We start from the raw sequence: 72,089 nt of genomic DNA, 5'->3' as shown, positions 1-72,089 counted from the left end.
GAGAGTTTGGGACAGCCTAAAAAATACAACTTTGAGAGTAAAAATCAGCAGCTAAAGCATCCTTTAGCAAGCTGAAATTGTGAGCTTTGTGAGTGAATTTTTAGAATACAACTTTTAGAAAAGAATAAGTGTTCTTTAGAGTTGGTTTTGGATTTCTTCTCTAAATTATTCAGGCTGTTTAAACGTTCATTTTACTGTTATTGTTGATGTCTTTGTTTCTGATTTTCTACTCATTCACGGTTGAATTTAATTTTGTTGCAAATCAGGTAACTCTTAAACCTTTGTATTACAGATTCATGAAGATAATGAGAAGGTTTTGAACTTGTTTCACTGTGGAGCATGCTTTGATCAGATTCTGTTAGGCAAGAATGAAACTTTTAGATATTACAATTACATATCAAGCTCGATAATGTGTGCATATTTCATTGTAGTCTCTGAATACTAATTTATGAGTTTTATTATCACTTGTTTATATTTGACTGTAGTTTGGATAAATATTCAAAAAATAATTGGGTTTGAAGTACATTTAGGTCCTTAATAAATATGTTGTTTGCTCATTAATGTCTAGATTCCTTAAGCAGGATAATATGCGTTTTATTTTCTCTCTTCTTAGTTACGTATTCATATTATTGTTCATAGAATTTTGTTTAAGTCATTACATGATGTTAGCAGATTTCACTAATTATTGTTTATTTTAAGCTTAGTTTTGATCATTTTTTACATTTGTTAATTACATGAGCAAATAAAGAAATCAGTAGATTTAAAGTAGGAAATTAATAAATGGACTGTCAAAACTGAACAATAAAATGTGGGCCAAAATAAAACAAATTCAGTAGCCCAATAGAATTAATCAACTGGCCCAATGGCCATTTCCTAATATCAAATGGGTGACAATCTTGGCTCAAAATAACCAAGATGGGTCAGCAGCTCAATTGTAAATAGCTGGCCCATTTTCTTTTAATTTGGCCAATATCAATGAGAGTAGGCCCATTTGCTTTTGATAACAAGGCTGTCCAGTCTTTAAAATAACAAGTTAGTCCAAATTTATTTTTTTATTTAATCAAATAACCTTAACAAAAATCAATTTTTTGAAAAAATAAATTAAAATAACTATTTTTCAATTTAATCACCTCTTAATTATTAATTAAAATGCGAGGCAGTGTTAGGCACGTTTCAGACGTAAACCATGTGTTCATACACGATTCTTGGTTGATTTTTAATAAAATATTCATATGTGCATCCACGCTCCTTGACTCTTAAATAATCAATTGTATTTAAAGCATGTGTACCGACACATTCCTTGGTTTAGTACACATAACCAAATAAAAACTTTGTGTGCTTACACGCTCAGGCCAAAGAAAAAAAAAATAGTTAATTATTAAGTAACAGTAGACATAAAAAACCAAATAAATCACAGTTTAATCCAAAATTAATTCAAGCCAAGTTTAAGTCAATAAAAGCGAACGTGCTAGAACCACGAGACTCGGAGAATGCCTTACACCTTCTCCCCGGTCAACAGAATTCCTTACCCGGACTTTATTTTTGCAGACCAATAATAATAAAGTTGAACCTTCCTTTGACTAGGGATCCAAATAAAAGGTGACTTGGAACATCAAAAATTCAATTCCAAGTGGGACTCTGAACAACAAAATAATCCTTATTTCAAATTGTCACCTTAATTGAAAAAACTGATTAATCCACAAATATCCATAATACACACTATCTTTGGGGAGTTAAAAAAAGGGGTGTGACATATATCGTCAACCAAACATGGTAAAAGTTTAGTCCTACACTTAATCTTGGATATCTCATCTTATCCTACTTTATTCCATCAAATTTGATATTATTTTTATCTCATTTGGAAGGTGGGATAAATAGTCTAGAAATTATAATTCCGGAATAATTTAGTCCGCGTACCAAACGACCCCTAAATAATGTCAAATCTTTGAAATAAAATGTCCTTTATGATATACTTTGACCATTCGAAAGTCCACCCCCTATTGCGATAATAAGAGCGAAATAAATATACTAATCTATGAAAGTTAGAAAAAATAATGCAACATAATCATTTGATTTTCAGTTGGTCTAAGTTGATTATTTCTGTAGAAAGATCCTTCGTAAACTTTTAAAATAATGAAGAAAAACCAATAATATACATTTGTATTGACTTCGAACCTTTTGCCATGGAGTTTAATAATAATTCGTTTTGAATTATTAGTTTAAAAACGTTGATCCTTAAAGCGAAACATGCACCACTACACTTACCACCATAGACTATGGTGGAATGGACACAGGCTGATCCAAATTTAAATTTAATTTTTTAAAATTTTTAGTATTAAATTTATTGTACTGTTAAAATTATGGGTTCAAACCTAACATTTGTTGAGATTTAAGTTTTTTACATATGAATCCATACTGCTAATGGTAGAGCCAGGATTTTCATTAAGGAAAGTCAAAATATAAATAAATAAACTCACCAAAAAGTCAAGGGGTGTCATTATATAGTATATATACATATTTTTTAAAAATTACCGAGTTATACAGTGTAATTTTCCGGAAAAAGGGGTGTCGGTTGATACCCTTTGATGCATGTGGCTCCGCCACTACATAGTGCTTGTGGAAAGTTATGCATTCAGTTGAACCCGTAGCCGAAATGCTACATGGGAATAGATAGGATCTTTCCAGTACTAACCAGCAAGGCGAATCTACAATGTCACATATATGTTTACGTGAATCTAGTAGTTTTTGTTCAAGCTTTGTATATATTTTTAGGAAATTCTCTAAATATTACTCCTACTAAATATTTGAGAGTGAACTCAGTTATTATTGTATGTTAACTTGAAGTCGCTGTAAGCAGTGGCGAAGTTAGAAATTTACTCAAGGATATTCAAATTTGAAAGAAGTAGAAAAATTCGCGACAAAATATATTAAATATGTGTTATTGTGATGACCCAAAAGGTCATCACTTGTTTTTAAAATAAATTTTGTGTTTCGAGGCTTTAAAAAACCTCTTTCAGGATCACCTCGATTTGCGTGCACAGTCCAGGCGTGTAGCTGGAAATCTATTATGTGAAAATCTATGAAAATACTGAAATTTTGACTTAAATTGCAGTTAAGTTGACTTCGGTCAACATTTTAGGTAAACGAACCCGGACCAGTGGAAAAATATGGGACTTGGGCATATGCTCGGAATCGTATTCCGAGGTCCCAAGCCCGAGAAATGATATTTTAAAGAAAATTATTTTCTGAAAATTTCTATGAGTTTTGGAAATGAATTGCATTTAGAATTTGATAGTATCGGGCCCATATTCTGGTTCCGGTACCCGGTACAGGTCTTATATGTGAAATAAGATGAGTCTGTGATATTCGGTAAGAAACAGAAGTCATTTGGGGTGATTCGGACTCGTAGTTGTGAAAATTCATACTTTGAAGGTTTTGAGATTTTTCTTAGATTTCTATGCTAAATTCGTTGTTTAAGAGGTTATTTGGCGATTTGATCGGACGGATGAGTTCATATGATGTTTTTGAATTTGTACGTATGTTTGGTTTGGAGCCCCGAGGGCTCGGGTGAGTTTCGGATGGGTTTCGGAAAGTTTTGAACTCATAAAAAGTTGTAGGTTTTTGGCTGTTCAGTGCCCAGGGATTTTGTTCTTCGTGTTCGCGTGGTCCCACTAGTGAACGCGTAAGGCAAATCTCCCAGGTGCCAGATTTCTTCTTCGCGAACGTGAAGCCTAAGACGCGTACGCGAGGCTAAGGGGGGAGTACCCTTCGCGAACGAGTCCAGGTACTCGCGAACACGTAAGGCAATTGGCCTGGGGGAGGGGATTCTCACTTGTTCTACGCGAACGCGACCACTGGCCCGCGAACGCGAAGGCTCGAGGGGTCAAAGGTCCGCAAACGCGAAGTTCACTGAGGCCTAACTCATCGCGAACGCGATGAAGGCCCGTCAAGTGATTTTAAAACAGAAGCCAAATCGGGATTTAATCAAAATTTCATAACTTCTTCTTCCAAACTCCAAATTGGGCGATTTTTTGAAAGGGAATTTCACCATCAATCCATAGGTATGTAATCTTAGACTCGTTTTCTTCAATTTCCATTAACACCCATTAGATTTCTAGGCTTAAATCATGTTCTTAAGGGTAGAAAATTAGGGATTTGGGTAGAGTTAAAGCTTTTTTGTATAATTGTGATTTAGACCTCATTTTGGGGTCGAATTTTGGAACTAATTATATATTCGGGTTTGTAGGTAAATGGGTGATCGGATTTTGGTCCGAACCTCGTGTTTTGACCAAGCGGGACCGGGGTCGACTTTTTGACTTTTTGGGAAGAATGATGAGAATTCTATAAGTGAGCATTGAAATTGGATTGTTTAGCGTTTATTGATGTTGTTAAATCAATTTGGACTAGATACGGGTCATTTGGAGGCAAATTCTAAAGGAAAAGCGGTGTTTGAGGCTTGAGTTGGTCGTGGAAGTTCGAGGTAAGTGTTTGGTCTAACCTTAGCTTGAGGGAATAGGAGTCGTGTCTTATTTGCTACGTGTTAATTGTGGAGTACGGCGTATAGGCATGGTGACGAGTATCTATACGTCGGTGTCAAGCATGCCCATGAGTCTTGTATTGTAATTGTTATGACTCTGTTGTGGTTTATTGCGCTTCACATGTTATTATCATTATTGTTCCCTTGCCGCGATGTTATTATCATTATTGTTCCCTTGCCGGGATATTATTATCATTATTGTTCCTTTGCCGGGATGTTATTATCATTATTGTTTCCTTGCTGGGATCTTATCTTGATATTATTGTTCCCTTGCCGAGATTCTTTTGTGATTGTTGTTGATTTGTAAATGGAGCGGGTTGCACGCCTGCAACAAGATATGTGAAATAGGAGCGGGTTGCACGCCTGCAACGAGATATGTGAAATGAGATCGGGTTGCATGCCTGCAACGAGATATGTGAAATGGGATCGGGTTGCACGCCTGCAATGAGATATGTTAAATGGGATTAGGTTGCACGCCTGCAACGAGATATGTAAAATGGGATCAGGTTGCACGCCTGCAACGAGATATATGAAATAAGATCGGGTTGCACGCCTGTAACGAGATATATGGAATGAGATCGGGTTGCACTCCTGCAACAAGATGTGAAATGAAAGTGAATTCTGCATTTGTTTTCCTTATCCTTGTTAGTAGTTGGATTTTGGTTTCTTTATATTCTCTTGATATTCTGTTGTTATCTGTTATTCCCCGAAGCATGTTTCCCCTGCTCAATTTTCATTGTAATTATCTGCTTTTATATTTTTGCTATATATGATTTTACTGCATAGGTTTATTTGGTAGTCTGGTCCTATCCTCGTCACTACTTCGTCGAGGTTAGGCTAGACACTTACCAACACATGTGGTTGGTTGTGCTGATACTACGCTCTGCACTCTTTTGTGCAGATCCTAGTGTTGTAGACTTCGGACCGCAGTGAGGCTGCTGCCTTCAGTCCAACAGGCGATCCGGGGTAGTCTTGCAGGCATCCGCAGGACCTGGCGTCCCCTCTATCCTTTATTTCCTGTTTCATTTCTTTGATTCGGAAACAGTGTATCTTTATTTTCAGACTTTGTATCTAGCACTCTTAGATCGTCTGTGGTACTGTGACACCAGTTCTGGGTGATTAAGGCTTAAACGGTTGTATTAGATTCATATTTCAGATATTTCACTATATTTCTTCCGCATTATTGAAATTTTCGTTGTTTTCACGTTATTACTATACAAATGCTAAAGGGGCTAAAAATGAAAGAGTTTATGATTCTTTATATCGCAGCTTGCCTATCTTCTACGAGTAGGCACCATCACGACTCCCGAGGATGGAAAATCCGGGTCGTGACAAGTTGGTATCAGAGCTCTAGGTTACATGGGTCTCATAGTTCACAGACAAGCTTAGTAGAGTCTGAGGGATCGGTACAGAGACGTCTGTATTTATTCCCAGAGGCTATAGAGTTAGGAAAAACTTCACATTTATTCCTTCTTGTCGTGCGGTTTGGTTTCTCAATGCTAATCAAATTTCTACTCTATTATTTCGTAGATGGCGAGAACACGCGCTTCCTCATCCACTGACCAGCAGCCCTAGCCCCCAACAGCAACTCCCACAAAGGGTAGAGGGCAAAGCCGAGGCCGTGCTAGAGGCCGAGGTAGGGGCAGAGCTCAGCCCAGAGAAGCAGCACCAGCGGCTGAGCCTTAAGTTGACTTTGATGAAGTTCCGACCCCGGTGGCCCCAGCTCAGGTCCCAAAGGGGTTTATTGCTACTCTCGTACTCTAGGATGCTCTGGTCCGCCTAGTGGGCCTTATGGAGAGTGTCACCCAGGCAGGCTTGCTCTCTGTAGTACCAGCCGTCTCTCAGGCTGGAGGAGGAGCCTAGACTCCTACTACTCGCACTCCGGAGTAGGGAGCTCCCCAATTCCAAACTCCAGCAGTTCAGCCGGTTATGGTAGCTCAGACTGGTAATGGAGCAGCTATGTCTGCCGATGCTTTGTGGAGGTTGGACAGGTTCACCAAGCTCTTCACTACTACTTTCAGCGGTGTATCTTCTGAGGATCCCCAGGATTATCTAGACAGCTGTCATGAGGTTCTCAGGAACATGGGGATAGTGGAGACCAATAGGGTTGATTTTGCTACTTTTCGCTTGTCTGGATCCGCCAAGACTTGGTGGAGAGATTATTACTTGGCTAGACCATCTGGATCACCAGTTTTGACTTGGGTGCAGTTTATTAAGCTATTTCTGGAGAAGTTTCTCCCTATTACTTAGAGAGAGGCCTATTGGAGGCAGTTTGAGCGTCTCCAGCAGGGTTCTATGACTGTTACTCAGTATGAGACCAGATTCATCGACTTGGCCCGTCATGCTCTTATCGTACTTCCCACCGAGAGAGAGAGAGAGGGTGAGGAGGTTCATTGAGGGACTTATTCAGTCGATCCGACTTCAGATGGACAAGGAGACTGGGAGTGAGATTTCTTTCCTGGAGGCGGCCAATGTGGCCAGGAGAGTTGAGATGGTTCTATCGTAGGGAGGTGGTCAGGGGTCTGACAAAAGGCCTCGTCATTCAGGCCGATTCAGCGGGTACCTCATTTGGAGGCAGAGATTCGTATGGTAGAGGCCATCCTCCTAGGCCTTTTCAGTCAACACTTCAGGTTTCTCACGGTGCTTCAGGTGGCCGTAGTTCTCATATGCAGTATTCTGATCAACAGACCTACAGTGCACCACCAGCTCCTATCAGTGCACTGCCGCTTCAGAGTTTTCAGGGTCGTCAGCCCCAGCAGCCGAGGGCTTGTTTTACTTGTGGCGACACAAGGCATATTGCTAGGTATTGCCCTCGAGCATCGAGTAGCTCTCAGCATCAGGGTTCCCGTGCCATGATTCAGGCACCAGGTGTTCCACAGACCGCCCAGCCAGCTAGAATTGGGGGTAGAGGTTCTAAAGGTGGAGGTATAGGTATTAGAGGTGGAGCTCAAGTCGCTAGAGGTGGAGGCCAGCCAGCAACAGGCCGTCCTAGAGATATAGCTCAGGGTGGTGGGGCCCAGCCCCGATGTTATGCTCTTTCAGCCAGGCCCGAGGCTAAAGCTTCTAATGCGGTTATCACACGTATTGTTCTGGTTTGTAGCAGAGATGCTTCGGTTTTATTTGATCCAGGGTCTACGTACTCATATGTGTCATCTTATTTTGCACTGTATCTGGTCATGCCTAGTGATTCTTTGAGTGCTCCTGTTTATGTGTCTACACCAATGGGTGATGCTATTATGGTAGATCGAGTCCATCGTTCTTGTATAATTGTGATTGGGGGTCTTGAGGTTCGTGTATATTTGCTTCTTCTGGACATGTCAATTTCGATGTCATATTAGGGATGGACTGATTATCACCTTATCACACTATCTTGGACTGCCATGCCAAGACTGTGACCTTAGCCTTACCGGGTTTACCTCGTTTAAAGTGGAGAGGAACTCCTGGTCATTCTACCCGCAGTGTTATCTCTTATATGAAGGCTCGATGTATGGTCGAGAGGGGGTGTTTGGCCTATTTGGCCTATGTTCGTGATTCTAGTGCTGAATTCCCTTCTATTGATTCTGTGCCCGTTGTTTGTGAGTTTCCTGAGGTATTTCCTTCGGACTTGCCGAGTATGTCACCCGACAGGGATATTGACTTTTGCATTGATTTAGCTCCGGGCACTCAGCCCATTTCTATCTCGTCGTATCATATGGCCCCACTTGAGTTGAAAGAGTTGAAGGAGCAGTTGCAAGACTTACTTGAAAAAGGTTTCATTAGACCTAGTGTTTCTCCTTGGGGTGTGCCGGTGTTGTTTGTTAAGAAGAAGGAAGGATCGATGAGAATGTGTATTGATTACCAGCAGTTGAACAAGGTTACAATCAAGAATAAGTATCCATTACTGAGGATTGATGATTTGTTTGATCAGCTTCAGGGAGCTAAGATATTTTCAAAGATTGACTTGAGATCGGGATACCATCAGTTGAGGATTAGGGCATCTGATGTCCCTAAAATAGCTTTCCGCACTCGGTACGAGCATTATGAGTTCTTGGTGATGTCATTCGGGTTGACAAATGCCCCAACATCTTTTATGGAGTTGATGAACGGAGTGTTTAAGCCTTACTTGGATTTGTTCGTGATAGTCTTCATTGATGATATTTTGATTTATTCCCGTAGCCGGGAGGAGCACGAGCAACATCTTAGAGTGGTTCTTCAAACTTTGAGGGATAGTCAGTTGTATGCCAAGTTTTCGAAATGTGAGTTCTGGTTTAGTTTTGCATTCCTGGGTCATGTTGTATCCGTAGAGGGTATTCAGGTTGATTCGAAAAAGATTGAGGCAGTCAAGAACTGGCCTAGACCAGCATCAGCTACAGAGATTAGGAGTTTCTTGGGACTGGCAGGCTACTATCGTCGATTTGTGGAGGGGTTTTCATCTATCGTAGCCCCGATGACCAGGTTGACCCAGAAGGGTGCCCAGTTCAGGTGGTCGGACGAGTGTGAGGCGAGCTTTCAGAAGCTTAAGACAGTTTTGACTAAGGCACTGGTGTTGGTTTTGCCCACAGGTTCAGGGCATTATATAGTTTATTGTGATGCATCTCGTATTGGACTTGGTGTAGTGTTGATGCAAGATGGCAAGGTCATTGATTATGCTTCGCGACAGTTGAAGATTCACGAGAAGAACTATCCAGTTCATGATTTGGAGTTGGCCGCCATTGTTCACGGGTTGAAAATTTGGAGGCATTATTTGTATGGCGTGGCATGTGAGGTGTTCACAGATCATAAGAGTCTACAGTACTTGTTCAAGCAGAAGGAGTTGAATTTGAGGCAGAGAAGGTGTTTGGAGCTGTTAAAAGGCTATGATATCACCATCTTATATCATCCGAGAAAGGCCAACGTGGTGGCCAATGCCTTGAGTAGGAAGTCAGCCAGTATTGGCAGTTTTGCTTATATTCCGGTCGATGAGAGGCCGCTTGCTTTGGATGTTTAGCCTTTGGCCAATTAGTTCGTGAGGTTGGATGTTTCTGAGCCCAGTCGTGTGTTAGCTTGCACGGTCGCTCGTTCTTCTTTATTAGAGCGTATTCGTGATTGGCAGTATGATGATCCTAATTTGTGTGTCCTCAGAGACACGGTGCAGCACGGAGGTGCCAAGCATGTTACCTTAGGTGTTGATGGAGTTTTGAGATTGCAGGGTCGAGTTTGTGTGCCTAATGTGGATGGAATCCAAGAGTTGATTTTAGAGGAGACCCATAGTTCCCGGTACTCTATTCATCCGGGCGTCGCAAAGGTGTATCAGGATTTGCAACAACATTATTGATGGCGGAGAATGAAGAAGGATATCATTGCATATGTGGCTCGGTATTTGAATTGTCAGCAGGTTAAGTATGAGCATCAGAGGCCTGGTGGTTTGTTCCAGAAGATTGAGATTCCTGAGTGGAAGTGGGAGCGGATCACTATGGACTTCATTGTTGGACTCCCATAGACTCAGAGGAAGTTCGACGCAGTGTGGGTTATTGTTGATAGGCTGACCAAGTCAGCACATTTCATTCATGTGGCCGTCTCCTATTCTTCTAAGATATTAGCTGAGATCTATATCCGGGAGATTATTCGTCTTCATGGTGTGCCCGTGTCTATAATTTCGGATCGAGGTACACAGTTTATCTCACATTTCTGGAGAGCGGTTCAGCGAGAGTTGGGCACATGGGTTGAGTTGAGCACAACATTTCATCCTCAGACGGATGGGCAGTTCGAGTGGACTATTCAGATTTTGGAGGATATGCTCCAAGCTTGTGTCATTGACTTTGGAGGCTCGTGGGATCAGTTTTTGCCTTTAGCAGAGTTTGCCTACAACAATAGCTACCAGTCGAGTATCTAGATGGCTCCTTATGAGGCTTTATATGGTAGGCGGTGTCTGTCTCTGTTTAGATGGTTTAAGCCGGGAGAGGCTCGGTTGTTGGGTACGGATCTGGTTCAGGATGCCTTGGACAAGGTCATGGTTATTCAGGATAGGCTTCGTATAGCTTAGTCCAGGCAAAAGAGCTATGCTGACCGCAAGGTTCAAGATTTGGTTTTCATGGTCGGTGAACGGGTATTGCTTCGAGTGTCACCTATGAAGGGCGTGATGAGATTTGGGAAGAAGGGCAAGCTTAGCCCTAGCTTCATTGGCCCGTTCGAGATTCTTGATCGAGTGGGAGAGGTGGCTTATAGACTTGCATTGGTGCCGAGCTTATCAGTCGTGCATCCAGTGTTTCATATGTCCATGTTTCGAAAATATCACGGCGATCCATCCCACGTGTTATATTTCAGCACTATCCAGTTGGACAAGGAATTGTCTTATAAGGAGGAGTCGGTAGCTATTCTAGACCGACAGGTTCGTCAGTTGAGATCGAAGAGTTTTCCTTCTGTTCGTATTCAGTGGAGAGGTCAGCCTACTGAGGCATCGACCTGGGAGTCCGAGTCCGATATGCGGAGCCATTATCCACATCTTTTCCCTGACTGAGGTACTTCCTTCTTATGTCCGTTCGAGGACGAACGGTTATTTTAGAGGTGGAGAATATGATGACCCAAAAGTTCATCACTTGTTATTAAAATGAATTCTGCATTTCGAGGCTTTAAAAACCTCTTTCAGCATCACCTCGATTTGCGTGCACAGTCCGGGCGCGTAGCCGGAAAGCTACTATGTGAAAATCTATGAAAATGCTAAAATTTTGACTTAAATTGCATTTAAGTTGACTTCGTCAATATTTTGGGCAAACAAACCCGGACTTGTGATTTGACAGTCCCGGAGGGTCCGTGGAAAAATATGGGACTTGGGCGTATGCTCGGAATCAAATTCTGAAGTCCCAAGCCCGAGAAATGAATTTTTAAAGAAAATTATTTTCTGAAAATTTCTATGAGTTTTGGAAATGAAATGCATTTAGAATTTGATGGTATCGGGCCCGTATACTGGTTTCGGTACCCGGTACAAGTCTTATATTTGAAATAAGATGAGTCTGTGAAATTTGGTAAGAAACAAAATTCATTTGGGGTGATTCGGACTCGTAGTTGTGAAAATTCATACTTTGAAGGTTTTGAGATTTTTCTTAGATTTCTATGCTAAACTCGTTGTTTAAGAGGTTATTTTGGCGATGTGATCACACGGATGAGTTCATATGATGTCTTGAGTTAGTACGTAAGTTTGGTTTGGAACCCCGAGGGCTCGGATGAGTTTCAGATAGATTTCGGAAATTTTTGAACTCATGAAAAGTTGCAGGTTTTTGGCTGTTCAGTGCCCAGGGATTTTGTTCTTCGCGTTCGTGTGGTCCCACTCGTGAACGCGTAAGGCAAATCTCCCAGGTGCCAGATTTATTCTTCGCGAATGCGAAGCCTAAGATGCGAACGTGAGGCAGAGCGGGGAGTACCCTTCCTGAACGCATCCAGGTACTCGCGAACGCGTAAGGCAATTGGTCTGGGAGAGGGGATTCTCACTTGTTCTACGCGAACGCGGCCATTGGCCCGCAAACACGAAGGCTCGAGGGGTCAAAGCTCCACGAACGCGAGCCCAATGTCACGAACGCGAAGGCCACTGAGGCCTAACTCATCGCGAACGCGACAAGCCTATCGCGAATTTTGGAACTAATTATATATTCGGGCTCGTGGATGAATGAGTGATCGGATTTTGGTCCGAACCTCGTGTTTTGACCAAGCGGGACCGGGGTTGACTTTTTGGGAAGAATGATGAGAATTCTATAATTGAGCATTGGAATTGGATTGTTTAGCGTTTATTGATGTTGTTAAATCAATTTGGACTAGATACGGGTCATTTGGAGACGAATTCTAAAGTAAAAGCGGTGTTTGAGGCTTGACTTGGTCGTGGAAGTTCGAGGTAAGTGTTTGGTCTAACCTTAACTTGAGGGAATATGAGTCGTGTCTTATTTGCTATGTGTTAATTGTGGAGTACGGCGTATAGGCATAGTGACGAGTATCTATACGTCGGTGTCAAGCATGCCCATGAGTCTTGTATTGTAATTGTTATGACTCCGTTGTGGTTTATTGCGCTTTACATGTTATTATCATTATTGTTCCCTTGTCGCGATGTTATTATCATTATTGTTCCCTTGCCGGGATAATATTATCATTATTGCTCCTTTGCCGGGATGTTATTATCATTATTGTTCCCTTGCTGGGATCTTATCTTGATATTATTGTTCCCTTGGCGGGATTCTTTTGTGATTGTTGTTGATTTGTAAATGGAGCGGTTGCACGCCTGCAACAAGATATGTGAAATGGGAGCGGGTTGCACGCCTGCAACGAGATATGTAAAATGGGATCGGGTTGCATGCCTGCAACGAGATATGTGAAATGGGATTGGGTTGCACGCCTGCAACGAGATATGTAAAATGGGATCGGGTTGCACGCCTACAACGAGATATGTAAAATGGGATCGGGTTGCACGCCTGTAACGAGATATATGAAATGGGATCGGGTTGCACGCCTGCAACGAGATATATGGAATGATATCGGGTTGCACGCCTACAACAAGATGTGAAATAAAAGTGAATTCTGCATTTGTTTTCCTTATCCTTGTTAGTAGTTGGATTTTGGTTTCTTTATATTCTCTTGATATTCTGTTGTTATCTGTTATTCCCCGAAGTATGTTTCTTCTGCCCAATTTTAATTGTAATTATCTGCTTTTATATTTCCGCCGTATATGATTTAACTGCACAGGTTTATTTGGTAGTCTGGTCCTAGCCTCGCCACTACTTCGCCGAGGTTAGGCTAGACACTTACCAGCACACGGGGTCGGTTGTGCTGATACTACACTCTGCACTCTTTTGTGCAGATCCTAGTGTTGTAGACTTCGGACCGCAGTGAGGCTGCTGCCTTCAGTCCAACAGGCGACCCGGGGTAGTCTTGCAGGCGTCCGCAGGCCCTGGCGCCCCCTCTATCCTTTATTTCCTGTTTCATTTCTTTGATTCAGAAACCGTGTATCTTTATTTTCAGACTTTGTATCTAGCACTCTTAGATCGTCTGTGATACTGTGATACCAATTCTGGGTGATTAAGGCTTAAACGGTTGTATTAGATTCATATTTCAGATATTTCACTGTATTTCTTCCGCATTATTGAAATTTCCGCTATTTTCACGTTATTACCTTACAAATGCTAAAAGAGCTAAAAATGAAAGAGTTTGTGATTCTTTATATTGCGGCTTGCCTAGCTTCTACGAGTAGGCACCATCACGACTCCCGAGGGTGGAAAATCTAGGTCGTGACAAGTGCAACCCGATCCCATTCCATATATCTCGTTGCAGGCGTGCAACCCGATCCCATTTCATATATCTCGTTGCAGGCGTGCAACCCGATTCTATTTCACATATCTCGTTGCAGGCGTGCAACCCGATTCTATTTCACATATCTCGTTGCAGGCGTGCAACCCGATTCTATTTCACATATCTCGTTGCAGGCGTGCAATCCGCTCCTATTTCACATATTCCCGTGGCGGCATGCCACCCGATCCCATTTACAAATCAACAACAATAAACAAAAGAATCCCGGCAAGGGAACAATAATATCAAGATAAGATCCCGACTAGGGAACAATAATGATAATAACATCCCGGCAAGGGAACAATAATGATAATAACATCCCGGCAAGGGAACAATAATGATAATAACATGTGAAGCACAATAAACTACAACGGAGTCATAACATTTACAATATAAGACTCACGGGCATGCTTGACACTGACGTATAGATACTTGTCACTATGCCTATATGCCTTACTCCACTATTAACACGTAGCAAATAAGACACGACTCCTATTCCATCAAGCTAAGGTTAGACCAAACATTTACCAACACATGGGGTTGGTTGTGCTGATAATACGCTCTGCACTCTTTTGTGCAGATCCCAGTGTTGTAGACTTCGGACCGCAGTGAGGTTGCTGCCTTCAGTCCAACAACGACCCGAGGTAGTCCTGCAGGCGTCCGCAGGCCCTGGCGTCCCCTCTATCCTTTATTTCCTGTTTCATTTCTTTGATTCGGAAAAAATGTATCTTTATTTTCAGACTTTGTATCTAGCACTCTTAGATCGTCTGTGGTACTGTGACACCAGTTCTGGGTGATTAAGGCTTAAATGGTTGTATTAGATTCATATTTCAGATATTTCACTATATTTCTTCCGCATTATTGAAATTTCCGTTGTTTTCACGCTATTACTATACAAATGCTAAAAGGGCTAAAAATGAAAGAGTTTGTGATTCTTTATATCGCGGCTTGCCTAACTTCTACGAGTAGGCGCCATCATTACTCCCGAGGGTGGGAAATTCAGGTCGTGACAGTTATATATCTAGCTATAAAGCATAATATTTTATCTATATAAACAGTGTAATTTTTCGATGAAGGATGATCAACTGACCACCCTTATAATCATGTGGCTTCGCTACTAGCTGTAAGAACTTATAAACTTCAAATCCTGAAGCTGCGTATGTTAAGTAATGATCTTGAGTTCGAGTCCTAGATCTTAGTATGAAAAAAAAACTTTGAAGAAAGCGATTGCCCCTTTAATGAACTTATACGATGTGAATTAAAATTTATTCAAAATTTCAATATGAGTACCGAAAAGACGTACATGAACTTGAAGAAAAGATTACTATTAAGACAAAGATGACTATCACATACAGAAAAAACTCGTACTTTGCTAGCTGGCAATTGAATACTTTTCATAAAGTAATATTTTAATGCCATTGGCAGTTGACCTTTGATTTTCATAATTTTATCCTTTGACTTTTTATTACATCCTAAAACTCGATTAATAATTATAACTAGATATCAAATCATTGTAATGAAAGGTACTCCTAAAATAAAAATGACTTAATTGTACGTAAGCCGCAGTGGTCAATTTTCTTTTTTGATCTGAATATCAATTCGTTTATTCCTTAAAATTTTAATTTATAAACCTAAAAGTAAATAAACTCCGTTTAATTTGAATTTTTGTAAGAGTTAATTTGTTAATACAAATATCAAAAAAAGTTCTTTTATCAAAGTATGTAGATATCACAACGATCATACTAAAAAACGGAATCTTTTGCATATGACAAAAAAGTATTACTTCTTTCGTCCCATTTTATGAGATGTCAATGGTGTTTGACTAAGCACAAAATTTAAGAAAAAATATTTTTGATGTAAAACAAGGCATATAAATTTATGTGACTATACATCATCTTATTAATGAGGTGTATATATGTGGAGTCTACATTATATATAGAATGTCCAAGCGCTTTTTAAACCAACTTAGGTATCTTTTTTTGAGGACAGACTAAAGAGAAAAACTTAAATGCAACTGAACAAGATTTGGCCAACATCAAGTGACTATTTTAAGATGTTGGAATAATTACTGCGCGCTTGCAAGATATATCAACATTACATGTTCTATTTCTTCAATTACGGGTCAGGCAAACTTGTATATACTTTGATTATTTTATTGGGTATCTGCTATCTTTTGTTGGTGTAATTATCGCACAATTCTGCCCACCTAAACTTAAGTATAGATCAATATTACATGTTACCTCCTCCTTAATAGAATTTTCCAAAAACTTTTAGTCGAAAGTCTGCGTTATATATACGTTGCCCATAAGTAGTTGTAGTCCATTTTCTTTTGCAGAAGTATTTACACATAACTTACAATACTACAATTAGACTTCTAGATTTCAAAATTGGGGCAGATTTACCATATACATTAGAGGTTCACGTGAATTCAATATTTTTTTGTCAAATCTTGTATATGTATATTGAGAAATCCATTAAATCTATAGAAATATTTAATTGTGAACTTAGTTATTATTACCTATATATTATAAACTTTAAATTCTAAATCTGTCTATATTTCTAAAGCTTTTCAAACACACAGCCAGCCAGAGCCAATATTAAAGAACAAGTCAAGAATATCTATCGATATTTACTATTTCAAATATATTAGTAAGAAAAACTAGCAGTAACGCGGCATAGCAGCTATTAATGACCAAAAATAGCTTTTCCACTCATACTATCTACGTGTTTAAGTCCCTTAGCCATTTCCTATAAATTAAGTCCCTTAGCCATTTCCTTTTCCATCATCTTTATTTCTACTTTAGCCAATTCAGCTAAGCCAAAATCATTCTGAATTTCTTGATAGTTTACATCCACTAAATGAATACTCCAACTCAATCTTTCGCAGCTAAGGCTGCTATATTTTCTCTTCTTCTGCTTTCATGCATGCAATGCCATGCACAACTTTCCGCGACGTTCTATGATAATACTTGCCCTAATGCACTCAACACGATTCGTACCAGCGTCAGGCAAGCTATTTCAAGTGAACGTCGCATGGCTGCTTCGCTCATTCGCCTTCACTTTCATGACTGCTTTGTTCAGGTTAGTTGAAAGATTATTGGTAATGTATTTTTAACTTTCATGTATTTTAAAGTCAATTAATTAATGGTTGAAATGGTGTTATATATATTGGTCGTAAATTTAGGGCTGTGATGCTTCGATCTTACTTGATGAGACTCCTTCAATCGAAAGTGAGAAGACTGCGTTGCCAAATCTTGGGTCAGCAAGAGGTTTTGGAATCATAGAAGATGCAAAGAGAGAGGTGGAAAAGATTTGTCCCGGGGTGGTTTCATGTGCTGACATCCTAACTGTTGCAGCTCGCGATGCATCAGCTGCTGTAAGTTCATATAATTTTTTTCTTAGAAGGAGTGTGTGTTCGTGTGTGTATATATATACATATAGTCAAATCTCTCAATTACAGCATTGATCCCTATATAACATCAATTCACTATAAAATCCAAGTTTTTCTTGGAACTGATTATTATGCATGTTATGTTTAATATATGTCCTCTATAACAACACTTCACTAGAACACTAAAAAAACATCGAAATAAACGAGACTGTTATAGAAAAGTTTGATTTTATATATATATATATATATTCTAGACCACAATGAATGAAGCAAGATAGTTTTAATCAACTTTCTGTAAGTTAAATTAATACTATATATATAGATTTATACTATAACCAATTAATTGGTAATCCTAATGCAAGATTATTCTTGAAACAATAACCGGCTGGATTTACTGTTACTTTCCTATTTTCTAACCGGTATACATAGATTATATATACACATGGATTATATATGGTTATACAGATTATTATACATGAATTATACATATCTTATACTTCCCTCAAAAATTTTAATTTAGTTTAAGCGGTTGGATGGACGATTATTTAACTTAATTCTTTAAACTAATATCAGGTAGGGGGTCCATCATGGACAGTGAAACTCGGAAGAAGAGATTCAACAACTGCAAGTAAGACACTTGCTGAAACTGATCTCCCCGGTCCTTTTGATCCTCTTAATAGGCTTATTTCTAGCTTTGCAAGCAAAGGACTTAGCACAAGAGATATGGTCGCTTTGTCAGGTAATTATTCAGGATATTAACATTTATCATTATCATTTAGAATCCTCAGGGAAATCTTGGAGGAACTGGTAAAGTTGTCATGCATCATGTGACCAGGAAGTCACGGGTTCTAGCCGTGAAAAACAGCCTCTTGCAGAAATGCAGTGTAAAACTGTGTCCGATAGACTCTTGTGGTCCAACTCTTCCCCGGACCCACGCATAGCAGAAGCTTAGTGCATCGGGCTGCCCTTTATTTTCATTTAGAATCCGAACAAAAATAGAACCTTATATATTTGCTTTGATTTCCAGGGGCTCACACAATAGGCCAAGCACAATGTTTCCTTTTTCGTGATCGGATTTATAGCAATGGAACAGACATTGATGCTGGATTTGCAAGCACTAGAAGACGTCAATGTCCTCAAGAAGGAGAGAATGGAAATCTAGCACCACTTGATTTGGTTACACCAAATCAATTCGATAACAATTACTTCAAAAATCTCATCCAAAAGAAAGGTCTTCTTCAATCAGATCAAGTTCTTTTCAATGGAGGATCAACAGACAATATTGTTTCTGAATATAGTAACAGTGCTCGAGCTTTCTCGTCAGACTTTGCTGCTGCTATGATCAAAATGGGAGATATTAGTCCCCTAAGTGGTCAAAATGGGATCATAAGAAAAGTTTGTGGCAGTGTCAACTAGTTCTTAAATTCCACACTGTTTCTATGATTGGTTTTGTATTAATAAAGTATATTTGTATGTTTGATGAACTGAAGTGTAATCTCATTCATTCTATTTGTTTCTTTGATATGTAAAATTGACGTTGTTCTTGTGCAAATAAAAAAGTTTCATGTTACGTTTGGTGTAATGCTTCATTGTCTTTTTTTATTGTATTTTAAGCTTTACCTTTCTTAAGCATCTATACTTATCGATTTGTATACTTATTTCTCTTAAATAATGGAGTAGTCTAAGATTTGAAAATTCAATCTCAAAATTCGAGACTGATTGCCCATTTAGTACTATGTAATAGAACAATACTACTATGTAAAATGCAATATTTGACGAGTAAATGAATGAAGGATGAAATAGGTTCAGGGCTGCTAGCCAATAACACGAGCAAAATGTTCTGGTGATTCTACTCGAGCAGGTGCCTAAGTTCATTACAAAGGAGTATAATTAAGAAAAATATTATCTGGTGTTAACTGAAATTATATCATGAGACTGCTCATAAGTTATCCAGACATTCCAAACGAAAAAAAGGTACTGTAGTAATCTATTCACCTGTGCGCTAACTAGTATGATGTCTTTGGGGACTACTATTGTTTACCCGTAAAACGGTACAGTTTATACGTGGTTTTTTGACAAATGAATGAATTTGATCCTAAAATAATAAAATAATCGAAGAATTATGCAATACTTAGCCTTAAGATGTAGACGAAACAGTAGAAGCAACAGTTCTGGGAACAAGGTTTCCGGGCACAAAAACAATGAAATCAAAAAGCAAGAAAATAGGATTGTATTAAGCTTTGTAATAGAATGTAGTGTAAGTTTGTATAGAATTCGTGTGCTTTACAATGATAACTGAACTCACTATTATAGTTATGTCTAGGGAAGGAAGTCCTAGGATCGTGCCCTTTTTTAATGTCAATTATGAGGGTCATTGATGAAGATGTAACAGTGAGCATAAATGCCAAAGTGAGCGGAGAGCTTGACTCCATGATTGCGGAGTTTTGCCTCTGCTGCCAAGTGTGTTTCGCACAAATAAATCCTTCTGTGTGGAGGACAGTTGCTTGCCTTCGGTGTTTGTGCCAGTAGACTAGAGAAGAGCTAATCTTAGCTCATATGATGAATCTCTATTCTCCCAAAATCTTCCACGGGGGAATGATAAACCTCTGCAAGCATGGCCACCATGCTCTATTGTCTAGCATGGATGATGACAACGATCATGGGTGGATAGAACGATTCTGTCATGATCCATACCGATGGGCCACGACGGGCACCCGGTACCTCCATAACGTATCTTTTCATGTCATACTATCATAGATAACTGAGTCGGAAGGCTGCTGTGAGATAAGTAGAACACAACATGTGATACCAACTAATACACAAGACATGCGGGCCCAGAAGAGCAAAATAGCCACTCGTACACTAAACATAGGCCGACAAGGCCATACAATCTTTTACGTATATGACATCTGTCTACAAGCCTCTAAGAATACATAATTTTTATAAAGGTCGGGACAGAGTCCCGCCATACACAACAGTACACATCTAAATCATACTAACCAAACAAGCAACTTCGAAGCAAATAGAGCGCACCAACATCTTCCGCTGAGCTGATAGCCGACTTGGAGGGCTCTCGACTTATCTATCGGGACCTGCGGGCATGAAACGCAGTGTCCCCAGGCAAAAGAGACGTCAGTACGAATAATGTACCGAGTATGTAAGGCACATAAATAAGTACATAACAGAAATGGATGAAATATAGAGTAAATGACTCAACCTGTAAGTCTGGAAAAATTTGTAAATCATGAAATACTTATAGTGTCATGTATATGCATATAAATGTCATGTCGTGCATAGGTACATGTTTTATAACATCATCAGCCTCTAAGGGTATCCCATCATATCATCTCCACCACTGTGGGCAAAATCATCAATGTATACCAGCTGATCAGGTGGTGTGTATATAACGCTGTAACCTTTTCCCATACCCCATATACATATAATATATATATATATATATATATATATACATATATACGCGTATATAACGCTATCTAGTTATGGGTCAATGTACATGTATAAATGAATGCAATGCATGAAAAGTATGGCAATACAATCTTTCGGAATGTCATAAGACCATTATGCCTTTGAGTAATATCATGAAGTAAACTTTTTTCAACTTACATATTTTTTTGAGACCCATGAACAGATGATAAAATAATAAGACACATGGAAATTCAAGAACATAGGCACCTCTAATTCTTCTATGAATAGAGTCATTTATGGAAGTTATGCATTTTCTCATTTCGTTTGTGTCGTATAGATCATGCCAAAAGAAAGATGGCGCCTCTCGTGAAGACAAGTCCAGCCGACACACACACCTAATTCATTTTAAGCAATTAAAATAATACAAATTAAGTCTTTAACATAATAAAAATCCCAAAATAAAGGTGAATAATACAATTTGCGGAATAGACATAGCCCAACATCGGGTGTCACCAGTCATGATCATCTATCATAAAACTCCAAGTCTGAAAGAGCCTACACAAACTATTGCATAACTAGGACAAGGGAAATATAAGAAGGAGAGACACTAGGCTGCGAACGCCAAGCAACTACTTAGTGAACTCCGAAGTCTACTGGAAGCTCTCAACCCTCTCAAGCAGGACCTGAAGTGCTTAAATCTGCACACGGGGTGCAGGAAGTAAAGTGAGTAATCCAAATCAGTGAGTAATAATAATAAGTGAAGACTGAGCGATAAGAAATCACGTAAAGGCAATTCAACATGCTATAAAGAAGCAGTATAAAGCCAGTAAAAGCAATGATACTGTGAAAACATATAAAGTCACCTTAGTTCAGTTTAAGCTTTTTAAGAATACCTTTTTAACAGTTAAACAAGTAAATGACATGTAGCTAGAAAAGATAAACACATAAAGAACCGCCCCTCGGGCACAATACCAAAAGAATTAGCCCCTCGGGCAACACATGGAACAACACCAGCCCATCGGGCTATATCTCATATCACAATGGGTACCCGTGCTCACTAGGGGTGTGCAGATTCCGGGAGGGGCCCCTTACGACTCAAGCACAATATCAAGCCATCTCGTGGCATAATCAATAGGTTCTCGGCCTCATATCAAGCCACCTTGTGGTGTAAAACTCAGGCCCTCGGCCTCATAATCATAAAGTAGTGTATCCTCACAACACAGACCCTCAGCCTTACTCAGTCAGAATCTCATAAGCCACTCGAGCAACAGTAAAACATGATGCTCAACCCAAATTATCATTTAAAATATCATTTAATGTATTAAAAATAGAGTAAACATGGCTGAGTTATGAAAACAGTAGAGTATAGCATGACTGAGTACAAGTATAAAGTCCAAACAGTGAGAAAATATTAGTAAAAATCCTCTAAGGGTCCAAATAGTTGGCACGAGGCCCAAATATGGCATTCCACCCAAAAAAATAATGATAGAAAACAGTTTTCAATCAAATACGCGGTAAAACAGTCATTCGAGATGGACTAAGTCACAATCCCCAATGGTGCATGACCCCACGCTCGTTATCTAGCGTGTGCGTCACCTTAATATAGCACAACGATATGTAATCCGGGGTTTCATACCCTCAGGACAACATTTAAAATCATTACTCACCTCAATCCGGTCCAAACTCTACCCGCGACGCCTTTGCCCCTCGAATCGGCCTCAACTCACGTCGAATCTATCCAAATTCAGAATTAAGACGTCAAAATATGCTAAAGGAATGAAGCCCATGCAAAAATAATCAATTTACAACATAAATCCCGAAATTAACCAAAACCCGACCCCCGGGCCCACATCTCGACCACAAATAACCCCTCAAATCCTCAAGTCAAGGTCTCCAATACCAAGCCCTAGATTCCAAATTTGTAACTCTTAATTTCCATTAATCTTAGGCCAAATCAGTGAAATAATGCCATAAGATTGATTATTAGATTCAAAGATCTTACCTCCAGACGATATCCCTTGATTCCCTTTCAAAATCTCCCAAAAAACTCCAAAACTAACTTAAAATGGTGAAGAACAACTCAAAAATCGCGAAGGAATGATTTTATACCTTCTGGTCCAGGCTTTTCGCACCTGCAGTCCAGATACCGCTTTTGCGGTCCAAAACGCCGCGTCTGCGGTCCTCACTTAAATCCTCGATTCTGCATATGCGATGCACACTCCGCACATGCGCCATCGCAGGTGTGGTTCCTCAACCGCTTCTGCGGTTCCTGCCTCCCTAGGCTCCTTCCGCTTCTGCGACTCCAAACTCGCTTCTGCGAGACCACACCTGCGGTCCCCTAGATGCAGGTGCGGTTATGACAGCAATGGCACATCTTCAGCTTCCAAAACCAAACCAAATTCTTCCGCCAACCATCCGAAATCACCCCGAGGCCCTCGGAACCTCAACCACAAGCACAAACACATCATATACCATTATTCTAACTTGTACCAATCTTCAAAACATCTCAAACAACATCGAATCAACCAAAACACATCGAATTCAAGCCTAAGGTTCCAAAAATCTTTTAAATTACGCTTTTGATCAAAAAGTCTACCAAACCACGTTCGAATGACCTGAAATTTTGCACACACATCCCAAATGACACAATGGACATATTGCAACTCCCGAAATTCCATTCCGACTCCTATATCAAAATCTCACCTATCAACCGGAAAACGCCAAAATACCATTTTCGCCAATTCAAGCCTAAATCCACTCCGAACCTCCAAAACGCATTCCGATCACGCTCCTAAGTCTCAAATCACCTCCCGAAGCTATCCGAACCATTGGAACTCACATACGAACCCTCTAACACATAAGTCATCATCCAGTTGACCTTTCTAACTTAAGCTTTATCAAAAGAGACTAAGTGTCTCAAACCTTACCAAAACCTTTCCGAACCCGAGCCAACCAAACTGATCGCACATAGAACCGATAAACAAATCAATAAGAAGCAGAAATGGGGGAAACGAAGCGGCAACTCATGAAATGACCGATCGGGTCGTTACATCCTCTCCCTCTTAAACAAACGTTCGTCCTCAAACGAGTCAATAAACATACTTGAAGCCTTAAACAGGTGAGGATATCTGCTCTGCATCTCCCGCTCGATCTCCCAGGTAGCCTCCTCCATGGGCCGACCTCTCCACTGCACCTTCACTGAAGCAATATCCTTAGACCTCAACTTTCGAACCTAACGCTCCAAAATAGTTACTGGCTCCACATCATAAGTCAAATCATCATCTAACTGAACCGTGTTGAAATCCAGAACATGAGACGGATCCCCAATATACTTCCGGAGCATAAAAACATGAAATACCGGATGCACACTCGATAAGTTGGGTGGCAAAGCAAGCTCATAAGCCACCTCCCCAATCCTCCGAAGCACCTCAAAAGGCCCAATGAACCGAGGACTCAATTTACCCTTCTTTCTAAATCTCATAACACCCTTCATGGGTGAAACCTTCAACAGAACCTTCTCACCAACCATGTAGAACACATCCCGAACCTTCCTGTCAGCATAACTCTTTTGTCTCGACTGCGCTGTACAAAGCCTCTCCTGAATCACCTTCACCTTTTCTAAAGCATCCTGCACCAAGTCTGTCCCCAATAGCCTAGCCTCACCCAGCTCAAAACAACCAACTGAAGATCTACACCACCTCCCATACAAAGCCTCATATAGAGCCATCTGAATACTCGACTGGTAGCTGTTGTTATAAGCAAACTCTGCGAGCGGTAGAAATTGATCCCATAACCCTTTGAAATCATTGACACAAGTGCACAACATGTTTTCCAATATCTGAATAGTGCGTTCGGACTGCCCGTCCATCTGAGGGTGAAAAGCTGTGCTCAACTCAAAGTCCGTGGGAGTTCAACTACAAAGTCCATAGTGATCCTCTCTTATTTCCACTCTGGAATATCCATCTGCTGAAGCAAGCCACCCGATCTCTGATGCTCATATTTCACCTGCTGACAATTGAGACACCAAGCTACAAATCTCATAATGTCTTTCTTCATTCTTCTCCACTAATTATGCTATCTCAGATCCTGATGCATCTTTGCGGTATGCGGATGAATGGAATACCGCGAGCTATGGGCCTCCTCCAGAATCAACTCCTGAAGCCCATCTATATTGGGCACACATATCCGGCCCTGCATCTTCAACACCCCATCATCACCAATAGTCACATCTCTGGCATCATCGTGTTGAACTCTATCCTTAAGGACAAGCAAATGAGGATCATCATACTGGCGCTCTCTGATGCGATTATATAAGGAAGACCGAGAAATCATACAAGCCAATACCCGACTAGGCTCCGAAATATCCAACCTCTTGAACCGATTGGCTAAGGTCTGAACATCAACTGCAAGAGGTCTCTCCCCAACTGGAATATATGTCAAGCTCTACATACTTACCGCCTTTCAGCTCAAAGCATCGGCCACCACATTGGCCTTCCCCGGATGGTACAATATAGTGATATCATAATCCTTTAGCAACTATAACCATCTCTGTCGCCTCAAATTGAGATCCTTCTGCTTGAACAAGTGCTGGAGGCTACGATGATCAGTAAACACCTCACAAGACACACCATACAAATAATGCCTCCAAATCTTTAGTATGTGAACAATGGCAGCCAACTCCAAATCATGAACAGGGTAGTTCTTCTCATGGGGATTCAACTAACGAGAAGCATAAGCAATAACTCTACCCTCCTGCATCAACACACACCCAATACCAACTCTCGAAGCATCACAATACATAGTATATGAACCTGAAGTTGATGGCAAAACTAATACTGGAGCTGTGGTCAAGGCTGTCTTGAGCTTCTGAAAGCTCTCGTCACACTTATCCGACCATACAAATGAAGCACCCTTCTGAGTCAACTTGGTCAAGGGTGATGCGATAGATGAAAATTCCTGAACAAACCGGTTGTAATAACCCGTTAAACCAAGAAAGCTATGAATCTCTATGGTTGAGGACGGTCTGGGCCAACTCTGAACCACCTCTATCTTCTTCGGTTCAACCTGAATACCCTCACTGGACACCACGTGCCCCAAGAAAACCACTGAACTAAGCCAAAACTCACACTTGGAGAACTTTACATAAAGCTTATCCTCCCTCAATCTCTGCAACACAACTCTCAAATACTCCGCGTATTCCTCCTAACTATGCGAGTATACTAGAATATCATCAATGAAAACTATGACAAACGAGTCGAGATAAGGCCAGAACACATTGTTTATCAAATGCATGAACGCTGCGGGGGCATTGGTCAGCTCAAAAAACATCACTAAGAACTCATAATGACCATATCGGGTCCTGAAAGCTGTCTTAAGAATATCCGAGTTCCTGATCTTCAGCTAGTGATAACCTGAACGGAGATCAATTTTGGAGAACACTCTCGCTCCCTGAAGCTGGTCGAATATATCATCAATGCGAGGCAAAGAATACTTATTCTTAATTGTTACTCTGTTCAACTGCCTATAATTAATGAACATCCTCATCGTGTCATCCTTATTCTTCACAAATAGAACCGGCGCACCCTAAGGCGACACACTAGGCCAAATGAACCCCTTATCAAGGAGTTCCTGAAGCTACTCCTTTAACTCCTTCAACTCCGTTGGTGCCATACAATACGGCAAAATAGAAATAGGCTGAGTGCCTAGCACCAGGTCAATACCAAAATCAATATCCATGTCCGGTAGCATGCCCGACAGGTCTGCAGAAAACACATTGGGAAAATCCCTCACAACTGGAACAGAATCAATACTGGGAGTCTCTGCACCGACATCCCTCATAATGGCTAGATACGAAATACAACCCTTCCCAACCATACACTGGGCCTTCAAGAATGAGATTACCCTACTGGGAACATAATCAGTCAAACCTCGCCACTCAATCTTTGGCACACCCGGTATAGCCAATGTCACTGTCTTAACATGACATTCCAGAATAGCACGACATGGAGATAGCCAATCCATGCCCAAAATAACATCAAAATCCATCATACACAATAATAAAAGATCTACCTCCAGACCCCCAATAGTCACCACACACGACCGGTACACACCGTCTACAACAACAGTATCGCCCACCGGAGTAGATATATGAACAGGTGAAACAAGAGACTTACGGGGCGTATCCAAATAACGAGCAAAGTATAATGACACATAAGAATAAATGGAACCGGGATCAAATAATACAGATGCATCTCTATGGCAGACTGAGACAATACCTGTAATAACAACATCGAAAGCAATAACATCGGGTCTAGTTAGAAGTGCAAAAAAACGGGCCTGACCACTACCTGATCGACCTCCCCCTCTAGGGCGACCCCTAGCTGACTGACCTCCACCCCTAGCTACCTGGGTGGGTGGTGGTGAAGTAATTGGCATTGAAGCCGATGGCTGACTCCTCTGCTGAGATGAACCCGCAAGGCGACGAGGATATGCCTTTACATATGACCCATCTCTCCACTCTCACAACAACTCTCGGGTGCTGGAGATGGGGATTGAAGGAACCCCTAGCACCGGAATGACCAGCAGATGCACCTGGCATAGAAGAGCCCTGAACTGATGGAGCACAAGACGAACTCTGAGCTGGAAGGGCACTAAGTGATGACTGGCCCTAATGAGAACTGTGAGAACCATGACCCGATGACGCCCCATGATAACCTGGGCGAGCTGGTTGAGCATGCCTGAATGGACGGCCTCTGCCGTGCTGAAACTGATCTTTCGAAGGAGCACCACTATAACTACCAGATCCTCGAGGCCTCTTGGCCTCCCTCTCATCTCTCTCCTGGCGACGAGCTGACTCAATCTCATGAGAAATGTCAACAACCTCCTCAAAAGTAGCACCAGACACCATCTCCTTATTCATAAGAATACGAAGTCGATAAGTGAGGCCATCCACAAACCTCATAATCCTCTCTCTATCTGTCAGAACCAACCAAATAGCATGACGAGCTAACTCAGAGAACCTCATCTCATACTGTGTCACAGTCATCTCTCCCTGACGCAACCATGCAAACTGCCTACGCAGCTCCTCTCTGCAAGACTGCGGCATATACTTCTCCAGAAGGAGAACGGGGAACTGCTGCCAGGTAACGGGTGCTACACCAACAGGCCTACGCCTCTCATAAGCCTCCCACCAAGTGAAGGCAGCTCCAGAAAACTGAAAAGTAGTGAAAGCGACCCCGTTGGTCTTCAGAATACCCGTTGTGCGAAGAATTTGCTGACACGTGTCCAAGAAACCCTGGGCATCCTCGCCATTTGTACCACTGAAAGTCAAAGGCTGAAGTCTACCAAACCTCTCCAACCTACATTGCTCATCCTCTGGCATGGCAGGAGCTACATAGTCCTGAGCAGCTGCAACCGGTTGGGCTGGAAGTGCCCCCGGTGTCTGAAGTTCCTGCACGACCTACTCAGGTGTGCGAGCGGTGGGAGTTTGAGTGCCTCCCCTGGCCTGAGAAGTAGATACAGTTGTAGTAACTGAGACCACCTGAGCTAGGCCAATGCATACTAATAAAATCTGAGCCAAGGCCTCCTGAAGACCCGAAATCACAATGGGCACAGCTGGTGCTGCTGGAGCATCCACAACTGGGACCTGATCCTGAACTGGGGCGACTGGTGGATCTGTAGGTGCTGCCCTAGCTGCTGTGCGGGCCACACCCCTGCCCCTACCGCAACCACGACCGCATCATCGGCCTCTAGTGGCCACAACTGGTGGTACTTATGGTCGTCCATCCTGACCAGTAGCGCGTGTCCTCACCATCTGTGAAAGAATAAAATAACAGAAGTTTAGTACTCGGATCAATAGATTCGAACAACAAGAATTTCAAGAATATGAAGTTTTTCCTAAAGGTTTTGCAGCCTCTCGAGGATAAATACAGACGTCTCCGTAACGATCCGTGAGACTCTACTAAACCTACTCGTGACTCGTGAGACCTATGTAACCTAAATTCTGATACCAACTTGTCACGACCCTAAACCCGGACCCGGTCGTGATGGCGCCTCTTATGAAGACAAAGCTAGCCGACACACACACCCAATTTATTTTAAGCAATTAAAAGAATACAAATTAAGTCTTTAACATAATAAAAATCCCAAAATAAAGATGAATAATACAATATGCAAAATAGACATAGCCCGACATCGGGGTGTCACCAGTCATGAGCATCTATCATAAAACTATAAGTTTGAAAGAGTCTACACAAACTATTGCATAACTAGGACAAGGGAAAGAAATAATGATAAGAGGAGAGACACTCGACTGCGAACGGCGAGCAGCTACCTAGTGAACTCCAAAGTCTGTTGGAAGCTCTCAACCCTCGCAAGCAGGACCTGAAATGCCTGAATCTGCACACGGGGTGCAGGGAGTAAAGTAAGTACTCCAACTTAGTGAATAATAATAATAAATAAAGACTGAGCGATAAGAAATCACGTAAAGGCACATCAACATGCTATAAAGAAGCAATATAAAGCCAGTAAAAGCAATGATACAGTAAAAAACATATAAAGTCACCTTAGTTCAGTTTAAGCTTCTTAAAAAACCTTTTTAACAATTAAACAAGTAAATGACAGGCAGCTAGAAAAGATAAACATATAAACAACTGCCCCACAATACCAACAGAATCAGCTCCTCGGGCAACACATGGAACAACACCAGCCCCTCGGGCTATATCTCATATCACAATGGGTACCCGCGCTCACTGGGGATGTGTAGACTCCGAGAGGGCCCCCTTACGACCCAAGCGCATTATCAAGCCATCTCGTGGCATAATCAATATGCTCTCAGGCTTATATCAAGCCACCCCGTGGCGTACAACTCAGGCCCTCGGCCTCATAATCATAAATCAGTGTATCCTCACAACACAGTCTCTCAGCCTTACATAGTCAGAATCTCATAAGCCACTAAGGCAATAGTAAAACATGATGCTCAGCCAAAATTATCATTTAAAATATTATTTAATATATTAAAAACAGAGTAAACATGGCTGAGTTATGAAAACAGTAGAGTATAGCATGACTGAGTAGAAGTATAAAGTCCAAACAGTGAGGAAATATCAGTAAAAATCCCCTAAGGGTCCAAATTGTTGGCATGAGGCCCAAATATGGCATTCCGCCCAAAACATGATGATAACAAATAGTTTTCAATTAAATACGCGGTAAAACAGTCATTCAGGACGGACTAAGTCACAATCCCCAACGGTGCACGACCCCACGCTCGTCATCTAGCGTGTGCGTCACCTTAATATAGCACAACTGTAGACATGTGATTTTTGACCCTCCCCAAGATCTTTTATATATTAGCGTAAAATATTTAATTTAGGCATAATATAGATATTTTAAGTAATTTTGACTCTTTTACTTTATTTTAGTACAAGAAAACAAAAAATTACAACAAAATAATAATAATAATAATATAATAATAAGTTCATTAATATTTGTAGTCATTTTTAATCTAAAAAAATATATATAAAAATAGTATCGTTAATATAATGTTTGAAAATACAAAAAATAGATTTGTTTTAATGGTTAGTTTTGTTTTAATAAACTATTTTAATAGTAGGACTAATTAATAAATGGGCGCGTATTTTTAATCTCATTCGCGGCAAAAGAATAGAGCTTGGGCTCGAGCAACCCATCTTTAGGCCTAATTTTGGACCTAGCCCACAAGTGTCAAGCCCATAATTCCTAGGCCCATACCTCTTAACCTAAAACCCTACAACCTAGACTCTATACTATAAAAAGAAGACTAAAGAATAAGAAAAGGGAAGGAAGAACGAGCTGGGAAAAAAACGCAGCAAGAAGCCGAAGGAGAAGAGCTGAAGAAGAAGCTGACATAGCTGCAATAGACGGACCTCCTTCCCCTTCACGCCTTCATCTTCCATCTTCAAAACCAACCCTAACTATTTTTCCTTCTTCAACCTTGAACCTAAGACAATAATGGCGTAAAGACCCTAGCACCCAAAAGAACTCCATGTGAGTCGTCCTTCCTCACCCAAACGACTCCTCGATTCTTCTTCTCCTCACCAGCGGCGAGCTCGCTGTTACACCCCAAACAACGACCCAACCATCCTTTTCATCTTCCTTGCAGCAACTCTCCTTCAAAAACCTCCATTAACGCCAGCTGCAAATCAACGACAGGACAACCATGAACACCATGGCCATCGTTGCTCCTTCTTTTTCCTGTTAGACAAAGCTCGCCAAAACCCTTGAACACCAGTTGCTGATCTCTTCATCTTCCTCCTCCATCAGCTCGCTGGAAAACGAACTGAAACCACCACCAAAACCTCGCCTAGACATTACTGCTTCGTCTTTCTTTCGCCCATTAAACATTAGAACTTGGCTCGATTCAAAAATCAGTCCAGCGACCTATCCTAATGGGAAATTATCTGCACTTGGGGCTGTGTCGAGATCTGTCAAGTTGAAGCTTGTTGCTTGGAGCTTCGATCAGAAGTTCCCGTTCGAGGTTTTCCGACAAGGTCGATGTTGAGGGTTGGTCCTTGGTCCTATCCGTTTCTGTTTGTTCCGGTTATTAAAAATCAAGTTTAGATGAGGGAAAGTTACGTTGAAGTTCAAAGATGCAATACAGAATTGTATGGTAATTTTCTGTTCATGCCTTTTGATTCATTTTTATTTTATATTATTTTTGTTCATTTGGTACCCTTTGATTAAGTTCTATTAGTGTTCTATAATTTAGTTTGGCGTTAATTTATTCATTTGGTGCTAGCTAATGGAGGAGACTATGAGCATTCATTTGCTTAGTTTCATTTGGACAAGATTAGTGTTAGTATTTGTCGTTATTATTCCAGAATATTCATTTGCTTAGTTTCTTTTATTAAATTTTTGGTAAATTATGAGGATTTAGTTGTAAAAGGCTGTAAGGTTTGGTATTATTAAAGGTATTGAAAAATGGCTCCTTTAATTATATTGGGGTTTGCCATGCCGACAAGAGCTATAATCTATGGCCTTCGCTTAATTAATTTTAATCCTTGAGAAATCGAGGTGTCATTTAGTTGAAATTTCATGGCCCTCGCAAAGTGCAAACGCGTAGTTGTTTTAAACGCGCTCTTAATAGAATTACCTTCTTAAACTCGGGTGCGCATTGATGTGACCCAAATCCAAATCTCGATGAAGTCGAAATGTGTTGACAATCACGGGCGCAGTGATTGCCACGGGGTTCGAAATGCGTTTTCACGACATCGTAATTCATATAAAATAAATAATGATAGAAAAGAGGTTCACAAATTGAGACGAGCCTCACCGCACAAAAATAAATAAATGTGGGGCCCTCAATAAATAATTATTGAAATAATTAAAATTTGGGATGGCCGTTTAGCGACCTTCATGGCTTTTCCCCAAAATAATACTACGTTAGCATCTCTAGGCACGATTTAATTAAATTACTTTCTTAAACTCGGGTGCGCATTGATGCGACCCAAATCCAAATCTCGATGAAGGCGAAATGTGTCAACAACCACGGGTGTATCGATTGCGACGTAGTTCGAAACGCATTTTCACGACGTCGTAATTTTTTTAAAATAAATAATTATAAAAAGCGGTTTACGAATAAACAGCACATAAGCTAGCATGTATTAAAATCAGATAAAATCAAATACAACAGTTAAGCGACCGTGCTAGAACCACGGAGCCCGGGAATGCCTAACACCTTCTCCCTGGTTAACAGAATTCCTTACTCGGATTTCTGGTTCGCAGACTGTAACAGAGTCATAAATTTCCTCGGTTCGGGATTCAATCGGTGACTTGGGACACCATTAATCTCTCAAGTGGCGACTCTGAATAATTAATAATTAAATTCCGTTCTAATTGTCCTTTAATTGGAAAAACTCCTTTGTGCTCTCGCGAGGGTACATGTAGAAAAAGAAGGTGTGACAACAACAATGAGTAATCCGGGGTTTCATACCCTCAGGACAACATTTAAAATCATTACTCACCTCAATCCGGTCCAAACTCTAGCCCGTGACGCCTTTGCCCCTCGAATCAGCCTCAACTCACGTCGATTCTATCCAAAATTAGAATCACGACGTTAGAATATGCTAAGGGAATGAAGCCCATGCAAAAATAATCAATTTACAACATAAATCTAGAAATTAACAAAAACCCGACCCCCGGGCCCACATCTCAGAATTCGATAAAATTTACATCAATAGATTCCTTATCTCTCCACGAGTTTGTACATATCAAAAGTCCCAAAATCCGACCACAAATAACCCCTCAAATCCTCAAGTCAAGGTCTCTAATACCAAGCCCTAGTTTCCCAATTTTTATCCCTTAATTTCCATTAATATTAGGCCAAATCAGTGAAATAATGCCATAGGATCGATTATTAGACTCAAAGAGCTTACCTCCAGACGATATCCCTTGATTCCCTCTTCAAATTCTCCCAAAAATCTCCAAAACCGACTTGAAATGGTGAAGAACAACTCAAAAATCGTGAAGGAATGCTTTTATACCTTCTGGTCCAGGCTTTTCGCACCTGCGGACAAGATATCGCTTCTGCGGTCCAAGACGCCGCATTTGCGGTCCTCACTTAAATCCTCGATTCCGCATCTGCGATGCACACTCTGCACCTGCGCCATCGCAGGTGCGGTTCCTCAACCGCTTCTGCAGTTCCTGCCTCCCTAGGCTCCTTCCGCTTCTACGACTCCAATCTCGCTTTTGCGAGACCGCACCTGCGGTCCCCTAGCTGCGGTCCCCTAGCTGCAGGTGTGGTTATGACAGCAATGGCACATCTTCAGCTGCCAAAACCAAACCAAATTCTTCTGCCAACCATCCGAAATCACCCCGAGGCCCCTGAGACCTCAGCCAAAAGCACAAACACATCATATACCACTATTCTAACCTATACCAATCTTCAAAACACCACAAACAACATCAAATCAACCAAAACACATCAAATTCAAGCCTAAGGTTCCAAAAATCTTTCGAATTACGCTTTTGATCAAAACTTCTACCAAACCACGTCCGAATGACCTGAAGTTTTGCACACACATCGCAAATGACACAACGGACCTACTGCAACTCTCGAAATTCTATTCCGACCCCTATATCAAAATCTCACCTATAAACCGGAAAACGTCAAAATACCATTTTTGCCAATTCAAGCCTAAATCCACTCCGAACCTCTAAAACGCATTCCGATCACGCTCCTAAGTCTCAAATCACCTTCTGAAGCTATCCGAACCATCGGAATTCACATTCGAACCCTCTAACACATAAGTCAACGTCCAGTTGATTTTTCCAACTTAAGCTTCATCAAAAGAGACTAAGTGTCTCAAATCTTACCAAAACCTTTCCAAACTTGAGCCAACTAACCCGATCGCACATAGAACCTATAAACAAAGCAATAAGAAGTAGAAATGGGGAAACAGAGCAGTAACTCATGAAACGACCGGCCGGGTCGTTACACTTAACATACTTGAGTCGAGTCTCTTGAGAAAGATTACACTGTACTCCCTTAATATTGCAAAATCTCACGTTAATTTGAATTGTTGAAGGTCTTGGGCATTGCTTAGATGATATATAATATACAGATGTATATTGGAGAAATGATTTAACGTTAGTGTTTTTGGAAGGAGAGCTTGCTGAACTTTTTCTTAAGATATGTAGGGAATGATTTTTGGATTTTAATAGTAATGAAAGCTTGCTGAACTCTGTCCTTAAGAGATGTAGGAAATGATCTTTGATTTTGAAATGTTATTCTTTACCTTAAGTGGGCCATATTGCAAGCTTAGTGTCACTTTAAGGTGTGACACCTTTCAAGCCAATATTATGAGTCATTTATTTTGAATACGGAGCTGCCACATCATACTATTTAATGTTTATCCAATATATATCCCCAATTAATTAGGTAATGTCCCGTTACCTGGTAATTAACTAATTACCTACATAATTAAGAATTATCTCAGCTTACTTAAAATACTACTCGCTTTTAACATACCTTGTACACCTTATTATCATGGTCATGTAGTACATTGTATGGCAACAGTCCATAAATATCGAGTATTAACGCTCGGCCCGTATTTTATCCCAACATACCAAACTTGTACGAAAATTCATTTTCTTTGACTTGCTTTCCTCTCATCTTTACGAATTTACTCATCACTTGTGAAATAGCATAATTCTTATAATCTTCGAATAAGCTTTTCATTAGACTGATGTCAATTACCTTACGATAAATTAAACATACAATACTACAGGGTGCAACATCGCCGCAATTTAATACTGCGAAGCGTAACATAACTGTAATGTAATACTGCAAGGCATAACATCATCGTAATATAATACTACGGGATGTAATATCGACATAATATTGCGGGGCATAACATCATTCCTCCCTTTTTAATATTCGTCCTCGAAAGTTGACTGATGCTCTAATCATTTTCATAATTTATAGCTCTTGTGAATACCTTAATGCTCTCCTTGCTATTTAGGCAATTGTTCTATGAATAAATCCAAAGGCTAGGGCATTCCCCTCTTTAGGCCTCTTTCTCACGCCACAACTTGTGGCCAAAATCCTTCCAATCTCGTAATTGTTGCTACCTTCTTTCATGCAACCTGTACGACTCTAACCTTATAAGTACGCCTATGCGATCCTGTCTCCTTTTTCCTTTAGCTTTTAGCCAATCTTTAGGCCTCACTTTGTGAACATATACAGAGCTTGGTGAGATGTCCCTCTAGGCATCTATAAGTATACTGAAGTTCTTCACTTGGTACTTTGTCGAACTTACGAATATTGTTATACCTTATTTCATAGATCTGCTTATCCATTCGTATGACTTTACTGCATCTAGGTAGGTCATACTATACCATAACTCTTACTTCGATTTATCATTACTGAGTTCTGCAACCAACTCCAGGTTACTCTCGTTGCTTATCCTTAAGACTGATGGTCTAATCTCATCTCATACTGCTGAACTTTTATCCATCTATTATTGATTCACCTTAATGTTGATCCATCATCTACCACTGATAACTTGATCTCTTATGTAACACCATTGCTAGGGCTCGTGTCTCATCGGGGACATCCATAATAATTAGATTTATCCACCTAGGGGTGATACTATACTTCCATAACCGTACTTTATAGCATCCCAATGTAACTCACCTTATATGGGTATTTTAGCCCCTTACAATTCATGAAATATTCTTCAAGTCATTACTCAATCGAAGGCCCAAATGTCATCCTTTATCTATTACAATTACGCCCGTATTCCATTACCAGGGTAGTATTCTATTTCTTCTAAATGCTATTACTCTTAGACTCCTTTGAGTTTATTCAGGCTATACTGAACTTTCTATAACTTAGATAAACCATTAGCTCTCTTGTTTTCATAGACTTAATCCCGAGGACTTATCCATTCTCGTCACCTTCTCACTTGCCTTTCCTTATCCTTACTCCTGTCTTCCAAAAACCTTGTCACTCTACCGTACTTTAGCTTGCGACCTACACATATTTATTTATACTTGTTCGCAACCTTCCTTCAAATTGATTGCACCATAGATTTCCTTATGTTATTCTGGAACATCAAGCGAGACATCACATCATCTCTAACTCTTCTTTACTCTCTTGACTAGATCTCTTGGTACTTAATAATCATAGACTGGAAAGTACTCCATTTACGACGTTGCTATCATTCCTGGATATTGAATCCTAGTGCTTCTAGCCTTCTATCCGAAGCATGGACTATTCACGATTTTCTGCCTTTGAGTATCTTGTACATTGTTCACTTTTACCTTACTTAACTTAAAATATTGCATCATATATTTTATCTCTTTCATGACCTCCCTTCCACATAGGTATAATTCATGTCCATAACTTGAAGCTCTATTATAATACATGCACCTCTGGTGCATACACAATTCGGTGGGAGCTTCGTACTAACTTTTTATGAGGCTGGTACTACCGGCTTTACCGTAGGGCCATTATAAAATATAGTTGTTGTACAATTCCTTTTGCACCTCTGATATTAAGAGTGATCCTGTAATATTTTGAATCATGATTTCTATAATTTTCTAGATCCAATAATCAAATTCCTAATTTACTTCGTTGATGTAACTCTTTAGTTTCCTTCTTCTTCTGATCAGCCTTTATGTAGGCTTAAGCTACCTCCCGATTTGCGGTTCATGGTATTAGTTATTACGTTTAGCCTTTTTAGGGATGCTGAGGAATATCCATGATACAATCCTTTAATAATTCAATCCTTCGTCTATGACCTGAGCTCATTTCTTTCTTTTAACTTATACCAGAATCTTCTACGGTTGTATATGTTGCATGTATAAAACTCCAAACTCTTAAGTGTGTTCATAACGTTACTAACTTTGGATCATGAATTGAATAATTCTTTTTGTTCCATCTCGGCTTTCTTCAAACGTAAGCAATTACTTTTCCTGGTTTTTCTGCCCCCTTTTTGCGTGCATACTTAGCTTCCCGGGAAAGCTTTTCTGTCGAGGTAACCCAACTCAATGAAGTACTTAAGCACCGAGCGGCTTCCCTCATTGTTGAGAAAACTTACGCTATGTACATCATGAGGAGAAAAACCTTGGAAGAGGCCAAAGTTGGTATCATTGATTTTGATGCCGAAATTTCTAAGGCCCATGAGCTTGAGTTAGCTGCTAAAAGTGGACTTCCAGCGAGATCTGATGCTCTTGGTCCTTCTGGTTCCTGTTTCGAGTTTTCGAAAACTGAAGAAGAATCGGAGGATGATGATGCCGAAGGCCAAACTGGCGAAAATGTTGAGCCATCGGAGGATCCATCTACTTCTCTCGGGGGTGTGGACACTTCTCTTCCTCCTAGTTTCGGAGATACTACAGTTTAGCTTTTCTTTTCTTTCTCTAATTCATGTACCTGTGTCGTTTTGGAATGTTTTTGTAAATAAAGACATCTTTTTCTCTAGTATTGTTTGAGTCTTCCTTTCGTTTGAATACCCATGCAGGTCTTTAATCTTTGCATTTTCTTCCTTTTGCTTAAGAATTTTGCGAAAGATTTTCTGTTTGCGTCTTATTATGTGAAGCCATAGATGTATTCTCCCCAAAAGCATTTTGGTTCTGGGCATCAACCCTTTTACGTGAGGGCTTCAATAAATATTTGCACAAGTTTACTTTTTGCGTCCTTTCGTATACGGCTTCGGGTGTATTTTCCCTGAAGGCATTTTGATTTCGAGCATAAATTCTTTCGAAACCAACCCTTTGACGTGAGAGTTTTTATAAAAGAGGGCCCTCTTATGTTTACGATTCTCTTGAAGAGGACGTCTCATGTTCATTACGGCAGTAGAATTTGAGGTACTTGTTTAACTTTCAAATAATAAAGTTAATTCATCGTTCAGACAAGAAACAAGATAAAAACAAAAGGATTTCATTTCATTTTATTCCTTCTATTTCAAAAGTACATAAGCATTTGCTATGCTGAAAAGAAATTACCATTACTTGTGGCTAACGTGTACAACTTGTTTCTACGGGGTTGGTAGCGGAGTCCCCGATCCCGATGATGTAATTATGTTTTCGGTTTTTCATTTCTCGATCGATGTGGTAGTCATTGTTTCCGTATCCACATATCATTCCCCCCCCCTAGTGTTCGAATGCGAAGTGTGTGAATTGGTACACTGGAAGTCTTGAATCTTCGAAGATTCCACTAATGAATTGCTAGATAATCCTTAACTTGGTAACACACTTTCTTCCCCTCAGGAATTTATGCTATCGAGCGAAGGACTATCTAACAACTCTCTAGTGGTTTGTGCTCGTGAACGGTCGGGTAACCTTTGCTCAATAGCAAACTTAACTTCCTAGTGAGAATTTCCTATAGAGCAAAAGATTATCTAACCATCCCCGAGTGGATCTTTGCTTGTGTGCCTTGCTATTAAAGGTCCTATTGTTGATGTCTTCGTAGTATGCTTTTTGTTGCTGCCTCGTTAAAAACTTTACTAGAAAAACCCAATTGGGACAAAAATTGAATGAAGGAAAAAAGAGTGCAGCACATACTTTCTGATCTGATAATGCTTATCAACAATAATATATTTTGAGGTGAAACACGTTCCAATTGTTGGGCAACATTTCTCCATTCTGGTTCTCCAACTCATATGTACCTTTCCCAGTGATAGCTGAAACCCGGTAGGGGCCTTCCCACGTTGGACCTAGCTTCCCCACATTGAGCTCCCGGGTATTTTGAGTTACTTTCCTTAGGACCAAGTTTCCTGCTTTGAAATAATGGAGGTTGGATCTTCGATTATAATACCGCTCTATTCTCTGCTTTTGAGCTGCCATTCTTATACACGCCAAGTCCCTACGTTCATCGAACAGCTCCAAGTTGAATAATATTGCTTCGTTGTTCGATTCTTCATCTGCCTGGAAATATCTCAAGGTAGGTTCACCTACTTCCACCATTAAAGATTTTGCACCGTACATAAGGGAAAAAGGAGTTTCTCCTGTGCTCGACTTGGTCATTGTTCAATATGCCAATAGAACACCGGGTAATTCTTTGGGCCAATTACCTTTAGCCACTTCCAACCTTTTCTTGAGGTTTTGAATAATCACTTTATTCGTTGACTCTGCTTGACCATTTTCCCTCGAATGATAGGATGAAGATGTGATCCTCTTTATTTTCAAATCTTTGAGGAACTTTGTAACTTTTACACCGATAAATTGTGGCCCATTTTCACATGCTATCATTTTTGGTATTTGAAACCTGAAAATTATATTTTCCCACAAGATATCGACCACTTCACGTTCTCCGATCTTCTGATCAGGACTTGCTTCCACCCACTTAGAAAAATATTCAGTCAAAATTAAGAGAAATCTTACTTTTTCGGGAGTCGGTGGTAGTGGTCCGACGATGTCCATCCCATATTTTATGAATGGCCACGGGGACAGAATCGAATACAAGGGTTCTGCCGGTTGATACACCAGTGGTGCATAGTGTTGGCACTAATCATATTTTTGTACGAAGTCTTTGGCGTCTTGTTCCATGTGGGGCCAATAATATCCTGCCCTTACTAGCTTCAGCACTAAGGAATCTGCGCCTGAGTGGTTGCCGCATATCCCTTCGTGGACCTCTATCATGACATAGTTAGCTTCAGATGTCCCTAAGCATCGGGCCAACGACCCTTGGAAATATTTTCTATAAAATTGACCTCTCTTGAAGTTATATCGCACAGCACCCGGGATACTTTGGGGTCTTCTGGTAATTTCCCGTGCTCGAGATAATCAATGATTTCATTTCTCCAGTCCCAACCCAAATTAGTCAAATTTACCTCATAGTAACCATCTGCATCTATGACTAGTTCATCAGTTGTACTACAGTCCCGGATTTCGATCCTTTTATTTCTGTCGATGATCATATGTTTTCTAATGCATTTGCTTATGCGTTATCTTCCCTTGGATATGAGTAATTGACCATTCCTGGAATTGCACCAACAAAGCCTGGACCTTTACTATGTATTGTTGCATGTGCTCCTCTTTGGTTTCGAAGATCTCGTAGACCTGATTTACCACCAGTTGTGAGTCGCATTTGATTTCGATGACCTCAGAGTCAAGTCCACGGTCCAATTCGAGCCCAGCAATCAAAGTTTTATACTTGCTTCATTGTTAGTTAAAGGGATCATTCTGATGGCTTGCCTTAGGGTTTCCCCCGAAGGCATGATTAAAACTATTCCGAGCTCGGACCCTTTTGCATTGGAAGCTCCGTTTGTAAATAAGGTCCTAACCCCCGATGTCAATTCCGACACCATTACTGCCTTCTTGGTTGCCAAAGGAAATAATCCCAGACTGAAATCGGCCATGAAGTCAGCCAAGACTTGCGACTTAATTATAGTCCTTAGTTTATCTTCTATGTTGAATTCACTCATTTGACGGCACATTTGGCCAATCTACCCGAGAGCTCGAGTTTATGAAGGATTCTCCAAAAAAGGAAAGTACATCATGTCTATCGGGTGGCATTGGAAGTAGGGCCTCAGCTTCCGAGCGACAACTACGAGAGCTAAGGCCAGTTTCTCACTCATAATGTGGGTAGATACTCTCATTAAAATTTTACTAACATAATAAATGGGAGATTGCGTACCTTCGTCCTCTCGGACAAAAACCGCACCTACCGTAACTTCCGAGACCGCAAGTTAAACTAGCAACATTTCATCGTCTTTTAGTTTTGAAAGCAATTGAGGGAATACTTCTTCAAATCCCTCAAAGCCTGCTAGCACTCCGGGGTGAATTCGAAATTATTTTTCTTTTTGAGCAGTGCAAAGAAGCGATGACATTTTTTTGATGACCGAAAAATGAACCTGCTCAAAGCTTCCAATCTCCCCGTGAACCTTTGGACTTCCTTCACATTTGACAGTTGGTCCGGGATGTCTTCTATGGCCCTGATCTTATTGGGGTTTACCTCAATCCCCCTTTGTGATAACAAAAATCCCAGAAACTTACCAGAGCTAACCATGGACGCGTATTTCTGGGATTAAGTTTTATATTATGCTTCCTCAGGATGTCGAAAGTTTCTTGCGGATGTTTAAGGTGATCGCCTGCATTCAAAGACTTAATGAGCATATCGTCCATATAAACTTCCATAGTTTTTCCTATTTGATTTTCAAGCATTATGTTCACGAGCCGTTGATAAGTGGCTCCGACATTTTTCAACCCGAAGGGCATCGCATTGTAACAATATGTATCGAAATTCATTATAAATGAAGTCTTCTACTGATCTTCCGGGTTCATTTTAATTTGGTTGTACCCGAAATAAGCATCAAGGAAACTCATTAACTCTTGCCCGTACGTGGCATTAATCATTGATCGATGTTTGGAAGTGGGAATGAGTCTTGCGGGTACGCCTTATTAAGGTCTTTATAATCTACACACATGCAAAATTTATTGTTCCTCTTAGGAACTACTACTACATTGGCTAACCAGTCTGGATATCTTACCTCTAGGATCAAACTGATATTAAGTAAGAGGGTTACCTCTTCTTTGACGAATCTATTCCTCGCTTTGGCAATATGGTGTTTCTTTTGTCTTACCGGAGATACATTGGGATCCAAGCTTAACCTGTGAGTTTAGCTTGCTCCAATACTTTCCATTGTATGATATTAGCCGAACTTCCTAGATCCACTAGAACACATTTAATCTTAAAATCTAGCACATTTAAAGAAATTACCAGTGCATCGTTGTGTAGTAGTAGCAATCCGTCTGCATCCTTCTCGGTAAAAGTGATATCGTCTTCCCGGAGCCTTTTACTATGAGTTATTGATACTTTCGTCTTCTTTGCTGCCGAAAAGGCGACCCTGTTAATCTCATTCCCTCCAAAGATCATGTTGATCATTTGGCGTGGGGGATCTTCTCCTACTTTTGAGGGTTCTGCGTTGTCCCGGTTACGACCATAATTGTTCTTATCTCGATCACTTAAGAATTCTTTGAGGTGACCAATCTTCAATAATGTTGCCACTTCTTTCCGGAGGTGTCGACAGTCCCCTGTCTGGTGGCCATTCATCCTATGGTATTCACACCATAAGTTAGGATCCCTCTAGCTGAGATCAGATCTCATTGGTCTCAGGAACCATGCCTCATTGATGTTTATCATGGCTGACACGAATTCCACTATACTGACGGTTGAAGTTATATTCCGATAACTTGGGGTAAGAAGGGTCCTATGACCCTATCATTTCGTTATCCTGCAGTGATCTATTATTTCGACCGCAATTAGTCCTCTTGTCAATGGAGAACTTGTCCACTATCCGAAAGCCTCTCCCACGGCCTTCGGTCCGTTTGTAGGACAAAAACCAACCCCTCAAATTTTGTCTGTCCATGTCGTAATCATCCTTTAATTTTTCTTTGTTCTTCTCTCGTCCTTTGGTCGATGATGGAAAACCAACCTGATCATTTTCAATCCTTATTTTTGATTCGTACCGGTTGTGGACATCTGCCCAGGTCGTTGCTTGAAACTCAAGCATGTTTTCTTTCAGTTTCTGGGAAGTGTCTGAACTTTTCGGATTCAATCCCTTGGTGAATGTTTTAGTTAGCCATTCATCCAGGACAGCCGGGAGCAATATTCTATCTTTCTGGAACCGGGTAACGAACTCTCATTGTAACTCGAACTCTCCTTGTGCAATCCTGAATATGTCAGTTTTTCGCGCATGCATTTTTGTCCCCGGAATAAGCCTTAATGAAAGAGTCTGTGAGAATTTCAAAGGATTCTATGGAATGCTCGGGTAACAATGAATACCACGTCAAGGCCCCCCTCGTGAGAGTTTCTCCAAATTTCTTTAGCAACACAGATTCAATTTCATGAGGAGCGAAATCATTTTCCTTCATTGCCATTGTGTAGGTGGTAATATGCTCCTGAGGGTCTAAAGTTCCGTCATACTTTGGCACTTCAGGTATTTTGATCCGGTTCAGAACTAATTTTGGTACCGCACTTGGCTTGTGTGTCAATTGAGTATACTTCTTTGAGTCCGGACCTTTCAGCATTGGTGGCGCGTCTAGGATTTGGTCCATGCAGGCGTTTACTTCCCTCATAAACCATAAAAGTTCATTCTTGAAAGGATTGTTCTCGTTATTCAGGCCGGATCCGCTCCCCCCACCCCCCATCCGAGCCAACTTCACCCCTGAGAGTGTTTTGTCAACCCTCTGCGTTGTCTGGTTTGCAGGAACATCAAAAGGAATTAGATCTCATTTGTTTGCATTATTCGAAGCCCCCGACAGCGCCTGCTTCAACTCTGTCATAACCTTATGTTATGTGAGGTGGCCTAGAATGACCGCATGTTGATCTTACAAGACCCTTACCGTGTCAATGACATGTTCCTCATCAGTACTTGTCTCTCGAACCTGTCGAGGATATTGCCTTTCATTCACCGATGTGTTTCCATTCCCATCATTGTGGGTGTCACTGATTGAATCCTCAAAATGAGGTTGATCCCCTCGAATTTTGGGATTGTGCGTGTTGTTAATAGTATTATCTGCCATTTCTTATAATTTTTCTAAGACAAAATAATCAGAACACATTAGTAAAAAAGGCAAGGATCAATTTAATTGCATGGTTGTCTAAGCCCCACGGTGGGTGCTAAACTGTTTATCCGTAAAATGGTACAGTTAAATTTATACGTAATTTCTAAACAAGTGAATTAATTTGATCCTGAAATAATAAAATAATTGAAGAATTATGCAATACTTAGCCTTAAGATGTAGACGAAGTAGCAGAAGCAACAGTTCCAGAAGGGTTTTCGGGCACAATAACAATAAAATCAAAAAGTAAGAAAATAAGATTGTATTAAGCTTTGTATTAAATATAGTGTAAGTTTGCTAGAAAATTCGTGTCCTTTACAATGATACTGATCTCACTATTTACTTCTATGTCTAGGAAAGGAGTACCTAGAATGGTGCCCTTCTTTAATATCAATTATGAGGGTCATTAATGAAGATGTAACGGTGAGCATAAATGTCAAATTACCTATAACGGGTAATCGCTCTTAATGTCGGAGTATATTTTTTATTAAATACTACCGGGCGCAGAGCATTCATCACATCTTTATGAGTGTTATTCTTTCCATGACAAGCGGAATAGTTGCCTTCAATTTTCGGTCTTCGGCCATCCCCCGTCTTGGGTTCCACGTGTCCCTTTTTTGGACAGCCACGTGTCATATCATCGTTTATCCTATAGAACTATGAAATAGTATTAATTTTTGAACAAAATCACTAGCATAAATATGTAAGATCTGTTGTTGTGACACCCCAGGTAAATCTCACATCGACAAAATACGGGAGAAATATTGGATATTTAAGTAACAAGCCTTAAACTCTAGTGATATGTTTTAAAGTCATGGGAGTCTAGGTCCAAAGCGGACAATATCACTAGTGGGTTGGGATGTTACCTGTTGCATCAGAGCCACTTTACATGCAACAACATCTCAGGCGCATTCTACATCGTCAAAATATGGGAGAGATGCTGGATCTATAAGTAAATAAGCCTTAGACCCTAGTGATGCATTTTAAAGTCGTGCGAGGGACAAAGCGAATAATATCATTAGTGGGTTCGGTTGTTACAATACTGATCTGTTTCTATTTCAAAAAGTTATTCATCTCTCTTTTTCTTAAGATCTCTGTTCTAAATTGAGTTGATTTCATTTTTGAACTCGGTACCTAACTACAAAAGTATTGCTCACTCGAAGAATTGTCACAAACCTATATTGTATACAGAGTTGCTGAAAGTCCAAGTCTTCCAAGTGTGAGAAGAGTTAGACTGAAAATTGTAATTCTAGATTGAGCCAATTTATTAAGCCATAACACAATAGCTAAAGATTAACAAAATTAATCAACCATAGCATGTAATTAATTAAAGAGGCTACTTAATTAGAACACTTATAAAAGATAAAATTGTTTGTATAACTGTAAGTAAGAGGAGTATGATTGCTGCCACAGTTGAAACTCCAGCCCAAGGACTATGAAAATAATTGTGCCTCAAATTTGCCTTCATTCTGTTCCATGGTTTTTGACAATGTTGAACTACTTTTCTGCATTCTTCTTTGTAATAGAAATCAGATGAAATAGAGACCCCTTTCCCAATTTTATTAAATAAGTTAGCCACTTCTTTGTCCTCTCCTATCCTGTTCCTAATAACTCCTTTTAAGCGAAGCAAATTCACATCTTTTTCTGAGTCGATAAGATGATCCATGAAAACTGCATAATCACTGAAATATCTAGAATGTTCATTAGGTGACTGTTGCTCGTAAGCTATGAGATTTCTCAAGATAGTCTCAGTATCATCAACGACTTCGAAACAAGGAATTTTCATCAATCCATTCTCGAATTTAATGTCAAATAAACTTGTGCAATCTTCAAAGTTGTCTTCCTCCAAATAAGTATAAACAGTTCCAACCTTTGTAAAACTAACTCCAGCTTCACAAAGCTCTGTTGCATTTGGCATAATGTCAATCCATATTAAGCTTTTCCCACAATGTTCGATTTCAATGCTAGGATTATTCATATCTGAAGGGTGGCAAGACATGTGTACTAATTGAAGTATATGTTTGATATTTTTGGCATTACCTTCATTCTCAACAAAGGATGCAGGAGTAATCTTTGGTAGGGAAGGAAGAAAGGCACACTTCACCATTATTATGAATGATGTTTGATCAATATCCATTGTCATGTCATGAAGTTTGGCGAGGACAAAGAAAGGAAGTTGGTTTTCTAGCAACAACAAATCTCGACGTACTTGATTATCTAAGCAACCTCCACTGATAATTATGTCTTCTCCTGTTGGAATTATTCCACAACACTCTCGAATATACTCAACCACAAAACAACCATCAAGCAATAACATCAGCAAAAATTCACCAATATTATCATTATAAAAGTCATGTATATTATCATAACACTTACACGCTTCATCTTTCAGTTCTTCCATTTCTCTGATATAACTTTCCATATCAATCCCTTCTTTCCTTCGGAGAAACCGTTGTAGGTACATCAGTTTGTACTTCTCAATCGACCGAAGTTCAGTATTGTGTTTATGGTAAGGGCCAATGGTGATCAACATTGGCTTATAAGCATTTGGATTTGATTCACTTAACCCTGCACTTACTTTGAATATGGTAGTTGATTTAATAGACGGATTGTTGAAATCCTTAAAATTTCTATCATATATTTGCTTTGCAGATTTAATTGCTTGCAACCTTGATTGATCTTGACCATTTGTTTCCTCTATGTCGATTAAATAATCCACTTTCCTCCCTTCTTCAATCTGTAATTAATGAAAAAGAATAATAAAAAAAATTAAGTATTACTTAGCTTATAAATGATAGCATAAAAGTGAAGGACACAACATATATAACTTCTTTCCTTAAAAGTCTTTTATGATATTCTTCCCCAGAATTTATATCACCTTGCTTCAAAATTAGGATAAATTGATTTTTCTTTTATTGAAAAGATAGAATATCACCGTGTGGACATAACATTACATTAAGTTACGAATATAACTCTTGAAGAATTGACCACTATTCTAAATATAGTAAGACAAAGAACTGTTGTTCAGTGGATGTGCGGATGCAGGATTTGAACTTTTTGGATTCAAATTAAGAATTCTACGACATCGCGTCTAATTTACTGGGTTCAAATTCTCTTTTTGCACTTATTTAGCTGGATTTTTAACACATATATATACAGGGCCTAAGTCGAAGTTACTGGGTCCAAATAAACCGTAAATTCTTCATTGGCTCCGCCCCATAAAAATAGTACGGTATATCCAGTTTTTGGACTGGTCATTCAAAAATAGTCAGCGTTTACCAAGTCAATAAAAAATAGCCATTATTTTGCTGCAATAGAGTTAGAGACCGGTCCAGCATAATATACTGGAATTTGGTGCACCTGTGTATGAACTCCAGCATATTATGCTGGACCGGTATACTTTGCTGGCTCCAGTATAATATATTGGAGACTGGAGCACCGGTGCTCCAAACTCCAGTATATTATGTTGGACCGGTATACTTGCCGGAACTCCAGCATTATGTACTGGCGTATTTTCCGGGTTTTGAACAGTGTTTTCGCTCAGATTTATCTTTACATGAAACGTGGCTAAATTTCGATTACTTTTGAAACTGGACTATTTTTAAACGACCAGTTGTAAATCTGGCTATTTTTGAATTTCTTCCCTCCGCCCCGGCCAGTCAGACCATTGACTTAAAATTTTAAGAGAGTAAGTTGACCTGATACAAATATTTATTTGGGAGTCAGGTACATCTCTCATGAATTATTACAAGTTTTTTCGTTTTAATTAATGCAAACTATGTAATTATACTGAATGACCTTAGTAAAACATCTTATGACCTTAGTAAACAGAATTAAAGAAGTATAGCTTGTTTTTGCGTGTGAGAGAGAGAGTGTGTGTACCTCATTGTCTGTAGCTTCATTTACAGAAGTTTGATAAAGAAGTGGAATTTGATGATCCATTTGTGTAATCTCAATATGATGTGACATTCTTCTAATTAATTCGATAACTTTCTTAAAACTGTAATTTCAACAAGAGAGAGATGAGTTAAGAAATGGAAACACAAGAGAAATATGTTATAGAGTGATAAATTGATAGTGACGAGTCATATAGCCGACTCCAATTATCTTGAGTTTACATGTAGGTAATAGTAGTTATTCCACTAAAAACTAATTTTGAAACAGAAAAGTAAGAGTATAGCAAGATAAACAAACTAAGAGAGTAAATCGCTACGAATAATAATTTCCTCAAAGATATAATTTTGTAGTCTTGAGGTAATAAGGAATAGAAAGGAAAAATAGGTAGCAAAGAATGTAATTAATTTATTGTGCAAATATAGAATGAGAAATGCAGAAGTACTTGCCTCTTTCTTCCTCTTGCATGCGTTGTCCTGAATTAGGACGAGAAGGAGAAAGCAGATTTATAAGAGGAGTGCGAATAACAATGGATTTTTTAAAGTCTTCTTTTTATTGTATGCAGACAGTCGAAAGTCTTCTCCTCGGCATAGGCGGATTCAGAATTTAAATTTTATGGGTTTAACATTAAAGTTGTTAACATTAAATATTTTTGGAATTATGGATTCATGTCTACTATTTTTTATAATTTTAGTAAATTTTTATGTACAAATTTACGCACCGCATAAAAAATTATGGGTTCAATTGAACACGTACATACAATACTATATCCATCCCTGCTACTCGTTATCTTATATCTGCATAGAAAAATTTCACATTGCGAGATAAATTAAAGAACTTTCTAATAAAAGCAATTCCATACCCAAGGCTCAAGCCCGAGATCATTTATCACTCCACCGTAATCATGATCGATAAAAGTTAAAATTATTACAGTTGATGTTCAACGTGCGAGGAAAAAGATGTGAAGAACCACAAATTGTTATCTTTCTTTGACTCGTTCAATACCAGAACTTTCCCTGCAGCTGGCCAGCTATATTGCACTCATAAAATTGACTTTCTTTTTCAAACTTTTGAAGTAAACGCCACCTAGTTGGCACCTCCAAATTAATACTCTCCCGTTTTATTTTATTTTATTTTGGTTATAGTTTGTTAACACAAAGTTTTAGAAAAAAAATTAAAAAATTTAAATATACCATATTGTTTGTGTAGTTATAAAATTTTCGAAATTTATAATCTTAAATATATCATAGTATTTGTGTTGCTATAAAAAAAAGTATTTAAAAAATATTATATAAAATAGAGTCAAAGAAAATAGAACAGAACGAGTAATTGACAATAATAATTGTGAACACCCCAGGCCCCAACCAACTTAACGTTAAAATAGCACGGATTAGCCAACTTTCTGATTGGTAATTGAAAAATATCCAGCGTTTGCAAAGTCATTAAAAAATAGTCACTATTTTACTGCAGCACGAAAAGGTCCAACATAATATACTGGAGACTGGAACACCTGTATGAACTGGAACACGGAAAGTTTCAGAATAATATATTAGAGAATGGACACCTGTGTATGAACTTCCAGCATGTTATACTGGAATTCACATATAAAAAATTCGAACTCCAACATATTATGCTAGAATATTTTTCGGACTTTGAATAGTGTTTTTGTTCAGATTTATCTTTATATGAACAGTGGTTAAATTTCAATTACTTTTGAAACTGTAACTATTTTTCAATTACCACTTGTAAATCTAGCTATTTTTGAATTTTACCCCAACTTAACTCTACGAGATTTGAGTCGACTCATTTGTCGATTATTTGCCATGTGCTGCATCTTTATGCCTCAAAGATCAATATTAGAGAAAATTATCGATCTGTATACTATAAAATAATACTACTACTAATCTAGTAATCTTGCCCGCATATTCGTTGTTTTTTAGCTTTCGAGCCATTTAAACGTAATTGTCACTTTCATATATAATTAGATGAAAGGAATTTCTTGAAATATCTGAAACGGTATTCTGAACAAGAAATTTACTAGTTGGTAGTTCAAATTAGGAAAAACAAACTTGAGGTTCATTCTCTTGAAGATAGGTAAAAGGTTAAAGCATTATCTCTCAAATGGTTTGATCAATGCTAGTCAAATGGGATAGACATAGGCTCAGAGGCCATTTAACATTCTACACACACGACACGCCTATATATATATAGGCGCGCACACACTCAACCACCTGATCAGCCAGGAGACCGTCTTTAACTTCTCTATACATGGGGATCATTGGGGAAAGTACTCCCAACGGAGCAAAGACAAGCTTATATCGCTGATGACATGCTTCCTTCAGACTCGGAGCTTAAAGTGCTTAGCTGAAATCATAGGGAGAAGGGCAAATATCTTTTCGGATGATCAGCCACACTGGCATTGAGACACAGTCCGGACTCCCACGGGGGCAGCAGTGAGGAATCTTGAACAATGAGCGAAAGCCAAGTGTTACAACCTGTGAAGTTACAACGCCCGCTTTTGTTAGCACATATCATTGGAATTTGAAATCAAAGGTTGCAATCAACCCATTATTTAACTATATAATAAGTGAAAGGTTCCTTGGACGACCAAGGGTATTCCGGTAAATAAAATTTTCTTTGGGGGCATTATGGTAATAGCGTAACCTTATTGACTTCCAAGTGTCCTACTTGAAACACAACGTGGTTTATCAGCTTAGCTTTTCCTTTTGGTTGCTCTTTGCAATCTGAGAGAATTCTCAGTTGAAAAGAAGAAGAAATGATAACAGAGAGGTACACTAACCTTTTACCACTATGCTTTTGAAGCTGGGTCAGCGAAACAGCAATTTTAGCACCAACAGAGGCATTATTTTTCACGAGGGCAATGTCTGAAACTTCATTAAAGAAACTCGAAAGATGGGACAAACTGAAAGAAATAATTCAATTCAGGTTGTACTAAACAGATGATTAAAATAATTTATTGTGAAATTTTTCTTTCTCCACCCAGACTTAATGAATGATTTGCAAACTAAATAGCATAGAGCAACATCAGATAAAGGATACTTGAAGCCAGAGATGCTCCACCAGTAAGTTCGTTCACTCTTGCAAGCAAGAATGGAGTTTCCGCATTGCCACTTATCTTCTTCTCTCTGAGGTTTGCAATTCCATCCCACCATTAATATGTCAGAAGCATGTGGAAAAGGCAATTAAGGTTCAAAGAACCATGTGCTTCCGTAAATAAAGAAGGATTCAGCAGACTTACCGTGCTTCTTGGAGAGCTTGCTGTATTGCCGACTCAATCAAATGTCCAGAAGCAGAATGCTCCCTTGGAATGGGGACTGCTATCAATATTCCACTCTTCCGCTCAAGTCTTATGTTTGCATCTGCAGTCAAAGTTAGAGAATACAAAAATGCTATAATTAACAAGTAAATGAATGAAGGTTGGAATAGGTTCAGGGTTGCTTACCTATAACTCGAGCACAATGTTCTGGCGATTCTACTCGAGCAGGTGCCTAAGTTTTATGTCAAAAGATAACCAATTAGAAAACATGATGTAATGTTTATTATAAATACAATTAAGAAAAATATGATCTCGTGTTAACTGAAATTATATGAGACGGCTCATAAGTTATCCGAACATTCCAAAAGAAAAGAAGTAATCTATTCACCTATTCTAACTAGTATGAAATAATTTTCTTCTGAGCCACCAATCACTCCCAATAGTCGGGGGGGGGGGGGGGGATGAATTTTTTGAAAAAAGAGGAAGAGAAGAACCCACAATTTGACCATGTTAGTGTTTGGTGTTGACGGACAGCACATTTCAGCATGTAACAATGTTTGATCCCTTTTTTCTATACTTCACTCTTTCACAGTTCAGTATAACAATTTACTCCTTCCATTTCAGTTTATACGGAGGTGTTCACCGAGCATGGTGCTTAAGAAGGAAAAGAAGATTTTAGACACATAAACTGAATATATATACCCTACCAAAGGTAGTCTTAGAACTTGTGATCTGAAATATGTCATGACATTCCTATGGCTATAGTATGTCATTACTCATTCGGGGTAAAATGAGAAGTTTAAAACTAAAGAGTTTCCAAAAATAGAAATGTATCATTATTTTTGGGATAGACCAAAAAGAAATGAGTGACATTTAAAATGAGAAGAGCGAATACTACACAAGAAACTATAAGTTAAGATTATTCCATTACAAGCATAAGTTGGTCTACTTTTCATATATTGGGAGGGTTTCCATGACTTTTAACAGTCCACTTTGTTTGTTTAATGAAATTTGTAAACCATGCTAATTTTATGATGATTCCCCTTTAAAGTGAGTATATAGAGATCTCCTTATCAAGAGCCTCACAGGCAACTCTTGAAACATTGAGAGATAAAGCATACTCCAGAGACATTATAAACTATATGGCTGTCTCAGTTTACTTCTCTCCTCATTTATCCTAAGTCAAGTAGTAGACAGGACATAACATATTCTGGCATTTCCGTTCTTCGAAATGTTAGTTTCCAAAATCAAAGGCAGATATAGACTTCTAGGTTTGAGAACATGATGACATTTCCCAAAACATTGCTGTCTATGCTCCATTCTTTACACCTTATGTGGTATAGGGAATTTGGTTTCAAGGCTTTAACCTGAAAAGGGGGTTACTTAATACTAACTGATGCCAGAAGAGGGATGTAAAACTGCATTTTGCTCTAATAACATAACTGGTTTCAACAGAGTATCATCAAACAATTTTTTTGAAGCTCCTCTCTTACAGTTGGATCTTAGTGCATGCATGTCCTCTTTTACATCTTGTGGAGCAAATGCTGTACTAATGTAAAAAAATCTTTTCTAATCATTAAGTAGAGCAGTTAGAAAGGGACCTATATGATCGAAACATAGGAGTTAATCATAGGGTTGATGACAAAATGTGAACCTTGCAGCCACTGGTTTGTGTGAAGAAAGCAGGGAACTCATCGGTTTGATAAGCTGCAACAGTAACTCTTTGAGTTTCCTGTAGGTCAAGATAGGAAAAGAAAGGGTTGATTTTCCAAGTCATCCGTTATAATATGTAAGAGATCTGAAGTAAAATAAGAATGTTGGTACAAACCAAATATTCAAGTGTTCGGGGAATATCTAGTATCGATTTTACACCAGCAGAGATCACAGCCACAGGAGTAATTCCAAGCTCGGTGAGATCAGACGAAATATCCAATGCTGTAAAAGAATAAATGCATAAGAACTACTCAAACATAATAAATAAATAAATGCAAACAAGAGAAGAAAAGTTGAAAGCTAAGGGAGTTGCTTATTTCATTACAAAAAGGTTTGCTACCTTAAACCAAAAAGGCTTGAAGAGATGCTCTAAATGACAACTATGTAGAGAACGGGTTTATTAGAAGCAGCCTAATACACCTTGTTAAGAAAATGGACGTTAGGTCTAACTCAACCTCAAAAACTAACTCATGAGCTGAGAGACCAAGACAATACAAGGAGACAACAGTCCATAGGGAGACACTCTAACTCTCTACACGCACAAATCTGGACATCTAGAGCGTGGATAGCATAATATGAGGGCCAATATTGGATAAACCAAGAATAGGGATGGGTTTGTCATTGATACCATGTGAGAAATAAAGCCACGTGAGATGAATAATATTAAGAAAATGGACGTTGGCTCTAACTCAACCACTTAAAGGCTAGCGTATGAGAATTGTCCAAACCATGTAACGAGATAATAGTTCATTCCCTCAACCTATGTAAGAAACTCTTACACCCCTCCTCCGCAAGCCCAGGTTAAGACATTTGGAGCGCGGGAAACAAGTAAAGCAAGAATAGGGATGGCACTTACTCTGATATCATGTTAAGAAAATGGACTTTGATCTTAACTCAATCTCAAACGTTAACTTATAAGGTAAGGATTGCCAAAGACCATTTAGGTAGCAAACAGTTCATAGTGATGGAGACATTCTAAGCACCTCATATTAACAAGGTCCATAGATCGAGATCCATTTACAAAAGTTGAAAATCATTATTGAGCCAATATTTGGAACTAATCGGTAAGATAATCATCTGAAGAAGCTCTAATTGCTCCTGGTTACAGGTTGGAGTTGAAAACCCACGCTTAGTGCAATTCATGCTTTATTCATATTGTCATACTGATGATACTACTGATCATTTACCAGTCTATACACTAAAATGTCCTTGACATGCATCTTGTTTTCCATTCTTGATTTTTATTTATCAAACAAATATTTGTTTGCCAACTCTCAACAAATGATCAACGCAATTTGGCAAGCTACCATTCTAATTAAAAAATCAGATGCTACCAGGCAAAATGCATAATTCTAGCATCACCACATAGACGAAGCACCAAAGCCCATATATAAGCATTGATTTACTCACTGTTCTCTCCATGTCTGTGAACTCCTCCAATACCACCAGTGACAAATATTGGAATACCAACCTACAAGATACGAAGAAACTCTTTACAAAAGATCAGGATGAATCAGGAAAAGAAAAAAAGCAAAATACTAGAGAAATCCATATGAAGGCAATCATCACCACTGAAGCAAGATACATTGTTGCAGAGACAGTAGTTGCTCCATTCTCCCTGCCTGCCATCTAGAAAAAAATACAAGAAAGTAACTTAGAAAAACTTAATTTGATAGCTTTGTGGCGGCTTCCCAAGAATATTTGGTAGGATCCTGGCAGATATCCAAACATATGCTTCGCACTTTTTGAAAGGGAACACTTAGAGATGATGCATATATCTAGCCTTCTATGGCTTAAACACATGGAAAACAGATGCCGGTCAGAGACGAAAGGTAGAACCAAATATAACAATGTCCAGAAGATTGCACACCTTTGAGTGCTTAATAATACACTTCAATAGTGCAACATCAAAAAAGTGTGTGGTATCATCATGTGTTCTTGGTTCTTTCCACCCTCCTTATTATAATTTTTAGCAACAGCACCCATCAAAATTCCGCTCCAATTAAAAGACCAAGAATATTATTCTTTCACTCTTTACACTGAAATAAGAATATTATAATCCCATCAAGGATGGAATTTATGAGATTCATTAAGGTGGTTTGTTCATAATTGTGATGATAATCATGTCGACTGCTGTGATTAGCTACTGATAAATTTCTTGTAGGCCTATATGACAAGAGAAGTAAGTCTTTCGTAGGGGGTTACGCAAAATTGTCATAGTGATATGAGTGGATTTATATTAAAAGGCTTATTGTTAGTATGAGGGGGGGGGGGGGGAATTTATAAGTGTAATCTTGAAGAGAAGTACTTCACAGGAATTGAAGCAATCTTATCATAGGTGGAGGTTAGTGGTACATGGTTGGAAGAGCATGTCTAATAAGAGAAAAAGATTCTACTGAATCGCGAACAAAATCCAGGCTTCTGGAATTGATGCCTTCAGGAATAAACCAAATAAGTGAATGATCAGTTCTCTTTCAATGTGAAGGCTGACATTGACAATACATGATTTGCACTACCTAACAAGTGAGACGGCTCAAGCTGTTTGTGCCAAGAGCTTTTTCGTCATCTTTTTCGTATGGTTTCTGAAAAGAACAAAGAATAAGTAAACCTTCTTTTAATTTAAAAGTCACACTTCCCTCAAAATACTTAAAACTGTGGTAAAGGGAGGATTAAGCAAGAAATAACCACTTTTTGTTATAATATAAAAACTGTCTTCCTAGAAATATTTGGAACTGTAACAAGGGAGTGTAAAACAAATAAACATAAGATAGTGCAAGCTGTGATGAAGTACATTTGTATACTTATGCAGTCATCATAAGACACATAGTTCTGCCGCATACATTACAAAACAAGCTATCCGTGGCATGCTATTTTCTCTAGGTTCATGAAGCTTTTACATGTCACATCTCGACACAAACACACAAAAGCTAGTGAAAATTAAGTTTCAGCAGTCAAAACAAATATTTTACTGTAGCAAAAATGATAAAGGCAAACAATATATAATTTCCCAGACTAAGTCACGTAGTTTGGAATTGACTTACAACAACTGCAATGTCTCTACTAGCAGTTTTCCGAGCTTTGCTACCAAGGCGTGCTAAAATCTCTAGTTCTTCTGTAGTCAAGCCTACCATAAAGAATATAATTCATGGTTAAGACATTTTACATGCTACAATGAATTTCCCAGTTAAAAGAAAGCTAGCACAAGAGTAAGACAACTCAGAACGTAAGGTCATGCAAGTATTTCAAGTTTTTTTATTTCAGAAGTTCCACAGAATTTGAGCCAAGAGTATCAGATTTAATTTGACAAGCAGATGATTACCTGTCCCAATGGCTATTAGTTAGTAATGATGTCGATATTGTGGAGATCTCGTGTTCTCATATTTCTCATTTCCTCAAAAAGTGCAAGTTTAACAAATAAGTTATGAAAGATTCAAAACTGCTGTAGAACATAAAGTTTTGGAATTAATTAAGTAAAAGATGGAAATGGTTTACTGCAGTGAAGAATAGATGTTCTCAGAAAGGTTACTTCTATGCCAAATTGTTCATCTTTCACATTCCATTCCAAAAGTATTCCACTCCATTTCAAATTGCTAATCTTCAAATTGAACACTCACAGAAACCGTCCGTGTAAATTGGAATGATCAAGAGTTTCGGACAACTGTCAGATGCTCATGGAATATGCGTCAGCCATATGCTAGTGCTGGAATATGATTGAGCATAGAAGTCAATGTACATTAATGTAGCAGAGTATATTTTCAAGAAACTCTAGTCCCTTGTAAAAAATCAATTTCTTTCATAAGGAAAAAATGTTAGGTAAAGCATTCACCAATTTGATTGAGCTACCAAATATCAAAAGTTAGCATGAGTATAGAGTAAATAGATAAACAGATAAAACATAGACAACTTGGTCTCTATTGATAGTTAAAATGCATATTAAGAAGCTAAGAACAAAGAGGTTGGTGTTTATTGCAATTACTATTCCTCGAGCACAAGCAGAGTGCCCATGAGGTCTGTGGACACTTTAAGTTTAGGAGAAACGGGATGAACTTAAGAATCCTAGCAATCAACCCCAAAATCGTGCAAATGTACCTCCAACCAAGAAACGAGAAAAGAAGAAAGAATGATAAAGAAAAAAAGAGAGAAAAAAAGCCTCAAGTGGACACCTATGCATGGTACACCATCCAGAATAGCGATAGTTGCAGGTACAGCTCCATTCTTCCTCACAATGACCTCCAACTCCTTAGCTGTCTCAAAATTCTGAGGATAAGGCATTCCTGGAAACAGCAAGAAAATCCATAGTTGGAGCTACTATAAATAAAACATAAATGAGAAAGTAATACATGTAAGGTTAAGTAAGGCCAACTACTGAAATGCATTGTCGCACGGTTATAAGTCTTAATCTCAATCTGTCAGCATGTTCGACGCGCAGTAAGGCCACAGCTGATGATGTAAGACATTGATCATTCAGGTAACACTTTGTTGTCACTATATAAATTTAACATGGAACTCTACATCTTTTATTTTTCTATTTTATTTGGGAGAGCAGGGTACAGGGAGGAAGAATCAATATCAGGGGCGGACCTAGTGCATAAACGGTGGATTCATCTGAACTACAGCTTTTAGCTATGACCTTTTGTAATGTGTGTGTGTGTGTGAGTGTCCATTAAAGTTGGTATTTTAATAAAAGAGTGCTTCAAGGGAGCAGTGGGTGCAAAGACATTTTCTCCTCAAGCCAGTTAAAATTCTGAATCCACCGGCTTTTCATCCTGCGTCCGCCCCGCATGGAGATCAAGTAAATTTTATTTCTAAAATTAGTTTAACAACATTATTTCTCATCTATATTTCCATTACATATTTTTTTTCTACTCCCTAGCGAAGTACAATATTATATTCACTAACACAAGCTTTATATTGTAATAATAACTAATACATAAATTTTTTCTTTTTTTTAGAAGAGAGAAATTTCCGATGACCAGTGGCACACAGTTCGAAACTCGGTGGAAAATGGGTTTGCCCCTCTACTTAAATACAACGCTTTTGCCTGCGTCAGGGTTCGAACCCGCGACGTGCGCCTAACCCACACATCACAAGTTGTGCTCTCACCACTAGTATTAATTACTGGAAGTACATAATTTCCCTTCAGTTGTAATAATAACAGAAAACAGACAGTATACGCAAACGATAATAATTGAGCAAGAAGGTCAAAATCTTCTTCACTTAAATACAAGGTTATTGCCTGCAGCAGGGTTCGAACTCGTGACGTGCCCCTAACCCACACATCACAAGCTACACTCTCACCACTAGTACTAATTACTACAACATAATTCCCTTCAGTAGTACTACTAATAACATGTAGACAATATAAGCAGACGATTTAATTGAGCAATGAGGTCAAAATTTTCACGTACCATGAGATATTATGGTGGATTCAAGTGCAACAATTGGGCTGCCAGTTTTTAGTGCTTCTGATACCTCAGGTGATATCTTAATCCACTCCAAATTTTCACCATCAGAGCCAGCCTATAAAGCGTGAGAAAGAATTCATCATCAGGAAAAATTAGCATTTTTCCACTAACTAAAATTGAACAATAGAAATTAAACATTGGTAATCTGATTAGTATTTAACAACCTCGGAACCTGCTTTTGAATTGCAAAAAGAATAATTGTTCGTAAGAAAGAGTGATTTTTGGAGCTACCTTAGAGGCAGAAACTTATGAAGTGTCCATTTTGCTTAAGATATAACCATAAATTGAAGTTAATTGTTCGGAAAAATAGCTTTCCATAACTGAAACTGGAAAAAAAATCTCAGAAATTAAGGCATTTGTACTTTGATTACCATATCAAAATCACGACCCTGTTTTTGAATTGCAAAAAAAAAAACGTAATCAGTAGTAAGAGAGTGTGATTTTTAGTGGTACCTTAGAGGCAAAAGCTGCCGAAGTTAAGTGTCGAGTGAGGATTTCGAGCCTAGAATTAGCGGAAGAAGCCATGAATCAGTTTTGATTTCAAAGTAAAATTCACAGGTGTAAAAGGGAAAGTAGGGGGCCGCTGATCGCATTGTCGGAATGCGACTTGTAAATCTTATTTTACGGATCCGATATGCGACTTATGTATCACAATTACTGAACCAACTTTAGTTGGGTAAAGTTCGGTAGAAAATGATAAATGATTCCTTAGCAGTTTTGTCCAATAATTTTTCCAAATGTGAGCTTTTTCATTTTCGTCTTATATTTAATAAATTTTAATTGTTAGTTTAAAAAACACAATATCAATATATCTTGAGGAAAAAATTATATATTAACAAAAGAGAATAAACAAGTCAAATCAGTATCTTTAAACTACTCACCCTTTCATATGCTTATATTTTACTCAGTCATTGATCGACAATAGCGTTTGGACATGAATTAGTTAATATTTAGGAAAATATAATATTTAAAATTAAGTTTAATTTGAAAGTATTTAAATATGAAAACACATCTGAAATTTTGTGACTAAAAAACTTTAAAAACTTCTAAAATCTATTTTTTAAAGTTCAGATATCATATTTTACTTTTGAAGTTGAAGTAACATGCCAGCTTGATAAACAAACATAAATACGTGTTTGGACATAAAATACTATTTTATTATTTGTAAGTACTGAATTTTAGTATTTACGTATAGTACTAGTTTTTGTTCATAAGTGCTTTTAATTATAAAAGGGCAAAGATCACTTTTAGCCCGTTGTCAAAACTATTTTTAAATTTGATAGCTGCAAAAGTGTATAAAATTTGTATATTACATACATACAAAGGCTGTTATTTTGAAAGCGGTTATACAACATTATTTTTTCACTATAAAATATCAACATTGGTATTTCAAACAGAATAATATTAGTTTGAATGTTTATTTTATGTGAAAAGAACTTTCACTTATATATCTTCTATTTTCACAAACTAGTTTTTCAATAAGAAATTCATGTTGAAGCACAAATTTTTTTTTTAAATTGAACTACTTTTCAAAAACCAATTCAAATTAAACGATTCAATTATGGATCTAAAAAGACTAATACAAGTGTTCTCCAAATACATTTCCCTAAACGTAGTGTAATATGACAATTTTACTTAATTTTTGAAAATACATAATCTCCCAAAAATCTTATTCATGGTCAAACGACTGAAAATCTTCAAATATTACTTCAAATATTCGAGCTGACTTGACTTAAGGAGAAGGTTTCATCCAAATGATTTGGCTCATAGACTATAGTATCATTGCCATGCCCGTAAGTTCAATTAGAAAGCTATAATACGAAGAAAAAAAAGGGGAAAATAATATTTCTGGTTGAGTTATTGTGTTATTCCAACTTTGATCCTTATAATATTTAGTTTAGTCACATTTTGCTTTCAATTAAAAAATATATGTGGTTTCATCCATCACTAACGGGACTAACTCAGATTGTTTGACGATACAAAAGACAATTTAGGTACTATATATCCTACTTTCTACTTTCCGACATTTTTATACTACTCTCCGTCCTAATTTGTACAATTTGAATAGTACTATATATCCTACTTTTGGATACTATTTATCATACTTTCTATTCACCGATATTTTTATACTACTCTCTCCCCCTTATTTGAATTTCGAGTATCAAACCAAATTTTTTTATTGTGATTCATAAGTATTTTTTAATTTTTAAATATATAAATTTTATTTTATGTTATATTTCCAGTATAATACCACATAAATTAAGAAAAAGCAATATTTTTAGATGAAATCCGTGACCTCCTGGTTACGGGTTCGAGCCGTGAAAACAGTTTTTTGCAGAAATGCAGGGTAAGACTGCGTACAATAGACCCTTGTAGTCCGACTCTTCTCCTGACTCCGTGCATAACAAGAACTTAGTGCACCGAACTGCCTTATACTATAGTTTATTTTCTCTGCATAGAAGTGTGAGTTCTAATCAATGTTGAATTCGTCGCATTATGGCAAACTTAATATTAGGCTTTGTTACACTGACATATACAAATCTTCTTCTCTTTCGTCCATAATTCATAATTTGTATGTGCTGCCCATGGATATGTATCTTACATGTCCTATTGTTTTTGTTCTCATCTCAACTCTCTAGAACATACTTATTAGTTTCCATGGATTAAGCCCTAGTTTTATTCTAATGAAGCTTTACGAGAGAAAATTGGTGAAGACAGTGGAGTTACAGAAATGATGAAATGAAAATAATGAGCTCACATTCTATTATTAAATAAGGTAGCTACAATATATATATATACAATATAACTGCTTCTAACCGACTAATTAACCCAACCATAATTAACTAATGACTAATCTATACTAACTCTAGTTAAGACTCAACTCTAGCTCATTTAACTTCAAGTAATCCCATTTTCAACACTCTCCCTCAAGCTGGTAGGTGTGAAAATATTGAGTACTCCTAGCTTGAAAAATAGGTACTCATGCTGTGATCTCAGAAGTGCTTTGGTTATAATGCATGCCTGCTGCTCCTTAGAATTCACATGTTGTGTTTTGATCAATCCTTGTTGAATCTTCTCCCTTATAAAGTGACAATCTATTTCTATATGCTTAGTTCTTTCATGATATACTGGATTAGCTGCAATTTGTAGTGTTGTCTTGCTATCATAGAATAGGTTGATTGGCAGTTTCACCTCTGTTCCAAGTTCCTTGAATAATCCTACCAACCAAACTAGTTCAGCAACTGTCCAGGTTATGCTTCTATACTTTGCTTCAGCTGAACTTCTAGAGATTGTGTTTTGCTTCTTTGACTTCCATGATATGAGTAAATTTCCATGCTTAATGAGAAATCCAGTCACTGACTTCCTTGTGTTGGGACATGATGTCCAGTCTGCATCACAATAGGTTGTTAGCACATTGCTTTTCTCGCTACTCATCAAAATGCGTATCTTTTTTTATGTACCTCACTACCCTTAGTGCAGCTTCCCAATGACTTCTTTCAGGTTGTTGCATGAACTGGCTCAATGTTTGGACTGCAAATGCTAGATCTAATCTAGTCAGAGTCAGATATTGCAATTTACTAATGAGTCCCTGATATTTTCCCTTGTCTTCTAAGAGGTCATCACCTTCAGCTCCTGTAACTTCATCCAACCTATTATCAGTGAGTTTTTTATTGTATTCTAGTGGGTTGTAGGCTTGGATACACTTAGTCCTAAATCTCCAATGAGTTCCAATGCATACTTTCGTTGATTTATTAAGATTCCTCTCCCCGACCTACCAAACTCAATTCCCAGAAAGTACCTTAACTCTCCAAGATCTTTTATTTTGAAAGCTGCATGTGGGTTCTTCTTAGTTGCTTCTATGATCTTGAGGTTGTTTCCAGTGATCTACATGTCGTCAACATATACTAGAATTAGGGGTGTACAAAGAAAACCGACAAACCGCATCAATCCAATAATTCGAGTCAAACCGAGAAAAAAAACCTGACTATGGTTTGGTTTGATTTGGTTTGGTGTTGGAAAAAAAACCCGACCATAATTGGTTTGGTTTGGTTTTAGTTAAAGAAAGTCAAACCGAAACCAAACCAACCCGACATTATATATATAGAAATTTTAGATATATTTAATATATAAATATACTTATTGTGATGTAATTTATAAATATTTCTTAAAAAATTTCATAATTTTAACTTTTAAGGTATTATTTCAAGGTTGGACTTAGAACTTTTGAATGCTCCAATAAGTTTTATAGCCATCAATATTAGTAAATTAAATAATGCTAACAAAAGCACAAACCAAAATCAGATCAATACTAATGCTAATAAAAAACACTCAATTCTATATTACGAACGAGAATGTATTGAATATCTATTTTTTTATTTTACAATAGTTTAGATAAAAATACATAACCTATTTTTATTTTTCTTTAGCGTTTAGTCATGTAATTAATACTTCCTTATTAGTCTATTTATTTTAGCATGACTTAGTACTTTTAGATTATGTTTATTTTTATTATGACTTTTTAATGAGCAATATTTATATTACATAATTTTATTATCTTTATTGTTGAATATTTTAAGATAATGATATGACACGTCTCATATTTTGTATTATTTTCTTGGAAAATACTTTATATAGTTGTGTCTTACTAGGATTAAAGAAATATTTTGAGCATACGTTATATATTTTGTTCTACGAAGATTTTACCGGAAAAAACCCGAATAACCCGAAAACCCGAAAAAACTCGAAAAAATCGAGATGAAAAACTCGAGTTTTATTGGTTTGGTTTGATCTTTAGATTTAATAACCCGACACAATTGGTTTGGTTTGATAATTGTAAAATCCGAACCAACCCGACCTATGTACACCCCTAACTAGAATAATCACAATATTGCTTCTCTGCTTTTGTATGAATAAAGAGTAATCTAGATTGATTTGCGTAAATCTTTGTGCTTGTAAGGCTTTTGTTAATTTTACATTCCATTGTCGACTTGCTAGTTTTAATCCATACAGTTATTTGACAAGCCTACAAACTGTATTCTTCCCCTGGCTTGCAAAACCCTCTAGCAATTGCATGTAAACCTCATTTGGTAGATCATTTTGAAAATAGGCATTGTATACATCCATCTGATGTACATGCCATCCTTCTGTTGCAGCAATTGAAAGCACAGATCTCATAGTCACAATCTTCACAATCGAAGAGAATGTTTCATTGTGATCAATACTCTCTTGTTGATTGTATCATTTAGCAACAAGTCTTGCCTTATGTCTATCTACTGAGCCATCTACCTTGTACTTGATTTTGAACACACATTTACATCCAATGGGCATCTTCCCTGGTGGTAGAGTAACCAACCTCCATGTTCTGTTATCTTCTAAGGCCTGAATTTCTGCTTTCATTGCTTCTACCCAAAGTGGATCCTTGCAAGCCTCCTGAAAATTTTTAGGTTCCATAATAGAGGTGAAAGCAGCTAGGAACTATTGGTAATAAGGCTTCACATTAGCATAACTGATTGAATGGTGCATAGGATAAGGCAATGCATGATCACAGTTGACATTAGCTGTCACATAGTCACTCATCCAACTAGGAGTCTTTTTGTCCCTATTTGATCTTCTCAAAGGTTCTCAGTCAGCAGGAATTGAGGGAATTGAACTATTTGGACTCACATCATGTTGTGGATCAAACTCATATAGGTTCAATAGCAATAGCTTGTGTGGGATCACTTGTTGCATCTGGTGGAACTGCTACATCAGTGTGTGTTAAGGAATGTCTTCTATGTCAGCATCATAAGATGCCAAATCAGGAAGATGAGAAGAATCTAAGCCATCTTGAGAAAATAAAGGACACTAATTATCCTTCTGATGCTAAAAAGGAAATATAGTTTCCCTAAAGCTTACATCCTTGTTCACAAAGAAGAGATGATTAGTTAGGTCAAACAAAATATATCCTTTTGTTACTTCTAAAAATCCCATCATGAATGCTGCAATGGCTCTGGCTTCAAACTTATTTTAACGATCTGGCCGGTTGTTTCATGAATTACCGCTCCATTTCTCCCATTTTTGCTTCTTTATATCTTGTTCAGCTGTATTATGTGGTATTGAGATGGTTGATTCAGGTTCGGAGTGGTTTTGTAGAGGAATGAGACACTTAGTCTCTTTTGAGCAAGCTTAAGTTGGAAAAGTTAACTGGATGTTAACTTATGGGTAGAAGGTCTCGGATGTAATTTTTGATGGTTCGGATAGCTTTGTTAGGTAATTTGGAACTTAGGAGCGTGATCAGAATGTATTTTGGAGGTCCGTGGTAGATTTAGGCTTGAATTGGCGAAATTGAAAATTTGGTATTTTTTGTTCGGCAGTGGAAATTTTGATATCGGGGTCAGAATGGAATTTCGAAAATTGGAGTAGGTCCGTTGTATCATTTGTGACGTATATGCAAAATTTCAGGTCATTCGGACGAGGTTTGATAGACTTTTCGATCGAATGTGGAATTTGAAAGTTTTGGAATCCTTAGGCTTGAATTCGAGGGTGATTTGATGTTTTGACGTTGTTTTGAGTGTTTTGAAGGTTGTAATAATTTTGAATGATATTATGGAATATGTTGGCATGTTTGGTTGAGGTCCCGAGGGCCTCGGGTGAGTTCCGGGTGGTTAACGGGTCATTTTTGGACTTGAGGAGATAGCAGATTTCTGGTATTTTGTTGTAGAAAAATTGTTCTTCGCATTCGCGAAGGGGGGCTCACATTCGCGAAGGTATGGCCAGTGAGAGGACCGCGAACACGAAGATCTGGACGCATTGGTGAAGAGGAAAGTGGAGCGGCTAGGACCCCAGAAGTTTGTTCTTCGCGTTCGCGTAGGAGGTATCGCGTTCGCGAAGGCTTGGGCAGCTGAAGCTTTGCGTTCGCGAAAGAGGATTTTTGAGCAGTGAAATTTTGTGCTTCGCGAACACGAGGCTTTGACCGTGTTCGCGAAGAAGGAAATTAGACCTAGGCAGAATGTATAAAAACTCATCTTCGCGATTTTTAACTCATTTTCTCAATTGTTGAGCGATTTTGAAGCTTTTTGAGAGAGATTGAAGATGGATTCGAAACACTTGGAGGTAAGATATTTAACTCAATACTCGATTCTATGGTGATTTTTAACTACTTAGACATGAAATTAGTGGGATTTAAAGCGTAAAAATTGGGAATTAGGGCTTGAAATTGGAGAGTGTAAATTGAGGATTTGAGGGGCCATTTGAGGTCCGATTTTGATGTTCTTGGTATGTATGGACTCGTGGGAGGATAATAATTCTAGTGATATAATTTTTATCGAAATCCGAGATGTTATCCCGGGGGTCGGGTTTGGCCAATTTCGGGATTTTTGAGTTAATTTGATTATTTTCGCTTGGGTTTTGTTCCTTTATCGCATATTAATGGTATGATACTGATTTTAGTTAGATTTGGAGAATTCGGAGGCTGATTCAATGGGCAAAGGCATCGCGGGCTAAAGTTTGGACCGGATTGAGGTAAGTAATGATTGTAAATATTGTCCTGAGGGTATGAAACCCCGAATTTCCCATCATGGTACTACTTTGAGGTGACGCACACGCTAGATGAAGAGCATGGGGTCATACACAATTTGGTATTGTGACATGATCCGTCATGTACGACTGTTAAGTCGCGTATTTGATTGAAAACTGTTTGATATCATTGTGTTTTGGAAAGTATTATCATGTTTTGGGCTGAATGCCATATTTAGGCCCCGTGCCAACTGTTTTGGATCCTTAGGGACTTTTTACTACTATTTCTCACTGTTTTGATTTAATATTTATACTCAGTCATGTTGTATTCTACTATTTTCATAACTCATCCATATTTACTCCATTTTGATCTTTTAAATGATATTTTGGGCTGAGCATCATGTTTTACTGTTGCAAGAGTGGTGTGAGCACCTGATTTTTGCCCTATATGAGAATTACTCCCAAGACTCTAAAATAAATAAATAAATCCCGTTTCGATCGTCCTTTAATTGGAAAAAACTCCTTTCGTACCCTTGCGGGGCGGAAAAAGTAGGTGTAACAAGTGGCTTGAGAGTTTTCTGACTGAGTGAGGCCGAGGGCCTATGTTGTGAGGATATTATGGGATCGGGCTGCACGCCGCATCATGTTGTACTGATTTGTGATATATGAGAGGTCGATGACCTGATTTGTTATGCCACGAGATTGCTTGTGATAGCGCTTGGGCTGTAGGAGAACCTCCGGAGTTTGAACACCCCAGTGAGTGCGAGTACCCAATGTGAGAGATGTGATATTGCCCGAGAGGCCTTTGTTGTTTCATGTTGTTGCCCGAGGGGCTGATTACGAGTGATTGTGAGGTAGCCCGGGGGGCTGGTTCTGTTGATATTTTGCCCGAGGGGTGGTTGTGGTACATGTTTTGCCCGAGGGGCTATTTAAATTTTTATCATTTTACTCACTGTTTCATCACTCGTTTGAAACTATTGAAAGATGTTATAAAAAGGTTTTACTTAACTGAGTTGTTTTTACAAGTTTATTGATTTACTGTATTGTTCTGGACATATACTGTTTTGCTATAGTGCTACGACGTGAAATTACCTGTTTTCTTACTGCTCAACTGCTTTTACTTTTTTTACTTACTGAGTTGGCGTACTCACATTACTCTCTGCACCTTGTGTACAGATCCAGGAGTCTCGGGACGCGATAGTGAGTGTTGATCAGTCTTCCTGCAGGTCTCCGGAGTTGACTAGGTAGCTGTTTGGTGTTCACAGCCCTGTGATTCTCCTTCCTATCTTATTCAGATTGTCTTAGTATTTTACTTTCGGACTATGTTGTCCTTTCTTGTTCCTAGACGAGTTTGTAGTTGCTCATGACTGGTGACACCCCGATGTCAGGCTTATGTTATATTTTTGCACTGCTTGTTTAAACTTATATTATAGGATTTTAGTTAATTAATAGTTTTAAATGACTTCTTATGATATTCTGGTCGGTTTTGGGTTTGTGTCAGCTGGCCTAGTTTCACGATAGGCGTCATTACGACCGGGTCAGTTTTCGGATCGTGACACTTATCATGAAACATTTGGCCTCTTCGCAAAACATAGACACCCAAGTATTCTTAAATGGTCCAAGCTAGGCCTTTTGTGATGAAACATCTCATAAGGTGTCCTTCCTTGCAGTGCTACAGAAGGCGTTATGTTGATTAGGTACACTGATGCTAACACACAATGACCTCAAAACTTCAAAGGAATTCCTCCTTGAAACCTTATAGCTCTTCCCACTTATAGAATGTGTCAGTGTTTTCTCTCAGCTACTTCATTTGCTGAGGAGTATAAATACAAGACCTTTGATGTATAATTCCCAAAGATTGAAATAATTGAGAACAGTCCGAATTGACAAATTTTGTGCCATTATCATACCTTATTCCTTTGACATTCTTACCAAATTGAGTATGAACCATTCTAAGAAAAAAATTCAGTGCCACAATAACATCACTCTTGTGTTTCAGCTATGGCTCTCCAACGGGACGGGCCGTCCCGTCCCATCCCGCATCACGTACCGGTCCCGTCCCATCCCACTTCAATTTAAACAGGAATGTCCAATGTTAAACGGGACACGGGATAGGACATGACAATCATTTCGTCCCGTTTCGTTCCGTCCCGCCTGGATTTTTTTTGAAATCTAGCCATTGGGCAACGGCTTAAATTGCAAAAATAATCGTTGCCAACGTTAATAAACGGCCAAAATGACCTCAACCCCCCCAAAACCCCCCCCTCCCCCCATCCCAAACTTTAAATATAACTCCTAAGTTTATTAAATTATACTTTGGCCCTATTTTCTACTATAAATACCCTTATCCTTCTTCATTTTTCCCCACAAAAAATCAATCTTCTCTCTCAAATCTCTTACATTATAATATTTTATCTATATTATTCTCTTAATTTTGTTACTATCGACTATCAAGTATCAACTATCAAGTGATAACTTTCAAGTTTCAAGTATTTGGGCAAATTTTTGGAGAAACTTTCAAGCTTCAAATTAATTCGTCAAGTATTTGGAGCAATATTTTGGGCAATTTCTTCAAATTTCAATATTTAATCACGGTGCACTCATTTCATCTCCTAATTTTAATATATAATTTCTGCGTATCATTTTAATGTTTAATTTTTGTGTTTACTTTACGTGTTCTATTTTCGTATTTCATTTGTGTGTTTAATTTTCGTGTTAGCTTTTTTAATTTAATTTCGTATTTAAATTATGGCACCTAAAAATGTATTTGGCATGTTTAAAAAAAAGTAGTAAAAAAATAGTAAAGGTGAAAGTAGTAGTAATCCTAATACTAGTCATAATCCTAACCCTTCTCCTAGAATTAGAAAACATATAGATGAAATAACTCATGTTGATGAAACTTCATTTTTCGAACCCCTCGGATGTTATGTTATTAATGTCGGAGAACAACTAGATCATGAAACTTTACAAAGACAATTTGGCAATGATATTTTTTTTGAGGAAGAAGAAAATGAGGAAGAAGAAAATGAGGAAGAAGAATTAGATGAAACACCCTCTAGTCCTGCAACACAAGCTCCAACTCAGAGTCAATCTCGGTCTGGAGCTTTACCCCCTGTAAGACGCCTATGGCTGAACGTCCCAAAACATCACTTGTATGAAATTTTTTTAAACATGATAAAGTTAATCATAGTACTATATGTGAAAAATGTAAGCAACAATTTGCACACACAAAAAGTGGTGGGACGGGGGGTTTAACTAGACACTTACAAAAGGATCACAAATCTTTATGGATACAAGCTAACATAGAAGCCGGAAATATTATAGATCCTACTACCGGTACTGGCACTCCTAGTGGATCTGGTTCTAATCAAATTCAACAACAGCTTGACCCTGCTTCTGGTTATGTTTTACGCCCCTATAACAAAGATAGAGATCGTGAGAACTTAGCAAAAAAGGTGGCCGTCTGTGGCTTACCTTTTACTTTTCCTTCTCACTCTGCTTTTGTGCATTATATACAAGAAACTTATAACCCTACTTTTCCAGGTTTTCCTAAGACCACAGTTAGAAATGATGTTTTTAAATTTTAAACCGAATATCTTCAGTATATTCGTTGTGTAGTTTTTCACTTAGATTGTAAAGTCTATCACATCTGATATAGGTCGTAGTCCTAATAGTTGTGATTATTTAACTGTTACGTGTCATTGGGTTGATCATCACTGGAAAATGCAAAAACGTATTATTGGTTATAAATTTGTTGATTCAAAACACACTGGAGCATGTATTACAACTACTGTTCTATAAATACTTGATTTTTATGGGCTCATTGATAATGTTTTAACTATCACCTTGGATAATGCTTCTGCTAACACAACCGCAGCAAATAGCTTAAAAACTAGACTTTGTCTAATTAATGTAGCAATTTTTCATGTTAGATGTGCATGCCATATTTTTAACTTGGTTGTAAAAGATGGTCTTAATTTATTTTCCGATGCTTATAGTAAAATACAACATGCTTGTGCCTATATTTTTCATGCTAATAAAGCGAGTAGAATTCGTGAATTCGCTCAACAATGTGATAGTGCTAATCTTCCATTTAGAAAAGTTCCAAAAGATATTTGTACTAGGTGGAATTCTACTTATGAAATGCTTAAAGTTGCTTATGATTATCGAGTGCCTATCCAAAAGGTATTTAATATGCATAATGGTATCCTCACTGATCAAATTGTTGATTCGATTGGGATGAGATCGAAGAGCTTACTAAATTTTTAGAAAATTTTTATTATGCTACAAAATAATTTTTTGGTATATATTATCCTACTGTTACACAAATATTATGGTATATTTGTGGAATTTCTGTTGTATTTAGTAAGTATAAAACAAATCCAACTTATGCACCGGCCATTAGTGAAATGATTTCAAAATTTAAAAAGTATTTTTTCCCTATTCCCGAAGTTTATTTAATTTCTACTCTACTTAACTCATCTTTAAAACTAAGAGGTGCAAAGGGACTTGTTCGTAAAATTTATGAGAATTTACAATTCAAGAAAATGAAAAACCATCTCTCGAAGACTTCCAAGCTAGCATATATTCTTATGCTAGATCAATGTTTGATAAATATAAATCTATAGAAACAACAGGTTGTGAAACTACTCCTTCTACTTCTAAGTCTAGAGTAGAAGTTTTATGGGAAGATATGGATGATATAACGAGTTTTGATTCCTCTATTGATGATGAACTTGATTATTATCTTAATCAAGGATTGGAAAGTATTAAAGACGATGAAGGCAACGAACAACTTTTATCATGGTGGATGGAGCGTGGCAAGGCTTTTCCAACACTTTCAATAATAGCCCGAGATATCCTGGCTATTCAAGCATTATCAGTAGCATCGAAGAGCGCTTTTAGCGCAGTAAGTGTCACGACCCGGATTTCCCACCATCGGGTGTCGTGATGGAGCCTACTATCGGAGCTAGGCAAGCCAAATATTTAAAATACCTTTCCTGCTTTCTTTCAAACAATATAATAAACGAGATAAAATTTAAGCGGAAAACTTTAAATCTAAAGCAACTAAAAACCAAAAGTGCGGAAGTTTAATACACATCACTACCCAAGGTATGGTGTCACTAGCTCACGGACTACTACAGAATACTACAAACAATGTCTGAAAGGAAATACATCATGTTTGTCGGATACAAGATGAACAAAAGAAAAACATGGAAAGGGGCTTCGGCCTGCGAATGCCAGCTAGGCTACCTCGAGAGTCCCTGGACTGAAAATAGCTCCCAGAAGTCCTACTGTTGTGGTCCGTAAGCTGCTCCCTGATCTGTGCACAAAAATGCACAGAGTGTAGCATCAGCACAACCGACCCCATGTGCTGGTAAGTGCCTGGTCTAACCCCGGCGAAGTAGTAACGAGGCTAAACAGGACCTACCACAATTAACCTGTACAGATATATATACAAGTGCAAGAAAACAATAACAAGATAATACAAAGTAAAGCTAGGAGGGGACATGCTATCGGGGAGTAACAGATAAAAATGAAATATCGGAAATAAATAGAAGAAACTCCGGTTCCCATGATATATATATATATATATATATATATATATATATATATAGTGGACGACATGCCACACGATCCCATAATATCATATATAAGTGGACGGCGTGCCACACGATCCCAATTTTCATATACCACGTGGTAGGCGTACCACTCATTCCCATTTCATCTTTATCACAGTGCGCAATATGTCACCGGCAACGGAGGCCAATAACCAATAATCACTCTAATTTGTGGTAGGCATACCACTCGATCCCATTTCGTAAAATCATACGTGGACGGCGTGCCACACGATCCCATAATATCATATAAAAGTGGACGGCATGCCACACGATCCCATAATATCATATATAAGTGGACGGCGTGCCACATGATCCCATAATATCATATATAAGTGGAAGGCGTCCACACGATCCCATAATATCATATAAAAGTGGAAGGCATGCCACATGATCCCATAATATCATATATAAGCGGACGGCGTGCCACACGATCCCATAATATCATATATAAGTGGACGGCGTGCCACACGATCCCATAATATAATTCGAAACATCTGATTTTGTAAGGAGAGTCCCATTAGGGGAAATCAACAACATATCACTCTAACCCGGCAAGGGTACAACTAACATCCCAAAATATCCCGACAAGGGAGAGTATATATATATCGGTCTACACATCCCAACAAGGGAGTAATCACAATACATTCTCTTTTTAAATCCCTTCTTCCTCAACTAACACATTCATGTTCGAGCTAACGCTCCAAAAGTACACCAATCACAATTTTACCTCAACCGTTCACATTATATGAAACTCATCAAATAAACAAGGAGATTGTGTCACGTTATTCGAATTAAAAGCAATTAAGACTCACAGTCATGCTAAACTCCGGTGCATAGGTAACCGTCACCATGCCTATACACCATACTCCACATTAGCAAGTAGCAAATAACATCCTAATCCTATTCCCTCAAGCCAAAGTTAGAACAAACAGTTACCTCGAATGCT

General features: G+C 38.6%; 4 protein-coding genes across 5 annotated transcripts; 1 reads left to right on the top strand and 3 right to left on the bottom strand.

Moving 5' to 3' along the window:
* Positions 1–16,638: 16,638 nt before the first annotated feature.
* Positions 16,639–18,792, top strand: LOC104248753 (lignin-forming anionic peroxidase). Its single transcript, NM_001302602.1, is given in 4 exon segments — positions 16,639–16,900; positions 17,004–17,195; positions 17,784–17,949; positions 18,238–18,792. Coding segments are annotated over 4 exon segments (969 nt in total). The 5' UTR covers positions 16,639–16,678; the 3' UTR covers positions 18,627–18,792.
* Positions 18,793–38,699: 19,907 nt separating this feature from the next.
* LOC138889300 (uncharacterized) lies at positions 38,700–39,140 on the bottom strand. The gene has a single exon (XM_070172592.1). It carries the CDS (start codon positions 39,138–39,140, stop codon positions 38,700–38,702), a length of 441 nt encoding a protein of 146 aa, XP_070028693.1.
* A 5,792-nt stretch (positions 39,141–44,932) lies between these two features.
* On the bottom strand, positions 44,933–48,084 carry LOC104236010 (UPF0481 protein At3g47200-like). 2 transcript variants are annotated; one of them, XM_009789853.2, is made up of 3 exons: positions 48,023–48,084; positions 47,562–47,679; positions 44,933–46,416 (listed from the first exon to the last, which is right to left on the bottom strand). In XM_009789853.2, exons 2-3 carry the CDS (start codon positions 47,646–47,648, stop codon positions 45,016–45,018), a joined length of 1,488 nt encoding a protein of 495 aa, XP_009788155.1. In that variant the 5' UTR covers positions 47,649–47,679; positions 48,023–48,084; the 3' UTR covers positions 44,933–45,015. The 2 variants fall into 2 exon arrangements, with proteins under 2 accessions (XP_009788155.1, XP_070027660.1); XM_070171559.1 differs by lacking the exon at positions 48,023–48,084 and having other exon boundaries at positions 44,933–46,256; positions 46,349–46,416; positions 47,562–47,655.
* Positions 48,085–49,592: 1,508 nt separating this feature from the next.
* LOC104236012 (pseudouridine-5'-phosphate glycosidase) lies at positions 49,593–58,637 on the bottom strand. Its single transcript, XM_009789855.2, has 13 exons — positions 58,482–58,637; positions 57,972–58,083; positions 56,727–56,837; positions 55,605–55,687; positions 54,133–54,192; positions 53,974–54,034; positions 52,679–52,785; positions 52,505–52,582; positions 51,037–51,082; positions 50,833–50,953; positions 50,634–50,719; positions 50,374–50,458; positions 49,593–50,068 (listed from the first exon to the last, which is right to left on the bottom strand). The coding sequence occupies exons 1-13, from the start codon at positions 58,551–58,553 to the stop codon at positions 50,062–50,064; spliced, it is 1,029 nt and encodes a 342-aa protein (XP_009788157.1). The 5' UTR covers positions 58,554–58,637; the 3' UTR covers positions 49,593–50,061.
* Positions 58,638–72,089: the final 13,452 nt, after the last annotated feature.

The sequence above is a fragment of the Nicotiana sylvestris genome, chromosome 4, assembly GCF_000393655.2.
Source record: "Nicotiana sylvestris chromosome 4, ASM39365v2, whole genome shotgun sequence".
Classification (NCBI taxonomy): domain Eukaryota; kingdom Viridiplantae; phylum Streptophyta; class Magnoliopsida; order Solanales; family Solanaceae; genus Nicotiana; species Nicotiana sylvestris.
Note: the sequence above shows the minus strand (reverse complement) of the source record. Positions and strands in the feature narration are given on the sequence as shown.

What these genes read in the sequence shown, in the direction of transcription:
- LOC104236010 (XM_009789853.2), bottom strand. Translation starts at nt 47,648, where the DNA reads ATGTCACATCATATTGAGATTACACAAATGGATCATCAAATTCCACTT. An exon ending in ATGAAGCTACAGACAATGAG is followed by an intron (nt 46,417 to 47,561) that starts GTACACACACTC and finishes CATTAATTACAG; the next exon opens with ATTGAAGAAGGGAGGAAAGT.
- LOC104236012 (XM_009789855.2), bottom strand. Translation starts at nt 58,553, where the DNA reads ATGGCTTCTTCCGCTAATTCTAGGCTCGAAATCCTCACTCGACACTTA. An exon ending in GTAGAGACATTGCAGTTGTT is followed by an intron (nt 54,193 to 55,604) that starts GTAAGTCAATTC and finishes ATTTTTTTCTAG; the next exon opens with ATGGCAGGCAGGGAGAATGG. An exon ending in CAATGTATCTTGCTTCAGTG is followed by an intron (nt 54,035 to 54,132) that starts GTGATGATTGCC and finishes CGTATCTTGTAG; the next exon opens with GTTGGTATTCCAATATTTGT.
- LOC138889300 (XM_070172592.1), bottom strand. Translation starts at nt 39,140, where the DNA reads ATGACCAAGTCGAGCACAGGAGAAACTCCTTTTTCCCTTATGTACGGT.